The sequence below is a fragment of the Cryptomeria japonica genome, chromosome 3 (genome assembly GCF_030272615.1).
Source record: "Cryptomeria japonica chromosome 3, Sugi_1.0, whole genome shotgun sequence".
NCBI lineage: Eukaryota > Viridiplantae > Streptophyta > Pinopsida > Cupressales > Cupressaceae > Cryptomeria > Cryptomeria japonica.
In genome coordinates, this window is record NC_081407.1 from 454,672,489 (window position 1) to 454,744,577 (window position 72,089).

Consider the following 72,089-nt stretch of genomic DNA (forward strand, 5'->3'; position numbering starts at 1 on the left):
TCGGGAAAAAATTCTCTACATTCAGAGCCAGAACCTTCAAAGAAAGTTGTCATGAATATACCTGCGCTCTGTAGAAAATTATCAATATGCTTATCACTCTAAAACACCTGCCAAGATTCAGAATTATCAAGCACATTAGGGCAATAAACTACTTCAATTATGTAAGTTTCCTCTTTAAAATCAGGATGAGGGAGCATAAGAGAAGCTGATACAACAAGTGAATCAACTTAGGTATTATGTTCTCTAGGAATAGCCTCAATTGAAAATGAATCAAAACCTTCAATTTAGTCCCAAACCCTGTTTCTATAATGTTTCAACCTTTCATTCTTCACAGTATAGATACTCCTTGCTTTTTTAACAATCAACTCGGCATCTCCTTTGACCCAAAGCATCTTTATTCCTTTCTTTTTAGCCTACTCTAACCCAGTAATAAAGCTTCATACTCTGTTATATTATTTATGTTTTTTAACTCCAATTTGAAATCAAAAGGGAATTTCTCATCACTAGGAGATATTAGAACAACTCCTGCTCCTGAGCCAATAGTAGAACAGCTACCATCGAATTCCATGACCCAAATATCATCAAGACATTCTGATTCTACTATAGAGTTTTTATCTTGACTGTCAGAAAAAATCATATAATTATCAAAATCACATTCTTGGTACAATATCTGAGAATTAGGATCATCTGAAGGGAAGACATTAAATTTTGTTGTTTCAGGCTGTAACACCACCTTTTGTTTTCCTATTAGAATAGTTGTCTGTGACCAATCCAATTTAATCTCCCCACCTAAATCTTTACAAAAAGTTCTGCTCAACAACATGCCATAACTAACAGGGATATCAACAACAAAAATAGTCAATTTTACCCTTTTAATAGGATGAGCTGCTAGAGCAACCTGTGCATCTTTAATCTGCCCAAGCAAGGGAATTTGCTTTGAATCCATGGAATAGCACCTACTAAATGTCTTTATAAGTGATAAACCTAGAGCTTTGGTTACTATGAAAGGCATGATATTATTTGATGCACCAAAGTCTATAATATAGTTGTTAAGCTTATGACCACTGATAAACAAGACACATAAAAAGAATTAGGCTTTGGGTCAAATGAATGAGAAGGGTCGTTAGGTTCATTTGAAATCGGGTCATCAAAAGACTCAACATTAATAGAAAAGTGACTAACAGGATCATACTATAAATCTTCACCTTCGACATACTTTATTAATTTTTCAAGCTCCTTAGGATTCAATCTAAGGTATTCACTAGGGTAAATTTGACTTTTTAAGGATTTAAAAAACTTGACAATATTAAATGAGGATTCAGTATTGGGTCTCTTCAATAATTGAACCTCTTGAACCTTTGAACTACTAGTAGGGGTTTGAGTTTGGAATTCCTTACCCTTGGTTTATGTTTCTGGATAGGTCTCTTCACTTCTAGATCAGAAATTACGCTAGTTCCTAGTCAGTACAACAAATGAAGGATCTTCTAGAGTAGCCAATATATCACCTCCTCTTTTTTAATCTAATTCATATTCTAGGAAGTGGATCCCAGAGTTTCCAGGCTACTCAGAATTCCTTCCTTCATCTATAACCTCTTCCACAGTTTCCCTCATATTATCCATTTGTATATAATGTACCATTTTTGGACAATAACCCCCATCATGTTCATCTTTAAAATGGAAGATACACATATTACTTTTATCGGGAGGAGCTTCAATAGAAAGCCTTTGTTGTGTAGGTGGGAGTTGTAATCTCTTATTACTAGCATTTGTTGGCTGATTATAATTCCTTCTAGGAATACCTTGATAAGGTTGTTGAGGAGATGTACTAACTTTTGGCAACTGTCTCTTTAATGCAATAACATCATTAACCAATCTTTGTATCATTGGATCGGAATAGTTTGAAGGCTAGGCATTTGGGGTTTTGAACCTCTTTCTTCCATTTACCAGTAGTGATTAAATCATCCTCTAACTCAATAGCTTGTGTTTGGGTTGCTGCCAGATTAGCTACCCTTTGTCTCCTGAGGTGGATGCCTATATCAAGGGGCATTGAATTAAGAAAGAAACATTTTTTATTATCAGCAAAAGGCCTTTTATTTACAGGAATTTTATTCACAATCTTAATAAACTTGGCTACAAACTCTCATAGGTTCATGAATTTCCTTCTTCAGTTGCGTCAGTTGAGCAAGAAGAGAATACTCATCCTCTGCACTTTTGAATCTAGCTTTGAATCTTGTTTTCATATCATCCCAAGTAGTGATTGAACCATTAGGTAAATGGTAAAACCATTTTGTCACAACATCAGTTAAAGTTTGTACAAAAAGTCTCACAACCACATCTTCATGTTGAACTCCCAATACACCACATGCTACATTAAAAGCATTCAAATGTTCATCAATTGTTGTTTTTCCATCTCCATTGAACTTGGGTAAATTATCTTTTGCTCCTAAGTTCAAGGGACCTATAGCAGCTCCCCATGGTTGAGCCATTAGAACAGTGAAAGGTACAAGATTAATGACAATAGGCAAGGTAGTCTTGTGTAAGACGAGGGCTTGGCAGGTAGGAGATGGTGAAGAAGTGGGAGAAGGAGGAGAATGGATTCTACTTCTTGCCCATATTGCACGAGTAATAGTATAACAAAAATTGGTATCTAGTAAATTTTGAAAAATAGGATCTACCCCTCCTTCTCTTCTCAAAGATCTGGTATAACGCCTTGACTCCAGTCTGCTCTCAATTGACAATACAAAATATTCTTGTGCTACTTCACATACAGACAACAAAATAAATCACACAAGAATAAGAATCTCATAGGGTAGCCCTATTTACCTTATGATCAGGCAACTAGTTTTGACTCGTCTTTTCCACAATAGAGTTGCCAAAAATCTGTTGGTTAACAGATTTGTCCTTTGGATAAAATTAGTAACTTTTTTTAACTCTAGCCCCCTTTTAAAGGACTTAATCTGCAACCAATCAGTTGGGTAAACTTTAATTAAGTTTCCCTCTTAATTGTATTAGGTATAGCTCCCCACATGATTTTCAATGAATATAGAAAAATGAATTAACAATGTACACTTTTAACCTAAAAGTGCTTAAAGGCATTTTCAACATTTGTACATCACTATGCCACAAACATTGCTGAAAATTTTTTTAAAAATTATAAATCAACAAAGCACATAGACTTTGTCTTTGCTTAAGATCAAATTTAACAAATGATTTTCAAACCAATGAACTAAAAGATGCATAAAGAATTTCAAGACTATCACAAAGAAAACGCATAAAAATAATCCACACAGAGGTTGATTTTTCAAAGACTAAGTATACAGATCATTGTCTAGAAAATAACTCTTTCTTTCATTCACAGATGAAAATAAAGTCTTTTCAAACAATATGCATCCAAAGTACTAGGTTCAAAAACCAAAATTTCACGGGCCTTTCCAAAGTCTAATGAAAATGTATATATAGCCACAACCTGGCCAATAGTTAACATGGGAAACATGGAATTTTAACTTTTCCACCCCGCAGTTTCAGAGTAGTTTTAAAACAGAAAAACTAAAACATAACCTTCCAAATGAAATAGCCAAGAACTATTACTAAGAAGACATCTAGTTGAGCTAAGATACATCTTTATTGGTTTCAGAACACATGGCTGTAGTAGAATTCTTCCAATCCACGTGAGACGCGGGGAAATTTTGGATAAGCGCAAAATGTGGGAGGCTGATGTGAAAAATTCTTTGCTTCCACACTTCTTTCTCTCTACGGACCTGCTCCACCTAATCAGCGTGGTTACCCAAGTGTCTGATGTAGAGGAATAATAGGGATTCAATTTTAGCAGTAGTCGATAGATCATTTGAAGCTAACGCCTTATCCTCCTTCATATAATTTATCTTACCCTCAAATGACTCTGTTATGACTTCAAGGCTTTCGATGGGTTTTCCATCTTCTTTTATACAATTAATCCCTATGCATTTAAGATCATTTTGCATCGATGTGATCAATTTAGCAAGTTGGTTCATTAATTTTGCCAATTCACCATATGCTTGTTGCACCACCGAATTCATCCATTCTATATTCTTTTTGTAGACATAAAGAACTTATCATCAAGATCTGGCACAAGCTTCTCACTTAAGAATTTCATTACTCCATATATATGTACCTCCTACATCTGCATTAGTACTGATGCCCACATAGCTTCTTCCTTCTTCCAATTTATGATTTATGTTTCCAGTTCATTCATAACTAACTGAGCATTTTTATACACCTTGCTCGGGTTAATGAAATACTTTGTTCTTGACTTTCAGATTTCCTCAAGCCAATCCATGAAAACTTCGGCAACCATTCTGCATTTCTGAATTTGTTCAAGGACTCTCTAGTTTGCCAGTGACTTAGGCTTGAAGTAAGATGGTATTTGGGAAAGAGGTTGTGGGTTTGAATTATTGATTGCCTCTATGTATTCTTTCATATGTCTTAGTGTCTCCTTTAGCTCTTGCTTATCCTTCTCATCCTTCCAGGTTCGAGTGACAATTCTTTTAGTTGACGCCTCTAGGTGGTAGACATATATTTCCCTCATACCTCCAAGGTTCACTTTTTCAATAGAAATGTCCTTTGATGAAATAGTTTCCACAATGACATCTACATTAGGACGAGAAATTTTTGCTATCCAATTCCCTGTATCTTCATCAAAGTTTATTTTAAACATGGTCTTCAATCTTTTAGCCTTGGGAGTTCTCCCCAGAATCTTGCTGACCATATCATCTATTGGCACTAAAATAGGAGCTATTTTTCTCTTTTTGCTAGTCAAAGTGGTATCTAACTAATGAGGATGTTCATTACTAGCATCTTTTTCAATCTGATCTCTTGTTGTATCAAAAGTGGATATCATCATGTAACCAGACATGTCAACTTCCCCTGTTCCAATGCCCTCAATATCACATGTTTCCATGTCAATTCTTACAGGCTCCTTTTCTATCATAATGCTCTCAGGTTCAGGAGACGAGTCCAAGTCCACAATCACCTTAGGCTCCTTCTTTCTTTTTCCCTTGGTTCTGGATCTCTTAACCCTTGGTGACGGTTGCTCTTCCTATGAGATCTTGACACTACCAACCTCTAGCTTAACCTGTGAATCACCTGCAAGACAAAGTCCAACACGCCAATTAGATGGAACCTTTCAAACTGGACTAGGGTTTTCTTTAATGGTTAATTTCCTAAGCCTCTGATGCCTTAACCATTGTTCAGTCATGCGTATGATTGGGAAGGACTTGGTCCATATCTGTTCCCGCTCATCCTAATTCCAATCAATTTCCAGAAATGGGGTCCCCTGAACGGTTTGTGTATATTGAGGGTCCATCAAATATTTTCCCATGTCTTCGACTTATGAAATGTTCATCTTCAATCCAAAAGAACTTATCTAATGAACAGTAAACTGAGAGAACATTCTTTTACGCTCTTCAAATTCATCAGCACAATCTACCCAAAAGTCCTCCAGTTCAGGTACATGACTAAAGCCATCCCTGAGAACCAAATTCTCTCGTTCATATCCTTTACTATCAACATTTTGTTGGAGGGCATATTATTTGAGGTTTAACTTTTTTTAAATCAACCTCCAAATTCAGTGCATCTGACATAGTTTTGCAAATATAATGGCCTAGCTCCACCGAGAATACAACTCCAAAATTATTCTTTCCTACAGTCTTTTTGTCAATATGGGCTAACTGTCGGCACACTTCTATCAACACGAACTGGTCCAATGCATATCTAGGAAGTCTCATGGGTTCACCTTCGAAGCCACCAACCCTAACATATGTGAACCGGAGAAACTAAATGAAGTAACTCCCATAAGAGCTAACCGATTATTTTGCTTCCTCAGATATTCGTTGGTTCACATTTCCTTGCAACTCAAAAATCAATCTTCCAACAAAAAACATCGTGAACCCGCCTATAATTTTCATGACATCTCCTCGCTTGTAAATGTGGGTAATAATCATAAATCATCATGTTATCAATAAAAGGTTCATGATATAGTCTAGGTCATGGCCTAATGCAGGCTAAGCAATAAAATAGATATGAAGACATGTAAAAATTCTTGCTTCCTAGAAGATTGTTGAAACCTTCATGTAGCTCGCCCGCAATCATACTTGCCTAGTCAATGTATGTGTTGTGATCTAAAATTACTTGGATGAATAAGTACATCCAATCTTCCCAAAAGAAGGCTTGTTGGCTACCTTTAACCCTATGTAACAAAATTACAATGTCTCTAACCTCCTTTATCAAATGTTCTCGGGTTAAGGGTTTCGGAAGCCTTGAACCACCCTTTTGAAATTTTAGCAACCAATTCCTAGCTATAACAGTTCTGTACTGGGGTTTATTTTTATTAAAATAGCCATAGGAAGAGGTGATTGTCCAGTTTTCATAGGCTTCGCGAGAAGGAATTTTAAATATGGTCATAATGGTTTCTCTGTTCACATTTAATAAGACCCCACCATTAGCATCCTTGATGCACCTGTGCTCTGTGTCATATCGATTCATACACTCGAGAACGAGTTTTGGGCACTGTAAGGCGAGCAGGAAGACGATGGCTTCTATGAGACCACTGTCTATAATTATTTGCATCATGAGAGAATTGGTAGGATTTCTAGCTCTTTCCATAAATTCCTCAAGGTCAGCATGAGCCAGAGATGTATCTCCAAACTCTGGGAGAGAACTAATTAGACCAGCTTCGGCAACCATTTTGGGAGGTGTCGGTCTCATTCTGACAATTTCGTTACTTCAACACTAAACTAAGGCAAGCAAATAAATCCAGAACCACCACAACAATAAATTGAATAAATCCTCTTTTCTATGTGTGAAATGAAAGAAATGGCCAAGACTGAACTCACTTGTCATACACTGCACCATTTCGGAGCTTGAGAAGCAGAGAATTACCTTTCTTTCGATGAGTTGTTTGTTTACTAATTTGGCTTCTCAAACAAGATTTAAATTACTTTAATATGATTAGCATGAAATTCAATGACACAATCTCCATACTTCTCATGCGTGTGAGATAACATTTGAAAAGACAATCCCTGATGCATGTGTTAATTACACATCACCTCATAATATTACCTATTAGAGTAATGATTACTTTTTATTTTAAAATTACAACCTGCCCAGAAAAGAACTTCAATTGCTCAGAATATTCCTTTGCTGACCAATTATGCATGCCTTCTTACATCACACCTTCTTTGATCTCTGAGCTTATCAGCTGAAAACATCAAACCATGGAACCATTGAACCGTTGAACCATAAAGGTTCACTAGTTCAAGGTTCAATTGGACAACACAAAGGACTAAGGCAATCAGACCCAAAACAGACTTGACCGACTGATGACCTTGCTGAACCAATGTACCTATGAACCTTTGAACTTAACAGATTGGTTCGACGAAGGAAAGGTTCAATTATCAATTTTTATGACTTACCAAAATGGGGCCAAAAGATTAAGATGATTTTGACTACGACCATGAGGGATTTTCAGAGCAATATAAAGCCCACAAAAATAAAATTTACAAAGGGGAATTGAATGTAGAATATGAGGGTAACACATTTGCAACACATATCACCAATTACTTTTTCTTCTTTGAAACAATGCGATAAACTGAAATGTCTCAAAGAGGGGCATAATGTAGACACCTAAAATTATCCTGTGATTATATAAATATCTATTATTTATTCAATTATTTTATCTTGGTATATTCTATTAATTAAATAAATATTTTTATTTATTTAACCGATTAATTAAGCGTCTTCTTTCTATTTCAAATAAATATTTATTATTTATTTGATCCCAATCCCTCTTTTCTAAAGTAAATAAATATTATAATTATATAATTTATGTGGCATTTCCTCTATTGATTAAATCTTTTTTTTTTATTTAATTGATTTATTTACTTTTTTCTTCTTATCCACATGATGACATATCTTTGTAAATACCTACTCCTCAATCATATCTCTTCATTTCATTCATTTATCCTCTTAATCTCAACCATCCATTTTTAGGATGCTCTCTATAAAAGAGACTTCCTTCTCTCCTTTTTCCATATAGCATACTTGGATCATACTTACATTTTGTCAAAATCATTCTAGCATACATCATCATATAATCTTTGCATCATAGCTTTAGATCATCAAAACCATATCCATTCTTCCTTGAGCTCTTGTACAAGTGCAACACAAATTTGAGAGCAACCATATCAAATACAAGATCATGGAGGATAGGAGAACAATGGAGACAATCTTACTTTGTGTATGAATGGTATAATATTTGTTATTTCATTATAAGTTACATGCGTGGTAGTTTTCTATTGATTTTGAGTTGAATTTCATTGTAGATCAAGGGTTTTGTGGTTGGAACTAGGGTTTACAAATAGATTCAAATTCAACATATAAAGATATTGTCGCTTAACCTATTCAACCACACTATTTGTTTACAAGCATGTGGTGCATCTATATATTTTCCTTCACTAATGGATAGGGAAACTATTAATTGTCATTTTCTCATCCAACTAAATATGTCAAACAAAACAAAAGTATAATTCCTTGACCTTTGATTATCTAGATCCCTAGACCAATTCAAATATACAAACCCTTGTCTAATAAGTACTTTACCCACATCATTGGTACCATGATAAGCTTAGAAATAATCAAAATTTTCTTCCAAGTATCTAAAAATTCTTGATCTTATGTGCAATGATCCTTAGTGAGATTTAAAATTCTCATACTTGTGTGCAATGGTCCTTAGTGGACTTTACCATGAACTTACCTAAAACTCTCACTGCTTGGAAATGTTTGGTCTTGTAAAAACTATGAATATATGAGACTTCCACCAACATATGTATTATTTATCATGGCCTTCAAATCCTATACAAATTAAAGCCATTGTTCAAAACTCATTTTATTTTCAACCAATAACGGTGTACTTTTTAGACTATTGTCTTGCATTCTAAATTTTAATAAAATAGTTTCATGATAATTTCTCTATTTTAGCTATAGTTTCCTATAAGTCATGTCCCTATTTATTTGTAAACCAAGCATCCATCTACTCATACCTAAGTCTTTCATATAAAACTTACTAGACTATTAATATTTAAGCCCTTGAAGTAATATCTTATTGTCTCCAATAGTTAACAAGTCATCAATATATAAAATACTAGTTAAAATGCGATTATTTGTTTTCCTATAATACACACAATAATCAACATCACTTTTCAAAAAGATTTTTTTTTAGCATATGTGAGTCAAGTTTTTGGTTCAACAATCATGGGATTGTCTTAATCCATATAATGTTATTTTTAGCTTCTAAACTAGCTTCTCTTTAAATTTCATTGTGAATCCTTCAAACTATTCCATATATTTTTCCCCCTCTAAGTCTCCATGCAAGAATATTATCTTCACATCAATCTTCTCTATATCAAGATCATATGCCATATTTATAGATAACTAAGTCATTATAGAACTAAAAGAAGTTTTTCAAGAGAAATTATCTCACCAAAGACTATTCCTTCTAACTAGGAATACCCCTTTTCCATCACATACACATTGTACTTTTCAAGCAAATCATTTTATCTATTTTTTTTCTTGAATACCACTTGCAGCTAATGGGTTTCCCAAGTTTTATACTACTTTAAATCCAACATCTTCTAATCCATGGCATTTTCTTTGGAACTGAGAGATTCTTCCATAAAACGTGGTTCTCTATTAATTTAAGTTAGAGAAAAAACACAATGAAAATTTGGTGGATTATACCTATCAATTGATCTTTTTTTCCTTGTATACATTATCATATCTTATGGTGAATAATTACTTGTCTCATTTGCACCCTATTCTCCTTTAGGTTTTGCACCAAATTTGCTTGCCACATTTTCTTCAAAACTATCATGTTAACTTGGTTGTTTAGTTTTAGACATGTAGTTTTCTACTCTAAATTTCATTGAAAATGCATCTTCATTGGACAAGTCTCTCGTCTCCTTAAATATAAAATCCTTTGAATAAAGGACTTTTAGTGTTTTTGGATATTAATTTTTTAGCTTTTAAAATTCTCTCACCATATGAAATGAAAATACAAAATTTTGCATTAAAATCCAATTTAGACCATCTCTCTTTTGGCATTCAAATTATAATATTGCAAATTTAATACCTTTCTATTTCACATTACATGAATCTCCCCATAGCTCAATGAAAAATTTTCAATTAAAAAATAACTTTATCAACTATACGTCTTTCTAGAAAATTGGGATCTATCTACCACCTTTGAGTCTAATTTTTCCTAGATGAATCCTAGAATCCCACAAAAATGCATCTCAATTGACCATTGGAGCATTACACTTATTTCATTTTGTGAGCATAATGCCCTTTTCAACTAGGCCAGACATCACAGGTGAATCCATATTAGCTAAATTAGTATTTGGGCTTCTATTTTGAAATAAAATCTCTCCAGTACATTCCTATTGCATTCTCTCTCAATTTCTCATTCGCTTTTCCATGCACATCTAACCATTGTTCTCTTGAAGCTTTCACACCATACTTGAAACATTATTGAATCTTTGAAGCACATCTCACTCTCTCTCATGGTACAAGCATGGAGATAACTCTATCCTCAACTAGATTATTTTCCTCTATAGTGGGAGATTGATAAATTATTGTCTTTGAAGCAATCTCTACAGTTTATTATCTTGACTTTTGTAAAATCTTATGTATCTCTTTTGTGCATTTTCATGTCATTTTTATCTACATCCATCTTGGTTGTATGTGGAGGTAGAAACACCAAACAGGTATTTGACTAAGGTAATCCCCTAAATAGCCACTCCAAACCGTCTCTGGTATTTTATGTGCAATTTATTGAAGAAGTTATCTCTATGAAGCTTTTGTGCACATTTAATATTTCGGGTGAATTCTCCTCTCTTTCCTTTGTTTTTCATTTATTTTTAATACAAAAATTGTTAGTACACTTTAATTTATTGCATTTTGGCTTTGTTATTACTCAACATTCATGTAGGATCAACATTTTCATTTTTTGTGACACTTATTTTTTTTCTATATAGGACAACAATGCATCATTGTGTAGTCTACATGTCAAACCTCTATCATCTATGTGATTCATTCATAAATTCATTTCAATTTAATTTTGTTGTGTGTTCACGTTATAAGTAAAGAAAAGTAACAAAACCTCCCTTGTTAAATTATAACTTTGTATTGAAAGAAGAATTAACTAGAAGGTAGTGCTACCCCAGAGTTATCAAATGTAAAGTTGGAGACCAAGCTCTCGAGGGATTGTTATCCTTTTGCAAAAGTTCATTTTTCCTACTCTACATTTTGGTGAACCTAACGTGAACACTCTTTTTAAAGAAATTTAAAAAACCAGCATTATCTTTCACAATAATTTTCCTTCTCTTTTTCCTTTGAGGTTTTTTGGACTGAGTTTTGTTTCTTCTTCTTTATGAGAATAATTAAACAATTTTCTAAATCTAGGAATGCATTTATAAAGATCTTACACAATCTAAATATGTTAGAATGTAAACAAATTTTCATTCCTCTTATACAAGGACCTACGTTTACACACAATCCTACTTCTTTGAATTACACTCCTACATTGTCACATTTTATGCATACTTCTTCTTCATCACCTGTATACCCTCCTCCAGTTGATCATGACACTAATCTTAGGTTCCCCTCTAGGAACTTTCACTCCCTATAGGATAACCCTCTATACTCATGTAACCCTTCTTAATGGAAATCTGAGAGATTTACTTATCTCAGGTCACAAGTGCCTTAATTTTTGTGAGTATTATCACACATAAATTAAAGTCATGTTCCTTTATATGCACTTGTTCTAACCCAACCTAATAATTCTTAGCCAAATATTACTAGCACATAATTAAACTTTTTGATGCCAAAGGTTTCCATTCATATGGTCAATGCTAATCCAACAACTCTTGTTTCTTCAGGTGGTCCTTCCTCTAGTGTTTATTCTCTTGTTTATACTACTCATATTGATGTCTTTCAACCTCTCCTCAAATATAAAATCCCTAAATTACTCATATACACCATCACAACAACCATAGTTAGACCTTCGTTTCTATGGCTAATCCTCCTCCACTTAATTTAGTTCTTTCAACCCTATTGTAGAATATGGGTCAAATGCAATCCCAATTACCCAATCTCACAAGATATTCTTCTCAACTAACTATACAACTTTAGTTTCACTATATCCTTTTGTATATAACTATCCTCAACATTCCTTTACTTCAAGGCTTAAAGATACCAACATTTAGTAAGTACATTGGAAAAGGAGATCTACAAACACGTGTCATATTTCACTACCCTTTGCATTTATTTCTTCTTTCAAGATGCTTTGTTAGATAAATTTTTCCCATAATTTCTTAGGTAAATCATGTTGGATTATTTTTGTTCACTTTCTGATAATTTTCTATTCCCATTTGATCAATTGATAAATTAGATTCTTCAGCACTTGTAGGTGAACATTAGACCATAAGTCATCTTCAACAACTTGGTTCATTATAAACAAGGCCCTCATGAATAATTTCACTAGTTTAATTTTTAGATATCAATATCTATTTTCTCAAATCCCATATGCACTGCCAAATTTAAATATTTAAACAATATTCATTGACAATATACAACCAATGCTACCATAAAAAATCCTCTTAATGAAATACATTTATTTCATACATTTGTGTACTGTGATGCATGACTATTAGTAGATATTGATGTGGAATGTGAGATATTCCTCATAATCTTGTCTTAATAGATGTGGTGTTGCATCTTCTTCTATAGGGTCTAAAAAGAATAAAGCTATCAAGTTTCTTGCTAACCTTAGTTATGTTGTCAAGACCCTGGTTAGGTATTGTTGAGGTTTAGAGGGAATTTTTTTAAAATTTAAAATATTATATCAGATCAAGAAGGAAAGAAGTTGATGAAGAAGATATAATACGCTATGAAATTTTCCTCTTGATGTATACCTTGTGAGAGGGGGTTATGCACAAGGGGAATTGGAAATAGAAAGGGGGAAGAGGTCTTGAAGAGACCCATGAAAAGATGTAACCACTAAGAAGAGATATTAGATAACTATCATGGGAAACAATAAAGGACTAATGCAATTTTAAACCAAACACCCATGGTCAAAGGAGACAAGAGTTCATTATAAGAAAGATTAAGTAGAAAATTGCACTATAAGGAAAAGTAACAATGACTGGCCCAAATGGTGAGGAAAATAGACAAAGATAAACGATTTAAAAAGAAGAAATACATTGTAGGAGGATGGAGAATGCAAAGAAAAGAGGAGTAGAGTGCACCAATGATGATATTGTTGAGAATTCCAAGGAGGGTGTTGTCGACGAGAAGAAGAGGATGTGAAGACCCCAAAAAAATCAAATTCATGCTAGGACAAAGTAGGACAACTATTAACTAGTTTGAGAAAGAACATTGATGACTATGGAAAATCTAGAAGGTTCTTGTTAGGGGAATGTAGTAGCAAGGAGGATCCTACCCTACCACAACTTTCCAAGAAATCTAGAATTATACCAAACCTACCAAACATAACTATCAAACTAGATGAGAGATTTATGGAATTTTTGAATACTCTAGATAAAGTCTTACCTCTACATGAAGAATATTTAGAAGAACTCGTTAATAGGAGCATAAGAAAATTAAGAAGAGAGGAAATAGAAAAGGATGGAGAAATTAGAATCAAATTGGTCATATAATTAACATTGATAACTAATGAAATGTAATTTACAAATATAAAGATGAAAAGGTTCTTTGAAGAGTCACAATCCTCAAACCAATACTTGTCCCCATTTCCATATAAAAGTAGAAGAATTTCAATAAAATAATTACCACAAACAAGAGAAGAGAAGAAAGAAGAGAGAATAGAACATGATATCTCATGGAACAAAATATTGGGACAAGAATTCTTTGATATATTAGAAAGAGACAAGGGTAGAGAAAAAAAAATTGAACACCCTGGATAGTGTAAGAAGGAGAAAAATCTAAGTACACCACATAGAAAACCAAAACTAGAGCAGAAACCAAGTAAAATGGAGGATTCCATCAAGATCCAAGTGTTTGGCCAAGACATCATAGAAGTAGTGTTATAACATAATGTTATTAGGGGTCACATCCTTATAACATTTATCTATAATGTTCTAATATAAAGTTATAAAACCTTATATATTATATGCTTTATAAGCATATCCCATTTAAAAAAATTATAGTCTAATAACTATTAGGTTATTAATTATTTGTGAATGGGGGTTATTGTGTGACTAGTGAAGTCACCCTTCCTCATATATTTATGGAGATTCTCTCTCATTTGAGAGGGGTGTGAATTTGGAGCTTTATGGTGAGTTGTATCACTATGCACAAGAGGTATTATTGGCCATGTCTAAGTATTGGAGGAGTATTCCCGAGTTCTAGTCTATTTTATGATAGACTACATATGTAAGTGTTTTAATAAAATGATACTTTATGGGGTATTTTACTTGAAAGGTTTTTCCCCATGTATATCTTGTGTAATGTGTACATATATTCATGTATTATTCTCATTTAATTTAATTTATATTTTATTTATAATGATTAGTATCCTAAGATCCTAATTTTTATAAGGTATACGAACATTTATTCTTAGTAGTCATTTTGGGAATGAATTGGCAAGGAAGAAGACTAACCAAGATTGTTAGATTTTGTAAAATTTGTCAGAAAGGAAGAACAAGATTGGTACATGAAAAACTACCCCCAACAAAATAGAACTTGGGATGAAGTGAAACAATTTTTTTTAGTAAAATTTTCTACATAATATTTTCATACAGAAAGTGTGAGTAGAATGAGAAATTTTGTTCAAAGGGAGAATGAATCAATAAAAGACTATGACAAGAGATTCAAGGAAGTTTGATGGAATTTGTAGGAACTAGTAATAGAAAAATAGAAGATAAAATGGCTCACCTTCAGACTACAAAAAAATATCAAAGTAGGACTAGATGGAGGAGTCTATGATTCATATAGTTCTCGATTTATCACAATGGTGTGTCAAATTGAGGCCCAACCTACGAGGAGACCAAAAAATAATGAAACCAAAGAAGACTTGAATTAATTTCAACTATTTGTATGGAAACTAGCAATTTAGACAAAAATCTTATCTGAAGAGCCTATGAAACCCAAGGAAATATGATGCACATGTCGTAACAGGGAAGGAAATGCCCAGATGACTTACCTAAGGCTCAAGGATAACTACTAATTGTCACATTTAAAATAGTAGAACCAAATTCATTATATTGTTCCATATGCAAAGAATGGGATATTCACTTAATGGAAGACTGTGCAGAAATTATCACTAAGATCTATATCATTGTTTTGACAATTTTTCAACTATCTAGCTTATTTTTCTACACAACTTAAGAATTACATATGTTCATATATCAATATTTTGCACTAAGGTTTGAATATGTACAATCTTAAAAAGGAAAATGATATTTTTCATAAACTAATGGCTTGTTATATTCACTACATAGATAGAAACTTGCGTGAATGTATTTGTATTTCTTGTTCTAAGGTTCTACAAATGATATATTTATTTCAGGATTCCATAAAATCATATAAATTATGCATCAAAAATCACATTCCACATGAGGAATGAGATTTTGGAGGCAATAAAATTAAATTTTATTGATATAAAGATGTTATTACAATGACGTAGTCTTGAAAAATGCTTGGTATTTGCTTAAAAACAAATATTATATGTGTTGCCCAATCATAAAAATGACTAATATTGAGTTAAAAGACAATAAGATAGCAAAAATTTGCAAAAACTAAGAAGAAACTAAGTCCTAAGAGTCCTAAATTTTATCTCAAATAGCAAAGAGAACATGGGACTACACCTATGAAGAGAATAAATGATGAATAAGATCAATTCCACCTACTTGGGTGCTTAGGAGGATTGGTTCTTGAGATGTCTTCAAATATTTTATACCTTTGTAGCATCTTCACTTGAAATATGGCTGACTTGGCTTGGTAGGCTCCTAGATGCTTGGTAAATTCTCAAACTGAATCAAAAAGGCCTCAAAACTATCCTATATCTACTCATTGTATTCATGCTCCACCTTGTCCAACTACTCAACCAACTTACCAAACTTATAGGGCATGTGGTTTTTATTCCCTTTTTTATGTTGCAGTGCTTTGGGTTAGATGAAATCAAAATGAGATATTCATGAAAGGAAACTTGCAACCACACATGACAATTTCCATGTAACCCAATTCAGAAATCAACAAAATAATCACTTAAAATTATATGCAAACCATTTTCTTGGCATATGGCTCTTCTGGGCGATTCGCCTAGAATCCCCTTTAAATTTTCCCAGATATGGCATGCTTTCAGAATGGAGATCCTATTCACTCTTTTGAAGGATAGAAATGCAGTTATTTTTACTCACAGCTTTTTGGATATTAATGTCTCGCTTTATGCTAAAGCTTGCATTTGTAATAATGTATTAATGTAGATTTGGGTACAAGATGACAAAGTGGCCCTGGAGGTGGGTCACCTTCAGGAGCTCCTCTAGCACTGGGGAAACGCCCCTTGTGTAGTTGCTAGAGTACCACTGAATTTTGTCTTTGTCGACCGCACTCCACCCCGTGGCCGTCGTCGCAGACGTAGTTCCTCTGTCTGTCGCTCTCAGACCCCACAGTCCCAAGATCCTCACCACTCCTCAGGCGAGAGAGATGATGCTTGGAAGCATCTCTCATCTTCTCCTCCATGTCGTGGCTCTGCCTCGGGGTGGCCCTCTATTGCTCCTGTAACTTCTTCTCCTCCCGTTGGTGATGGTTCTAGGTGGCCCTCTGCCACCAGTTCCAAGTTTCCTCGCCTGGCTCTCGCGATTTCACCTCCCAGGAAGGAGGAAGGATAAATTGACAAAGATCTTGAAGATGGGTGGTTCGTGTCGGACTTGACTCCTGACCCCGCTTATGTATGGGACAAGAAAGATGATCTTGATCCTCCTCCCTCGGTTGCCTCTTCTTTGGTTGCTTGAGGAATTTTTTTTTATGAATAGCTTGTTTTTTTTTTCTTTCGGTCGCTAGTCGTATGACTCTCGCGGGGTGATCTTGTATTCCCCGACCTTTTTTGTGAATATGTACTTTAATATTTTAATTTAATAGAGAAGCCCTATTCATTAAAAAATTATATGCAAAGAATAGACAACATACCCATCAAAGATGATAAAATATATATTCTAGGAAAACCCTCATGAAGGAAAAACCCAGCCTCCAAAAGAATCTATCATCCATGTATTATCAGCAATGCAACATTAAAAATACAACCATGAAAGTTTTTGAAACCCCAGCCATTAACAAGCATTCCATGTGAGCAAGCATGTAACCACACATCCCATGCCATGCTTCCAACCTCCACAAATGATAACATAGATTACCCAAACAACTACCCTTGTGGATTCTTTTATAGACACAAGCTCCCACAAAACCACCAAGTGTTATTACATTAAAACCACGTGCTAATACCATGGGCTAACTACCCCATTGACCCCACATCTAATATTGGGTACTTTATTAATTTACTTTCCTTGATATTAAATAAATATAATATAATATCCCAATGTTATAATACAACTCATCAAGTAGCCCCAAGAATATTCCAAGGGAATCTCTACATTTTACACGTCTATGCGCAAATCACAATAAATAAAATATTATAATTATAAACATTATTATGCAAGTTGTAGAACACTTATTTTTCCAACATTCTTTTACTTTTTGTATGCATTGCATGAGGGACAATAAGTAACCACATCATAAACAAGGGAACACTCCCTCTATTCACATATATTATCATGGAATCCAAGTGCTCCATGGTCTCCATCAAGATACTTGCAGCAAGAAACAAAGTACCAACAATCTCATGCATGAATGCTCTCACCCTCCAACATGTCACTCCCACTAGACATAGAAGAGGCTATCCAAAGAGAAAGCCACACAATCTATCACAATGAATTATAACTCTTGGTTCAACTAAAATCCCAAGCACAAGAACTCAATCCAAAGGTATCAAATACATCAACAATTGTTAAGAAACCATAACCATAGCTAAAATAGCACCCACAACAAGTGATAACACATCCAACTATCTATACCTCCAAGGTATAAAAAAAATATCAAGTGAATCTCATACCATTAACTTATACAACCTGTAACATGCAATCATAAGCTACAAGTACAATACTTGTCACATACACACCTAGTAACCCCCACTACATAAGTAATACATGTATACACCTAAAAATGGTTCGAAGACAATTAATTAAATACGCAATTATTTAAGTTATCTCCATTCCCAATTAATTGAATCACAAGCAATTTGATTCATTTTTCCCTTTCATCTACTTATAAATAAATCTAAGTTTTAATTAATCTAAATTAATTAATCCTCCCCCTATATTCATTCTTTTAATCTCATAATTAGTTAAAACAAATCAAATCATGATTTGTTGAGATTAATTATCTTTTTCAAATATTTGAATTTCTAAATTCAAATGAGAACATGGCTCCTAACTTTTAACCACCCAACCTAGCCATCCCCTAACCTAACTCATTCTATCTAATCCTAAGGTCTAACTAACCCTATCCTCTTGCACATCCTAACCTCTTTTATCCTAACCTCTTATGGGTTGGATATTCTCCCCTTGAGACACATGGCACTTTTACCACATGTCTCCTCCCTTGGACACTTGCCCTCTCATGAGCAAGGCTCCTTGACACTTGTCACCACAGAGATGACAAGTGTCTCTTCCTCCAACCTCTTCTCCAACTTCCTCAATATTGACCCTTGATACCTTCAGATCAAATCTGGACCATCGATTCCTGCCACCTCGGCTTTGGCCTTAGAATTCATATAAATACCCCTCATTTTGGAGCAATAAGTATCCCTTGCATTCATAGTTTTAGCATAATTACTCTAGGCATTTTCATTTCAATCATCTAGCATAATTATCATATTAGAATAATCATGCATAATAATCATTCTTTTCATACCATTTGCATAATCATGAAGTAGCTATTCAACTCTTGAGTGGCCACTTTGGACATCATTACTCCGCTAAGAGCCAACAATTATTCAACCTTCAAGGTCCTCAAGAATAGAGGAAGATGGGACATCTCAAAGAATTTTTTGGTGTGCATTTGTTTAGCTTTCTATTTGCTTCGTAATTTCATTATGTTGTCTCATCTATGTGTATGCTTGTTTCATTTAATTACAGTTTTTAGCATCACATTAATTGGTGCCCACCATGGGGCCTAGCCCCTTTTATCTTTAACAAGTTTTCTTGCAATAAATCTCATTGACAGGTTGATTAGCTCTTTCGGTGTGTAGATTATCTCTCTCAAGCTCTTGATTCACGTTCTTGGTCTCCATTGTAGCATCCTGGCACCTCAAATGGCGTTTATGGGAGATTTCTCAACTTTGTTTTTATGTTATTTCATACTTTAGTGAATTCAATCTATACCTTAGCGTTTCTGGTATGTCTTGTCATGTTTCTGGTCTATTCGACAGTGTTCTCAATCGGTTTAGCAGTGTTCTTGGTCTATTTGGCAGCGTTCTTAGTCGCTTCAGTAGCATTCTTGGTGTTCAGAATAACATTTTTGGTTAATTGAATAGCGTTCTTGGTCCATTTGATAGCATTTTTAGTTTTTCATTGATTTTTCTAATTTTGTATTCTGGATTTCTCATTTTTGTTTCTCGAATATCATTTTCTTGAACCTAATTTGCAATTTGTTGATTTTGCAGCTACTTATTTCATTGTGAAAGACCGGAGTTACAAACCATTTCATCGTCAAAGATTACAATATAAACAACTAACTTTGTTTACAGCCACGGGATTTTGTACTTGTTTTTGATAAATTAGGCACATAGACTAATTACAATGGAAATGAACAAACATGTCTTATGTGTTTTTGATGATAGGTGTGTATTCTCTCACCTTTCTTAGGTGATTAGAAAGCTAGAATTTTCTTTTCTTTTCAATAGTGCATATCTTTAGTGGGCCTGCCCTCTCGAGGAGCCTATAAGGCCAAAGTCATTAAGGTCAGTGAGAGGGGAATGACCCAAGTGGGAACATCTAATGCCAAGTACTCTGACGCACTATAAAATAAATGTGATTAGATGAAAATCAAGTCAACGGCAGTTCTCAGAAATATCTCTCCTTCGTACCTTCGGGTATATCAAACCTTGACTTTCAAGGCTAGGAGACCTCTTAATTGAGTTTATACCCCAACACACTGAATGAATCCCTTACTAGTTCCAATAAAAATTAGAAGCTACCCAGTTTACTTTCGAACATTATTAAATTCTTAGTGCATGGAAGGGGAAGAATCTCTCCTTAAGATTATTCACCATATGTCCCTCTTGAGCCTATGTGTGAACTCCCCTTTTGAAACCTTATTGCTAGGCTCATAACAAGACTCCATTAGCTCTCGCAAAGGCAAAAAAATGAGTGCCCTTTAGGGGGTGACAAGGCTGTGTGAGCTGACAGGGTACCAAGTGTGGGATAAGAACTAATAATGAAGCCAATCTCCATAGGATAGACTAAATGATGTGTTTTCAATTGTTCAAAACCCATGAAAACTTGGGCTTTCTTTAAAGCTTCTTGAACATACACTTTATGTGTCCTTTGGGACAAAAATAAAATTTGAATTATATGTTTGTAAGTCAAGTCAAGATATCATCCATTGAAATACAAAAAAAAATTGCAAACTCAAACTTTGAATTGTCAAATTTACAAGTTTCACAACAAATTAGCTCTCACGGTCCAAACAGTAGCTTTTTAAGTTCAAATAGCCTCTCTTTCAGTCCAAACAATAACACTTTCAGTCCAAAGAGTAGCTCTCACAGTCCAAATAGTAGCACTCACAGTCCAAACAGTAGCTCTTTCAGTCCAAATAGTCGCTCTTTCAGTCCAAATAGTAGCTCTCACGGTCTAAATAGTAGCACTCACTATCCAAATAGTAGCTCTCATAGTCCAAACAGTAGCTCTCATGGTCCAAACGTCATCTCTCTTGGTATGAATGTTAACTTTCTCATATTTCAACATTAACTCTCCAAGGTTGAGCTTGCTAGGTATAAACATCAATTTTCTCAGTCTACACATCAACTCTTGGAGTCAAAACAAGCATTGTCTAAGTTCCAACATCATTATTTTAAAAAATAGAGTTTATGTTCTAAAAAATAGAGTTTCTAGTCCAAACAATAGCTCTCTTGGTCTCAACAACAGAGTTTCTGGTCTAAACAACAAAGTTTATAGTCCAAACAACAACTCTCTTGGTCTAAACAATAGAGTTTTTGGTTTAAACAACAACACCCTTGGTCTAAACAGCAGCTCCATTGGTCTAAACAATAGAATTTCTGGTTTCAACAACAACACTCTTGGTCTAAATAGCAACTCCCTTGGTCTAAATGTCACCTCTCTTGGTCTAAACAACAGATCTTTTGGGTTGAATGTTAGATTGCTCATGTTTCAACACTAGATCTCCCAGTATGCACTTGCTAGGTTTAAACATCAGTCATATGAGTCTGAAAATCAAAAAGTTGAGTCAAAATAACAATCTTCTAAGTTCAAACACCAGATTTGTAGTCTAAACATTACTATTTTGAACTTTAGAGTCACTACAGTGCAAAATAGCATTTTTGGTATGTTCCTCAACATTTTTGGTCAAGTTGTCAGTGTTTCTGGTCAGTATAGCAGTGTTCCTAGCCTATTTTGCAGTGTTTATGGTCAGTTTGTCAGCGTTTTTGGTCAGTATAGCAGCATTTTTGGTATGTTCTTCAGCATTTCTGGTCAATTTGTTAGCATTTCTGGTCCGTATAGCAACGTTTATGGTCATTTTATTAGCGTTTCTGGTAAATTACACTAAAATCAGAAAACAAAAACAACCCATTTCTCAAACAGTCAAACATAGAGACTAGGTCATCTTCTTGGGTCACTCAGACAAGTTATCTTCTATCAAAATAGATTCAAGACTAGACACGCTAAGGGTTCTCAAGTATTCATCTCCAACAAGTTCAAGATCTAACATCTCAAAATGTGACATCACATTTTTTTTTATAATTTAATCATTCAAACATAATTTCTCATCAGGATCTATCATCCTTTATCACGAAACTACAATGCTTGATCAGATTAAACTCATTCTCTATCATAGGATATATCATTCCTATTGAACTTGGTCATATCAAAAATCACAAAATTTGCACTCCAAACTAAGATCAAAAAACTTGCAAACTGACAAATACTTGAATGACAATTTCTTGTCTTATCAATCTATCATATTTACCTCAACAATTGATCACTTATTACGATACATTATAGAAAATTGAAACCTCGCAAAATATTCAAAACACGTGTATGTTCATTTTAACCAGGGCTTAGAGATGAAAGATCAAAGAAACATGAATAGAAACACTTGAAATGGCTGAAGATCATGAGGAAATGACATATGAAAATCAAATACAAGAAGAAGAGATAACTGATCAACACATCAGAGAAATCAAGCACGATCCTAAATTTAAAAAATTCATGGAGAAAATATGTTGGCATTGCATGAAGATTGCATTGAAGAAGTATAGTGTTGTCATTGATGTCAATAGAAACTGGTAATGAAGCAGTATAGCAACTGGTAATGAAGCAGTAAAGCAATCGGTAATGAAGCAGTGAAGATCAACTGGTAACCCTAGCCAGTTGAGAAGCAAAACCCTAACCAATGGAGCTTGGAGATTGGTTGTGATTATCTATGACCGAATGATGATCAATGATGAAGATGCCACGTAAGAATGTTGCACGTGATGAGTTTTGAAAATGTTTTGGCACATAAAGATAACTGTTTATCTTGGGAATGATCAAATTTGTAGTATGAAGTGAAAAATGTGTGATGTGTTACAAAATTCAAAGTACGGTGATCCAGGAGCAGTTGTAGATGCCTAGAAGAATGTGAAGTTGATTGCATGTAATCTGAAGGTCAGGATTGAACTGATTTGTTTGTAATCTCTATGAGATTTGTAGGGTTTGTGTTGTGTTACCAACCTAATGTATTTTCTTATAAGGTCAATGATTTGATTCAATGAGTTGTTGGCAATTTGGTTAAGTGTGAAAGTGATTGTTGTCAAACCAGGAGGTGTGTCTGTAGAATGATGTGAAGGCAGATAGGAGCGATAAAGGATTTGATTCAACAAGGAAGTGTTATTTCCAGATCGGTCAAGAACCTATTGTTCTCTAGCCATTACAACAGTAAAATCCCTTAACTGGGTAAGCTTTAACAGGCATGTTATTGAAATCCTCTAACTAGGTTATCCATTATCTTGGATTTGAAATCCTCCACTGAGGTTACATTTAATAGGGCATTACCTTTAACAAGGTATTTGTAGTCAATCCCCTAATCGGGTGGTCCTTAACCGGATTTGTTCCTAACAGAACATTATTGTATAAGCTTCTAACAAGGATTGGCTCCTAACAAGGCAAACTTCAAAAGAGTTCAAAATACTTGTGGGTATTCATCCCCACTATGGTTTTTCCCATTTGGGTTTCCATGTGAAAAATCATTGTGTCAAGTGGTGAATGATTTTATGGATGTGTTTTTGGTATGGTTGATATGAATGATTGGTAAATCTACATAGATATATTTAAATGATTGGAAATTATCTGAAACATGTTATTATTGGTATTAGTGAAGTGGTTTAAGGTTTTGGTCAAAGGATATTTAAGTTGCAGATCTGCTGCATTATATCACTGAAGTATTAGGTCAACTGGTAAGGTTTGGCAGTGCTGATGTAGATTTGTTTTAGTGACTAAACCTGTAAACCTTGTGAGTTGTTTCTCAGTTGGAAATGAGTTTGGTGAAATTTTGGTTAATTTTCTATCTACTGATTCACCTCCCCCTCTCAGTAGTTGATCGGATCTTTATAGTTTCATCATATTATCAAAATATTGGAAGGCAAAAAAGAAAAATACTTCTTAATTTTAGCAAAATTTGGTGCTAAACTTCCCCAAGATTTCGACATGAACAATTCAAGACAAAGGGGGGGATCAAGTGACACTTGCGATGACAATGAGCAAAATGAATAAATTTTTAATTGCAAGAAAGATGACACAAAAATTCCTGAGGATACAAGAATTCATGAGGATGCACAAAGAACCAATGAATACACACGAAAACCTAATGATGATACAAGAAGGGATCGTAATGATACAAGGAGAAATCATATTTATGATCCTCTATTGGCTCTCATGCAACAAATACAAACTCTCCAAATGCAAATCCATGATATACAAAGAGTAACCACTAAGAAGTATTCATTTTATAAAATTCATCCTTACCTATTCGATAGAAATCTAAACATGATACCATTTCCTACAGGTTGTGAAACTCCTAGATATGATAAATATAATGGAATCACTGATCCCCAAGATCATATACGAGAATTTTGCATGATGAGTATGTAGTTTGCACATGAGGATACATACCTAATGAGATTATTTCCAAAGAGCTTAAGTGGACTAGCTATGGAATGGTTCTCGAAACTTCCACCTGGAATTAGATCATTCGCAAAATTGGTGGATAAGTTTGTTTCACAATACTCTTACAACATACAACATGAGGTCACAATGCTAGACCTATGTAATACTAAACAAAAGAGTGGAGAACATTTCATGATGTTTCTACAGAGATGGAGATGGTTAGCTTCACAATATCCTTGTATGGTGCTAGAATACAAGAAAATGGACATATTCATTGACAACCTAAACGAACAAATGAGTTATAATCTAAAAATGCAATGTCATCAAAATTTTGAAAAGATGATTCATAATAGAATCAGAATGGAGGAAGCTATGGTAAATAAGGGTGAGTTGAACCTATACAAAGAAGGAGTTCATCCTCCTAAGAACAATGATAACAACAACAATGATAATCCCAAATTTAGGAATAGAAATGGAAATTGTTAGCATAACCGGTGGACAACTGAGAGGGGGGGTGAATCAATTGTCAACTGATTATATTTATCAAACCACTTTATAACCTTTAATCGGAGTACATAAATATTGAATACCAGAATAACAAAAACAGATATTGGTAAGCAATAAAACTTAAGAATGAAACAGAGAATTAACACAATGCAACCATACCACATAACACCATAATTTGTATGTGGAAAACTTGGTAAAGGGAAAAACCGCGGTGGGAAGCCTACCCACAGTCATTTGATACTTATGCAGAAAGTATGCGATACAATAAGGGGCATGCACATGTAGGAAGGCACATTGCCTAGAGCATACTACTCATTACAAAGGAGTTTGACTAACTACAAAGAGGTTATAACCACCTCAAGATAATTGGACAATAATCCAAAAGAATGAACTTCCAGAGATAGCATCTACCATGCCTGATAACAGTCCTGGTTAATCTCAATACCGGAGGCCTTTGACCTCTTAAACCCAATTCGATCACCTATGATCGACCAAATCTCCTTTGTATATAATATTTCATTCCACGACCATGACACATGATCTACAATGAGATCTTACATAAATTTATACAAACCCTAAGGCCTAAACCAATTAGGTTGGCCACCTAAAAGATATTACATATAGATCCATATTACAATGATATGCCATGTCGTCTTAAGACCAAAACAGCATTAACCAATCCATAAAACATCTTGGTAACGTGTAGAGAACACGTTAACATGATACCGGTCCATAACCTAAATAGGTATCGGACCTAATCTGGGTCCACCACACCAAAGTGATGTCTCCAATCAGTTGAGGCACGATCAAGGATCACCTTCTGCATCCTAAATTCCATCTAGAAGCTGCACCAACACCACTTGCATTCTATCAAAGTTTCTCAATGAAAGCTTTGTCAGTGAAACCTTAAACCCTTACTGGTAACACAAAATCTTCTACCGGTAACCAAAACCTGTCTGTCGATAACCAACCATAACAACTAGTGTTGACATCAATGACAAAACATCAATGCAACACATAATCAATTCCTCCATATTGCCAACAATATATCCCTTTGGCATTGATGGAAACACTAGATGTGAAAAAGAAAACATCTAAGTGCCAAGAAGTGCCAAAAATTTCTCATAGAAGATATAGCAATCAAAAACTGAAAAATCCCAACAACTCCCCCTGAGGAGTGTAGTCCAATCTGAAACTGATCTGAATTTCTCTCCCATAAACATTATTTTTCACATATAAATCTCCCTCTTTGACATCAATGCCAAAGATATGACACATATATCAAAATTGTATGAATCTCAAAGCTAACTACTCCCCCTGAGTAGTAGCACCACTACATCAACCTGGAGCAAAGGATAAAGTTGATGATGCATACCAGACTGATGGTCTGCTCCATCAATTAAGTTTCTGTTGCAGGGTAGATACCCCTAACTTGTCTCTCAAATACTCAAATGATTCCTTAGACAGCAGTTTAGTGAATATATCTGCAATCTGCTCTTTAGTGTTCACATAAACCAGTTTGATTTCCTTTTCGTCCACCTTGTCCTTCAGAAAGTTATATTTTATTGATATGTGTTTAGTCTTTGAGTGAAATACTAGATTCTTAGACATGTCAATAGCTTCAGAGTTATCACAATAGGTAACTACCGGTTCACCATAATTTACCTTGATATCCTTCAACATTTGCTTCATCCATAAGACTTGAGTGCAATTAGTTGTTGCTGCAACATATTTAGCTTCTGTAGTAGATAAAGAAATGCATGACTGTTTTTTTATGATCCATGAAACCAATTTCATTCCAAGAAAGAAAGCTCCACTAGAAGTGCTCTTCCTATCATCAGTATCTCCTACCCAATCTGAATCTGTATATGCACATAAAGTGAAGTTATCATCTCTAGAATATCATAAGCCATATTCTGTTGTTCCTTCCAAATACCGAAATATCCTCTTTACTGCACATTCATGATTTTCTTTAGGATTACTTTGATATCTTGAAACAATACTTACTGCATTCATAATATCTGGTCTAGTCTAAGTTAGATATAATAAGCCACCAATCATAGACTTATACCTTGTTAGATTTACCAGTGCAGATGTGTCTTTGATAGATAATTTCTCACTTGTCATCATAGGAGTACTTACCTGTTTGGAATTATCCATACCAAACTTCTTCAACAATTCCCTTAGATACTTAGTTTGACAGATAAAAATGCCTTTGTCAGTTTGAGTAATCTGCAAACCTAAGAAAAATCTCATCTCACCAATCATAGACATTTCAAATTCATTCTTCATATTATTAGAGAATTCCATGCAAAATTTATCTTCACCTCCAAAAATGATATCATTAACAAATACTTCAATAATTAGAATATCATCATCAGTGATCTTGTAATATAAATTATTGTCAGCACTGCCTTTACTAAAACCAATCTTCAAAAGATATTTATCCAACCTTGCATACCAAGCTCTAGGAGCTTGTTTCAATCCATATAATGCTTTCCTTAGCCTCCAAACCATATCTTTATCCTCTGATAGTGAAAATCCATCAGGTTGCTCAATGTATACCTCTTCTTCAAGTTCACCATTCAAAAATGCACATTTAACATCCATTTGATAGACCTTATAGTTCTTATAAGCTGCATAGGCAATAAATAGTCTAATAGCTTCAATTCTAGCTACAAGTGCAAATGTCTCACCATAATCAATTCCTTCCATTTGGGAATATCCTTTACAAACCAATCTAGTCTTGTTTCTTACAACTTGACCATCCTCATTTAATTTATTTCTAAAAACCCATTTCGTTCCAATAACATTCTTATTTTTAAGTCGAGGAACTAAAGTCCAAGTCTCATTCTTCTTTATTTGATCTAATTCATCTTCCATAGCCTTTAACCAATGTTTATCTTTACAAGATTCAATAACAAATGTCGGTTCAATTTAAGAAATAAGACATACCTCTTCATTTGCCAGTATTCTTCTTGTCATAACTCCCTTGTTCCTATCTCCAATTATTTAATCTTCAAAATGATTTAACCTTACATACCTTGGTGTCTTCTGAACTTCAGGTTCACTATTCTGATCATCAGTCACAGTTGAATTTTTTGATTGTACTAGTGTAACTGTCTCAGTGTCTTGTGTTGGTTGAGACATTGTCGATTCAATTATGATCATTTCCACTATCGGTTCCCTATCATATGATAGAGATTTATTTATGTATTCCTCATCCACTTTCACATTAGCGCTCTCCAAAATTTTCTGCAATCTTTTGTTATAACATCTATATGCTTTCCTTTGAATTGAATATCCAAGAAATATCCCTTCATCACATCTAGGATCAAACTTTCCAATTGAATCATCCCTTTTGATATAACATTTACTTCCAAAAATTCAGAAATATTTAACAGTAGGTGTATGTCTAAACCATAATTCATAAGGGATCTTACCGGTTTCACCTTTGATGTGAACTCTATTGAATTTGTAGACTGTTGTACTCACTACTTCTCTCCAGTAGATGTGAGGCAATTTGGCTTTCATCATCATGGTTCTTGTTGCATCCAAAATGGTTTTGTTCTTCCTTTACACTGCTCCATTCTGTCGAGGAGTCCAGGGTGTAGATAGTTGTCTCCTAATTCCATTTGTCTCACAATAACTGTTAAATTCATGAGAAGTGAACTCACCACCTTGATCTAATCTCAAACATTTGATTTTCAATCCAGTTTCTGTTTCTACCTTTTCTTTAAAGATCTTGAATTTCTCAAAGGCTTCAGAGTCTTCCCTAAGAAAAGTCACCCACATCATTCTAGAATAATCAGCAATTATCAGCATGAAGTATCTATCACCTTGAAAGCTTCTAGTCCTTGTTGGACCACATAAGTTAGTATGAATCAAATCAAGCACATCATTAGATTTATCGTGTATGATCTTAAAAGAAGTTCTAACTTGCTTTCCCAATTGACATTCCTTACATACCGGATTATGAGGCTTTATAATCTTAGGTATATCTCTAACTGCCTTTGTTGAACATATCTTAACAATATAATCAAAATTAACATGACACGACCTCTTATGACATAACCAACTCTAGTCAATATGAGAAATCAAACATGTCTTATTACCAGTATTCAAGTGAAATATATTACCTCCATTCTGAGTACCGGTTTCAATCTCCAAACCAGTTTTGTTAATGATTTTGCATTTTCTATCTTTAAACTGAAGTTGGAATCCCTTGTCCACCAATTGACCAACACTTAAAAGATTATGATTTAAACCTTCTACATAATAGACATTATCAGTATTATGATTGCCATCCAGAGAAATAATACCTCTACCTTTGATCATACATGCTTTGTCATCCCCAAATCTGACTTGACCACCATTGTATTCTTGCAGGGACAAAAAATTTATTTTATCTCCAGTCATATGATGTGAGCATCCACTATCAATTACCCATTCATCCTTGTCTTCAAATTTTGCTGCCAGGGCCTTTTCTTCATTCTTGATAGCCGGTTCCGGTTCATCTTCTTTTAAAGCATAGAACACGCATTCCTTTCCATTGTTGGATCCACTAGCACAGTCTACTGTCGGTTCATCCTTAGAGTCATCACTTACTCCTTCCTCATCCGCTATGTAGCATTGTTTTCTTTTCTTGAATCTATATCTGTTCTAATTAGGCTTAAATGATTTATTAACTCTTTCTTCAAATCTTGCATTCCTTTCAGGACATCTAGATGCAAAATGACCAATCTTATTACATGCAAAACATTTAAAAGGTGGTTTTCCTTCATACTTACTTCCTGCCAGTCCTTTAGGCACTCTTCTAGCAAATAAGGCTTCAAGTTGCTCAAATTATTCATCCTCTTTCCTCATATCTTCCAATTCTTTTGCATATAAGGCTTTCCAATCACTTTTGTTGGTAGATGATGATGCATGAAAAGCAAGTTCAGACTTTGCAGCTCTGGAAGGTCAAAATTCTTCAAGCTCAAAAGCAAATAATTTCCCAATCAGAATGTCTCTGTTAACTAAAGTGTTTGCCATTGTTCTCAATTCATTAATTGCAGTAACCTTCATCTTGTAAGTCGGTGGAAGGGCTCTCAAGACTTTGGAAACTATTTCATCTTCACTCGGATATCCTCCAGAACATTGAATTCCCATGACAATCTCATTTACTCTTTCCATAAATGTAGCAATACTTTCATTATCTTCCATCTTCAAGTTCTCATACCTTACCCGGTAACCATCAAGTTTAGTAATTTTGACAGTAGGATCACCTTCATTCAAATTTTACAATTTATCCCACATAACCTTTGTCGATGACTTATCAGTCAATCTCATGATTTGCTAATCAGTAAGTGCACACAAGAGGGATTCTCTAGCTCTGCAATCATTTTCAATATTCGTGTCTAGGTCTGCAGGAGTAGGATTGCCAAATAACAGATTATAAGGTTTATATCCTTTCTCAATGATCTCCCAAATATCCCTTCCAAGACATCTAAGATGAATCTCCATTCAAATTTTCCATATCACATAATTTGTTCCATCAAGATTTGGGATTTCTCTTCTAAAAATAGTTGTCGGTGGATTTGAACTATTAGTTGCCAGAGGATCTACCTCAAGCGGTTAAGCTTCTGCAAAAGAGGACCAAACCTTTGATACCAATTGTTGGGATAGCTGGTGGACAACTGAGAGGGGAGGGTGAATCAGTTGTCAACAAATTATATTTATCAAACCACTTTATAACCTTTAACCAGAGTACATAAATATTGAATGCCAGAATAACATAAACAGATACCGGTAAGCAATAAAAATTAAGAATGAAATAGAGAATTAACACAATGCAACCATACCACATAACACCATGATTTGTACTTGGAAATCCCAATAAAGGGAAAAACACCGTCTACCCACAGTCAAATGATACTTCTGCAGAAAGTATGTGATACAATAAGGGGCCTGCACATGTAGGAAGGCACACTGCCTAGAGCGTACTGCTCATTACAAAGGAGTCTCACTAACTAAAGAGAGGTTATAACCACCTTAAGATAATTGGACAACAATCCAAAAGAATGAACTACCAGAGATAGCATCTACCATTCCTAATTACAGTCTCGGTTAAGCTCAATACCAAAGGCCTTTGACCTCTTACTTAAACCCAATTCAATCACCTATGATCGACCAATCTCCTTCACATATGATATTTCATTCCACGACCATGACATGCGATCTACAATGAGATCTTACATCAATTTATATAAACCCTAAGGTCTAAACCAATTAGGGCAGCCACCTAAAAGATATTACAATAAGATCATTACATAGATCCATATTACAATGATATGACATGTCAGCTTAAGACTAAAACAACATTAACCAATCTATAAAATATCCTGACAACATATAGAGAACACGTTAACATGATACTGGTCCATAACCTAGATAGGTACCGAGCCTAATCTAGGTCCACCATGCCAAAGTGATGTCTCCAATCAGTTGAGGGATGATCAAGGATCACCTTTTGCATCCTAAATTCCATCTAGAAGTCACACCAACACCACTTGCATTATGTCAAAGTTTCTCAATGAAAGCTATGCCAATAAAACTTTAAACCCTTACCGGTAACACAAGATCTTCTACCGGTAACCAAAACCTATCTGCCAATAACCAACCATAACAGCTAGTGTTGACATCAATGATAAAACATCAATGCAACACATAATCAATTCCTCCATATTGCCAACAGAAATATTGTCAATGATGGGGTAATGGATAACAACAATGTAAAAACAAAGCAACCGGTTTTCAATTTATCAAATCACACAGCAGTGCTTTGACAAGATAACAATAAACAAAATCATATTTTAATAATTTCTTTCATAGAAAATTTATAAACATTGGTGAACCACTTGGGTCATTATTAAAGACACTTCTTGAAAATAAGTTGATTACCTTGCCAGAAGCAAGAAACTTTGAACCCAAGGTACAACCTGCTTGGTGGAACGACAACCATTATTATGATTTTCATTGAAACAAAGACACCCAATAGATGATTGTCAACGGTTAAAACATGTCATCCAAGATTTGATTGATAATGGAGTGATAACTGTGGATGGACATGCGACAAATAAATCTCACACAACTTTCAAAACTCCGCTTCCTAACTATGAGAAGGGTGAATCATCAGCAGTGCATAATGGTAAAGGTAAAGCAAAGGTGAACTATGCTTGTGCATATGACAATGTGGTAAAAGTGATTGTGGTTAAAGAGAAACAACATCAAGAACCTATTCATGCAATCACAAGAAGCAAAGCCAAACTTTTTTGTCGGGTCCTACAACTAACTGTTAGACAATTCAAATAACCAAAAGACAACTGAGAGGGGGGGATGAATCAATTATCACAGATTACCAGAACATTTAGCAATTAAAATTTGAATACCGAAACCTAAAACATTAATACTGGAATTCTTAAACCAAAAATTGGAATAGCAGTTAAACCAATTAAGCATAAACAATAATCAGAGAATAAATACCATCCACATGACACCAAGATTTATACATGGAAAACCCAATAAAGAGAAAAACCACGGTGGGAAGCCTACCCATAGTCAAATAATACTTTTGCAGTAAGTATGTGAATTACAATTGAGGTGCATGCACTTGCAGGAAGGCCAACAGCCTAGAGCGCACTGCTCATCACAAAAAGAGTTTCACTGACTACATAGAAATCCAGACTACAATTTTGAAGAATGAATGAACTGCAAAGATAGCATCTCCTATGTCGGAGTATAGTTCCAGTTAAGCTCAATACCAGAGGACTAAATCCTCTTACATAAACCCAACTCGATCTCCAATGATTGATGAAATCCTCTGCCTGAAAGATATTACATTATTTTCACATTACATATCCATATCCCATTCCATGACCATGATCTATAATAAGATCTTACATCATATATATACAAACCCTCGACCATAAACAATCAGGTCAGACACCAGATAATAAACCAATTACATAAATACAAAATATGTCATCCTTAGACCAAACAAATAATATCCAACTCATAAGACACCCAAAAACACATCGAGAGGTCCAATCCACATGTTACATTAAGTCGGTCCATAACCTGGATCAACTGGGATCCAATATAGGTCCACACGCTAAAGAAATGATCCCAGTCTACCAAGTCTCAAACATGATCACCATCAGTATCCTGAATTCATACCAGAGGCTACACCAACACCACTTATACATATCATCAAATATCTTCAATAAATCTCTACTGCTGAAACACTCACCAGAACTACAAACCAAGATTCCAAGAAAACAGGATAGCATCTGATCACCAGACCAAAACCAACTGATTGAATATGAACATGAGTAAGCCAATTCCATAACCAAATCATACTAGAGCATATCGAATCATGTTGGATCCAAACCAACCAGAAACCACTCAAACTACTGAGACCAGAAGGGTATCGGCAAAGCATCTAAAATAGATAGTGTTGACATCAATGACAAAACATCAATGCAACACAAAATCAATTCCTCCAAATGGCCAACACTAACATGCCATTCACTTCAAAACAATACAGTCTAGTGGATCAAATACAGAAAACTCCCACACAAATATCCATCTTATAACTTTTAAGGCTTTCACCTGCACACAAAGAAATTCTCGAAAGAACCATTAGTAGATACGACAGTGTCCGAAGATCTTGATGTAGATCAATTTCAAACCATGGTGGGACACCTCACAATCCCTCACTACTTATCATTCATCGAAGAAGATGAGATGTCCTTGCAACATCCCCATAATGCTCCCTTGCATATTGAAGTCCTCATTCATAAGACATGTGTTAAACATGTCCTAGTAGATGGGGGAGCTGGAATAAATATTTGCTCTTTAAGTCTTGTTCATGCTCTAGGTTATTCTGAAGATGCAGTTAATCCTCGAAAAAGATCACAATCAAAGCATATGATGAAGAAGAGCGTTCCTCCAAATGAATTATGGTATTACCCATCAAAGTGGGACCCTTGCAAAAAGACACATCATGACAAGTTCTAGACTTGGATTTATCATAAAATATACTCTTGGGAAAACCATGGATACATGACATACAAGTTATTTCATCAACATATGTTCAGTGCCTGAAATTTCCATACAATGGGCATGAAATCACAATCTTGGTAGATTCAAATCCATTCCAGTACTGTAGTAATCTAAAACCGGCTCAAGAGGTCATTGTTCCTCATAATAGGCAGGCATCGTCTTCAAACACACAATCCAAGGAAAAATTATTTGCCTCAATTTTTCAAGTATGGAAAAACAAATGCAGCTAAGAGATCGAGGGAACGAAGAATATTCACTGTCATAGTTACCACTTTCTCCTAAATCCTATGTAAAACCATAAAACTCTAAACAACAACCAATTGTGAAACATCTTCCAATATTTGATGGAGCATTTGTTAGTGTTGGGACCTTATCAGAGGAAACAGAGGACAAATATGTGCTACAATGGCTATACAAGGATGAAGAAGTCCAACAAAAGATCAATAATGTCATAATACCTATAGAAAAATATGGAAAAGGATTTAACATCCTTCAGAAAATGGGATACATTGGAATGGTTCATGTAGGAAAAAGAAAAGAAGGTATCTTAGAACCTATACAACCTCATACTCGGCAGGCTACAGACAAATCAAGCTTAGCGTATGGACAAGTTACTCTACAAGAGGACACCTCTTCTAGGAAACAACAAGATGAACATGATAACAGACAAGAGCAACTTGCAATTGAAAGGGAATAAAAATCTATCAAACAACAAGAACAAACAAACATGAAATGGCAAAAGAAGAAAGCTTCTAATAACTAAAGGCACTTCCCAAGCAAAGTTAACTCATAATCAAAACAAACAAGAAGCTGGTACAAATCAAGGAGATTTGATATTAAGGTTGACAGAACTCAATATCAGCCCAGAGAAAGCTAAATATGAGAGAAGAAAAGATATAGCAAGAAAAATAGAAGAAACAAATCAAATGCTATATGAACAAATCTGCATATTGAAGTTGCAAGTGAGACAAATTCTAATGAATGGGAATGGGATTCCTATCATGTTGAACAATCAGCTGAAGAAACTTTCTTTGAAGAAGATATAGGTGTCGATGTAGTTTATGCGTATGCAGGGCAAATGTTAGGAACTAGCCCACTTCAATTAGAATCACATTCGGTTGACTTGGACTTAATCGAGGACAATCAAGAGCTACTTGCAAGAGGTCATTCTAACGAGAGTATCGTTATAGATATTGAAATACATATCAAAAACTTTGACATCTCTATCATGACCCTTAATACCTTCGAATTATCTCAACCTGAGGAACCCTTACCTCTAATCCATCCTTAACTTATTGACTAGGAAAATGAAAGACATACTATCATTCGTACCTTTCCTGATGACCATGCCATATCCTTATATCTTAATGCAATCAAACCTACAAAAACTCTCACTAGGGATTTCAACAATGCATCTTCCATTCAAGTGGGTGCCAAATCTCTCAGTCACAAAAGTGAAAATAAAGAAAACAATATCAGGTCTAATGCTGAAAACCATTTATTGGCAACATTAGACTAAGAAAAAGTAAAAAGAAAGGACGCATCTAATGGTGAAAACCTCCTCAAGGCATCAGAAGATGGGAGATTTGACACCTTACCTCAATACTATCAATAAAGGTCATCTATATTGATTGAACCAATAGAGGCAATTAACATTGGGACAACAGAGCAACCAAAGATTCTACATCCAACAACTTCTCTATCAGAACAAGAAATGCAACAATATATGGAATTCTTCAAACGACAGCAAATTAATTTCGCCTGGTCATATGCAGACATACCAGGGTTGGATCCAGATCTTATTATGCATCACTTAAATGTCAATCTAGGAGCCAAACCAGTTAAACAGAAATTAAGGAAGATGCATCCTCATATCGCTCTTCTTGTCAAAGTAGAACTAAAGAAATTATTGGATGTAGGGTTCATCAGACTTGTAGTATATCCTCAATGGGTATCAAACATAGTTCTTGTTTCTAAACTAGATAGAAGTATCAAAGTATGTACAGACTTCAAAGATCTCAATAATGCATGTCCAAAGGATGACTTTCATTTGCCTAATATTGACATCATTGTGGATTTAATTATGAGACATTCCATGTTTTCTCTAATGGACGGTTTCTCAGGATATAATCAGATTAAAATAGCTCCAGAAGATCAAGAAAAGACAGCTTTCACATGTCCATGGGGTAATTTCTGTTGGAACGTCATGCCATTTGGACTAAAGAATGTAGGTGCTACATATCAGAGAGTCATGACAATGATATTCCATGACAAGATGCATATGTTCATTGAAGACTATGTGGATGACATATTGGCAAAATCATACAACAAAGAATAACATCTAGAAATACTAGAGAAGATATTTGACCGATTAGAACAATACAAGCTAAGGCTCAATCCAAATAAATGTGCCTTTGGTGTCACTTCAGGTAAGCTATTGGGATACATTGTTTCAGCTAGAGGTATCTAAGTTGATCTAGCCAAGATCAAAGCAATCATGGAAATGGCATCTTCCAGGAATATCAGTAAACTCAGATCACTCCAAGGAAGACTATAGTCAATCAGAAGATTTGTTGCTCAACTAGCAGATAAATGTCAACCATTTACTCATCTGTTGCACAAGAATGTCCATTTCAAATGAGATAATCAATGTGAAGAAGCATTCACCAAAATCAAAGAATATCTCATGCAACCATCGGTCCTAATGTCACCAATTCAAGGAAAGCCGTTGCTACTATATGTATCAACCACCAAAGTATCATTAGGATTTATGCTCGCACAACAAGATAATGAAGAAAAAGAATGAGATATTTACTACATCAGTAGAACATTAGTATGATACAAGCTCAATTATTCACCAACAGAAAAAGCATGCTTGGCGATAGTGTTTACTTCTCAAAAATTGAGACACTATCTACTATCTCACTCCCTCAATCTGATTGCTAAAATCGATCCATTGAAGTAGTTGCTCAGCAAAGTGACATTAACAGGAAGATTAGCAAAATGGATCATGATCCTGAGTGAGTTTGATATTGAATATGTGGACAGAAAAACTATCAGGGGGAAAGTCATTGCAGACCAACTAGTAGAGGCACTGCTTCAAGATGATCATCCTTTACACATTAAATTTCTAGATGCTAATATCCTAATGATCACCACAAAAACATGGCAATTGTACTTTGATGGTTCATATACCCAACATGGATCAGGAGAAGGCATTCTATTCATTACACCACAAGGTCACACAATTCCAAAGGCATATAAATTGATTTTTCCATGCACCAACAATACAATAGAATATGAAGCTTTGGTCATAGGTATCAAGATGGCCATAGAATGGAACATCACATAATTATAGGTTTTTGGAGACTCTCAGCTCGTCATCAATCAAATCAATGATGATTACCAAACAAAGGATGACAAACTAATGCCTTATAAAAAGATGGTAGATGATTTCAAGAAGTATTTTGTAGAAATCACTTTTGTGAAGATTTCGAGAAATGACAACAAAGTAGCAGATGCCATAGCAACACTTGCTTCTCTACTTCAGACACAGAAAAATCAAGAGTGTTATGAATTCCTGGTGGAAGAGTTGTTTTACCCTGCTCATAATTGTCCTGATTCTCAAAATATTTGTTACCTTGTTGGGCATGATTCCTCCCACTATGGCCAAATTTATACATACCTAAAAGATAACACCCTCCCTCTTGACTTGTCAAAAAACCAAAAGAGAAATTTCATCTCCCAGTCCTCCCATTATACTCTTGTCACGGATACCCTTTTTAAATGAGGTCTAGACGATACTCTTTTAAGATGTCTCAAGCAAAAATAATTTGAGAAGGCCTTAAATGAAGTTCATAATGGCATTTGTGGCACTCATTCAAGTGGTCTTACCCTTTCGAAGAAACTCATATGCTTGGGCTATTATTGGCCAACTATGGAACGAGATTCTTTTCAAATAGCTAAAACATGCAAACAATGTCAGATCCATGGAAATTTAATTCATGCACCAACACAAGAACTTCATGATTTGGCAACATCTTGGCCTTTCTTCCAATGGGGTCTTGATCTAGTAGGAAAGATAAATCCTCCTTCATCCAATGGTCACAAATTCATCCTTGTAGCTATAGAAAATTTTACAAAATGAATTGAAGCAGTCCCTCTCACAAATATCATAGGAAAACAAATTGTTGCATTTATCTTGAACTACATCATATGTCACTATGGTATACCCATGACCATTATCACTAATAATGGGCAATCGTTCAAGAACCAGGATGTACAAGAGCTATATGAGAAATTCAAGATCCAAAATAGATTCTCCACACCCTACTATCCACAAGGGAATGGGAAAGTAGAAGCATCAAACAAAACTATTCTGAAAATCTTCAAAAAGACAATGAATGATGTTGCCAGAGATTGGCATATTCAATTGAACCTTGCTCTATGGGCCTTTTGTACCAGTTTCTACATGCCAACAAGTGCCACACCTTTCTCTCTTGTCTATGGATCAGAAGCAATACTGCCAATAGAAGTAGAGATACCTTCTCTACGAGTATCATTAAAAGGCCTTATCCCAGATGAAGAACAATGAGTATCTAGATTGAAGTTAGAATTGAACCATGAACGAAGAAAAAATGTCTTTGATCATTTAAAGGTGTATCAACAAAGAATGTGTCGAAGTTATAATCGCAAGGTCAAACCACTAGCCTTTCAATTTGGAGAACTAGTACTAAAGGAAAATCCATGAAACAATTCAGACTGAGAAAAGAAAGGGAAGTTTGAAACAAATTGGTTAGGTCTGTTTGTGGTCACAGCAATATTTGGGTTAGGAGCATATCAGCTATCAACACAAGATGGGGATCAGCTCAAGGAACTAATCAATAGAATTCATTTGAAGAAGTTTTATATCTGAAAAAGCAGAAAAATCAAAAATAGTGGAAACGCAAAAAATCCAAAAAAGTGGAAAAACAAAAAAATCCAAAAAAGTGAAAAAGCAGAAAATACAAAAACAGCGAAAACAATAAAAAATAAATTAAAAAAGCAAATATGAGAAAATGTGCAATAATAACTTTAGTGTCATAAAATTGCGACCCTAGCAATTTTCAACTACATTAGGGTCCTCTCACACGCGAGTTCGAATCCTCTAGCTTGATCGGAGACCAGAGATTTCTCAGCCCTCAGAAACAGATTCTTCCTTGCCCTTTGCATCACCCCATTCACACTCTGCCCTGGAGAAAGGGGTAGGATAGGGGCATGGTGCCACTATCCCCCCTTGGATAGGGGCATGGTGCCCTTGTCCTCCTAGGATAGGGGCATGGCGCCCTTGTCCTCCTAGGACAGGGGCATGGCGCCCTTGTCCTCCTAGGACAAGGGCGTGGTGCCCCTATCCCTACCCTATTTGTGGCAGGACCCTTCTTAGGGTTGCATTGTTGGCTATACATCGGGGGGGAAACTCCCTCGATGTTGGCCTGTGACAAAAATAAAATCCACTAACATGTATTTAAGGGAAATTTGTCCTCTCATTTGCATAATTTGAAGTTGGATAAGATTGGAGTGTGCACTAGCGATCAAGCATTCAAGCATTCTTTTCCAGCATTGAGCATTCTCAAGTCTCCCTTCAAGGCTAGGTTTTGCATTCAATTCAAGGATTAAACCATTGAATAGGAGATTGATTTTAACATTCAATTCCACACAAGCACTTCTATCAACATTTCTATCACAACCTCTCTTGAGGTTATTTACAATTCAATCTTTCATTTACAGCTACTTGCAAGTACTTTCCTTCATTACTTGGTTAATTCCAAAACTGGGGTTTGACCTAAAGGAAAACCCCCAATATCAACCCATTTTCCTCTCTTTTTTGTTTGTAGGTTGCAAGTGCATAGCCGTACTTTCAGATTCGGGCTTCATTTACAGAAGCGGAAAAACCCTTTCATTTCGCAGATTTTTCAGAGGACTATGTATTCCCACCACGGTCCAGGCAACTTTTCCTCAAATTCGTAGGGCTACTTTGTCTCAACATATTACTACCATATCCAAGTGCACAAATTTATCCCCTATTCCGATCTCAAGTTATAATCAATTCTTTGTCACTTTTGCACTACATAATTCAATCAATTCCTTTCCATTTCAAACAAGGAAGAGGGAATCAACTTAACATTCCCAATTCATTTAGAATTCAATCTACCATCTTCATGTGGAGAGATTGAATCTAGTGAATTATCCTCTCCTATTTCTAATGTAACATGGTGAACAGTGTTTGAAGGGCAATAAATAATGAAACTCTCATCTCTCTTTGAGGGAAAGGGTAGTTTTCCTCTTGATCTATCATTCACCATTTTTCCCACCATTACATTTTAGTGAACCCAATGTCTAGCATGCTTTCCTTTGAACAACATTGCATATTTTTAAAATACAAGTTTCAAATTTCTACAAACTTAGTGGTTAAATCATTAAAAGCCCTAGTTTTTAAAATTAAAATTGAACTTGTGATTTGTAAAAAATTGCTTGTGGTTATCTTAGATCTGAAAATTGTTTTGATTATAAAATTCAATTTCTTCATTGTCTTGTTCAATTTCTAATTAATTTCCAAAATTAAGAGATTACTTGTTAAAAACCTAATTTTCAAATATCATCTTGAACTTGTGCAAAAATTGGATTTCAATTTAATTTTCAGATTTTTTATTGTTCTCAGATTTGTCTTCAATCCTACAATTCAAATTTTCAATTTCCCCCCTTCTTCCCAAAATTCAAATTTCAAAATTAAGTGGTTAGGTCATCAAACCCTAATTTTTAAATGAATTGGATTTTGTGTGAATTTCAAATCAATTTCATTTACATTCATATTTCTAAACATTTTCCAATGTGTCCCTATCAAATTGTAATTCAATTCCTCTTTTTCTTCAAAACCCTAATAAGGTCCTATCTTCACATTTGTGCCTTCATTTCGCCCATCTAGAGATTGTAAAATTTGCCAATTTTTTCGGGTTAGCTTTAAAATCATTGTAATATCCATCCCTGAAAATTTTCAAAAAAAGTTGGTCAGAACATGTGCGTTCCTGCCACGGTCCTCTGCTTTTTTCTAAAAATTTTGGGAGACTGTTATGACTGTATTTAATAGTCTAAATCCATAAGATTGGCGGATTTTATCAATTTTTTATCCCTCTAGAATCGGAAATACCTTCAAAACTCAACATTTCAAATTTCAAGATTTTTTTTAAAATTAAGAGGTTAATTATAGTTTGTCCTGATTTTTAAAAATTATGATTTTAAAATCTAGTGGTATTCCCTTGGCCCTAATTTTAAAATTTCAATTTCCTTTCATTTTTGGAAATTGTGTCATCATCTTCCCCCAACAAAGTTCAAATTGTGTAATCGTTATTTTCTTAAATTTTACATTAACCAATTTTGTAAGCTTTGTTTCAAAATTCAAAATTCAAACATTCCCTCTAGTGCATGAGTTTTACCACTATTAGTCCTACCTACCCTATCCCTGTTAGACAAAGCATTAAAATTAAGGCTTCCCAAGGTTTAAATACCAAGGAGATGGAGCCTAATTTGGGTGACTTCTTTAATGAGGATTGTGCTAATTCTTCCCATCCTAATCATGTGCCTATTCACCGCATTGATGAATCCCATGAAGAAGAAGCAACTTTAACTAGGGTCTGATCTATAGATCAACTTTCCACATTGGACAATCAATTTGATAACTTTCAACAATGGATGTCCCAAGAATACCCTAATAGTGAAGCTCTTCCATTAATTAAAGGCCTTAAATGCATGCTTCAAAGTGATAAGAATGGAATTGATATATTGTGTGGCATTGCACATATTATTTATTCTAATGTCATGTCTATCAAGAGTTGTGTTGAAACCCTAGGTTACTCAAAACCTTCAACATAAGTCAATCCTTCAATTCCTTTGACTAATCCTATGACTAGTATTCCTACTTTCACATCTAATATCATGGCTACTTCAACTCAAAATGTCATCCTTGCAACAAGTGGTCATGGGGGCAATCCCTCTTCTTCATATTCTCCATCTTTACCTATGTCTTCCATGAGTGTTCCTAATATTCCTCAACCAATCAGTGTGACACAAGCGAGCAATTCCTTCAACAATTTTATTCCTCCTTTAAGTGTCCCTTTTCCTACCCAATCATCACCCATGCCTACTTATCATAATGTCCCACCACCCTATTCTCAGTCCATCCCTTCTTTCAATAACATCACACCACCTTCTCAATCACCTATGTCTAACATCAATTCTTCTATTGAAGCAACAATTAACAATCTTGCTCAAATTGTGTCTTCCTTACAACAACAAATTACTTCCATGAGTCAATCCAAGTTTAGTGTGCCCACCTTTGATGTTGCGAGCCCACTTTCTCTTGATATAGTTAAAGTCGTGCCACCTAAACATGTTGAGATCCCTCAATTGGAACTCTATAATTGAAAAGGTGATCCTCTTACACATGTCGAAACATTTCAAACCTTGTGTACTGATTTTGCTTATGATCAAAGATTGCTTGCAAAATTGTTTACAAGAAAACTAAGAGATAAGGCTTTACAATGGTGTTGCTCTTTGCCTTCTTATTCCATCAATTCTTTTCAACAACTAGAAAATGCTTTCATCCAACAATTTCAAAACAACATTGGTCCTAAAATCACTTTGACTGATTAAATGCATTGTAAACAAGGTGTTAAAGAAAAAGTGATTGATTTCATTGGTAGATACAAGAATTTGTGTGCTCAAATTTCTTTTCATGTACCTGATAATGATATTCAAAGAATTTTAATTTTTAATTTACAAAAAGATATCAGGGAAAAGCTTATTTTGTCTGAGTTCGCGTCATTTCTGACATTGTGCACAACACTCCACAATTATCAACTGGTTGTGAGCCAAATGGAGAAATTCACTCCTATGGCTCCGAGTGATAAGGGGGAGAGTGTTGCGAAGTTAAAACCAATAAAAAGCTTCATCAAGTTTAATGATCCAATCAACAACAACCATGTGAATGTTACAACAGGTGTGCCTTCTATTTCTAAATTATTCCAAAGAGAAAGACAGTCCACTCCTTTGAATGAATCTTTACATAGTATTATGTCTCAGTTGTTCCACGGAAATGTTATCAAACTTCCTCCTATAAAATAAATTGATCCTTCTAAACTTGCATCCCCTTATTTTGATAACAATTCTTTTTGCCAATTTCATCGTCAACCTAGTCATGATACTGAAAAATGTTTTGCATTAAAGAATAAGATTCAGGACTTGATTGATAATAATACTATATATGTGGTAGGTGTGAGTGATAAAGGGAATAAATCAGTAGCTCCTCCTAATCAAAATCTTAATATTTTCACTGATCCCTTGCCATCTCATACCTCTAACGTTACCGAGATTGTGCCTAATTCTCTCTCTTCTGAAGAATTCACCTCTATGGCTCCAAACTTGGTTAATATGGTAGAAACACAAGATACACCTAAGGATCATTGTAGTACATTTGACCCTAGTGAGACAATTAGAGCACCTGATGGCCCTTTATACATAGTTGCAAAGGTTAAGGATATCCCTTGCCGTGGTGCCTTGATTGATCCCTCTTCCATGGTTAATGTCATAACTGAAAAGTATATTTTCACTTTATGATTGCATAAACCAATATATGATGCTTCTAATGTGGTTGTGAAGTTAACTGATAGCTTCTCTTGTCCTAACATTGGTTCTATCACCCTTCCTATTGAAGTCCATACTAAATCCATGGATGTGGACTTTGTTATCATACCTTCTTCTAAGAAATTTCATGTGAAGTTCGGTTATCCTTGGCTATCGTCCATGAAGGATATTACTTCTCCAATCCAAAAGTGTCTTAAATTTCTTCACAATGGAGAAATCATAACATTGAACCATAGCTTATTTTGTCCATCTGAAAGAAGCCCTAGTATTCCTATTGATCTCTTTTGGCCTAAACAATTTCAATCTCTTCCATCAAGGAGTGATTCTCTTTTTCAATCATATCAAAAATGGAAGAAAGATATGATCTTATCCTTAAGTCAACATAGAACTCCAAGACTTAACATTCCTATTATTCTTCAAGATGAGGTTCTTCCCCTCACAGATAGAACTAATCTCCCTCCTAAGGAAGTTTGTCCACCTATACCTATGGATGTGACTTTACCTTCTCTTAAGGAGAACACCAATATTCTTCCAAAGGTTAGGCCTATACCTCCTCCTCATGATGGACCTAGTCTCCTTCCTACACCTAATATTCCTCCTTTCTATGGCACGGTTCCACCTCCTTCCTCTTATCGAGAGAAGAGGCCTGCTTCTCCTCTTTTTCAACCAAAAATACCTCAACCTAAACCTTCCACTATCAAGGAGAGAAATATTCTTACTTTTTCAAGTGTTCCTCCTCCTTCTCAACCTTCCACTATGACTCGATGAAATCATTGTGCAAGAGAATGCCAATGAAGACGCCATGTTCAAGCTCATGAAGCTATCCCTCAAAATATTCAATCTCCTCGGACTCCAACAGTTGACATCATTCCATTTTTTCCTAAGCAAGATGTTCAACCTACATCTCCAAATCATAAGTTGCATAAAACATGTAATGGTTTTACTCCTATTCGTGTTCTTACTCCTCTTTCTCTAAACTTTGATGAAGAAATGGGTAAAAATGTTATTCATAATGGCAATGTAGCTCCTAATGCTTCTGATAGTGAGTATGAATATGTTGACATAGACAAGTATTTATTGGATGAGTTTTCACAAACCCTAATCCTAGCTCCTAGAATCGAACAAAGTGACTTACAACATGAGCATAGTCCTTGTTTGGATCTTGTGATAGCTCCATCTATTGTTCTCAATATCGCTCCTCTGCCATGTTGCTCGCCTTCCCAAAATAGTGATCAGCAAGATCGAGAGGCGCATGTCATGCTAGATTAGTAATATTAGCACTGCAAATATTTCTCTCTCTCCTTTCTTTCTCTTTTGTGACCATTCTTCTATATGTATCCATGTTCTTCTATTTGTTCCCTTAATGTCTACTTGGGGATGATGCAAAGCATTGAGATATTTTCTTGGTCTCTTTCATGTTGACTCAAAAGACATCCTCTCTTCCCTTTCTTCTAAGGTAGTGTCCTTCTTTGGGGAATGAAGATTACTATATGCATATACATACATGATATACATGAGTTATCACACAGCATACTGACCCCGAGGAAAGTGACAATACCTCGTGTTTATTATTTATTGTCCTTGGGTTTATTCCTTGATTGGGGGCTAAATCCTTGTGATAACATGCTCCCTTTCTTCTCTCTCTCTTGGGTGTATCCCACCTTAAAAAAATTGCTCCCGATAAGGCGTGCACGATCACTTTAACATGGGGCATACACTCCACTCATACTTTCCTTCTTGCGATACTTAGAATTACTTAGTGAACTTTATTTTTCTTTGTAATCTTTAGTATCCTTTCTTTCATGACTCATAGTGAAGGGAAATTTGTTACTTGTAGTCATTGTTCTCCACTTCTCAATCTTCCCTTTTACTTTGTCAATCGAAGTCATAAGATACTAAGTCCACTGTGGGCTTGGCGCATCTTACCTCCTTGATGTGGTAAAAGTCTTTCAATCTTGTTTCCTTGTACTTTACCAGTAGTATTGGCATACGCTTATACTCCCGCTAAAGTGGGAGCTAAATGTAGTGTCATAAAATTGTGTCCCTAGCAATTTTTTACTGTTAGGGTCCTCATGCACGTGAGTTCAAATCCTCTAGCCTAGTCGGAGACTGGAGATTGCTCAGCCCTAAGAAACAGTTTCTTCCTTGGCCTTTGCATCACCCCGTCTGAACTTTACCCTAGAGAAAGGGGTAGGATAGGGGCGTGGCACCCTTGTCCTCCTAGGACAAGGGTATGGTGCCCCTTTCCCTACCCTATTTTGGGGAAGGACCCTTCTTAAGGTTGCATTATTGGTTGTGCATCGGGCAGGAAACTCCCTCGATGTCAGCTCGTGGCAAAAATAAAATCCACTAACATGTATTTAAGGGGAATTCATCCTCTCATTTGTATAAGTTGAAGCTGGATAAGATTGGAGTGTGCACAAGCAATCAAGCATTCAAGAGAATTCAAGCATTCAAGCATTATTTTCCAACATTGAGCATTATCAAGTCTCCCTTCAAGGCTAGGTGTTGCATTCAAGTCAAGGATTCAACCATTGAAGAGGAGATTTATTTCAATATTCAATTCCACACAAGCACTTCTATCAACACTGCTATCACAACCTCCCTTGAGGTGATTTACAATTCAGTCTTTCATTTACATCTACTTGCAAGTAATTTCTTTCATTACTTGGTTAATTCCAAAACTGGAGTTTGACCTAAAGGTAAAACCCCAATCCCAACCCATTTTTCCTCTCTTTTATGTGTGTAGGTTGTAGGTGTGCAACTGTACTTTCAGATTCGATCTTCATTTGTAGAGGCGGAAAACCCCTTTTTCATTTTGCGTATTTTTTGGAGGATCGTGTACATTCCTGCCACGGTTCGGGCAACTTTTCCTCAAATTCACAAGGCGACTTCGTCTCGACATATTACTACTAGATCCAGGTGCACAACTTTATCCCCTATTCCTATCTCAAGTTATAATCAATTCTTTGTCACTTTTGCACTACATACTTCAATCAATTCCTTCCATTTCAAACAAGGAAGAGGGGATCAACTTAAAATTCCCAATTCATTCAGAATTCAATCTACCATCTTCATGTGGAGAGATTGAATCTAGTGAATTATCCTCTCCTCTTTCTAATGTAACATGGTGAAAAGTGTTTGAAGGGTAATCAATAGTGAAACTCTCATCTCTCTTTGAGGGAAAGGGTAGTTTTCCTTTTGATCTATCATTCACCATTTTTCCCACCATTACAATAACAGATGGTGAAAACCTGGCAATGGGTGTTATCTGTTAGATAGCTCTTCTATCTATTGGTTCATGCATCCTTCTGCTTGCATTCATTTCCATTAGTGTTGTTCATATCCATAATAAATCCTTTCTACATACGCAAGCATCGCAGGTGATTTCTCACCATGGTTTGGATCATTGTATATATCATAATAAAGTTTGTTTCTAGACTGGGAGCAAAATCCTAAACCTAGTTGGGGGCAAAAAATTTCATCATTTTGAGCTTAATCAAATGGGTAAAACAATAGTTAGACAACTCTTGTCAAGCAAAAACTGAGACACATCCAACGTAAAACACAAGATCAAATTATCAACCATCACCTAACAACTATCAGTCTAAACATGACAAACACATATCAATGGATGATATCTTTTGACTAATGATTTTAACACTTTGACAATAATGCTTCAACTATTTTATCTTGATTTCGCTATCATGATTTCTGAGTGACTCGAGGATGTCTTTGACTAGAGAAACAAAGAAGGAATGTGATATTTTATTTTCTATTATCTGTAAATTAATCGTTAATATGTGCAAAGTTGTATCAAGACATGATCATCGGAGTATCGTCGAAGACATTTTGGATTTGCATATAGAAATCGTTAATACTGTCTATTTTACACAAGCAACACTCGGGTCATCTTGGTTCAATTATACCTTGATGCTTGTGCTAACTTACAATATCAAAACCTAGGAAAGTAGTGCTCAGGTCATCATGGTTCAATTATACCATCAATGTTTGCACTCACTTCCCACATTTTAAAGGCTCAATGATGACAAACAAAAAGCAATGACCAAATGATCGGCCCGATCGCAGCATTGCATTTCATTTTGCATTTGCATTTTTAAAGTAGATATGCATTTCATTTTGCATGGGATCACAACACTGATCTTTTCCAAGGCCTAAGGCTTCAACATGGTGTTATCTCTTTTATTACGTGATTGAGTGCATTGGACATTAACAAAAATAATCAATTCATTCATCCTGCATGATAAGTTAGTTCATCTCATGTAACCATTGCATACTAAGACATCATTCATATAAAACATCCAATCATTCATTCATTTAATTGAATCGTTGCATTGCATCCATCTCATCTCAATCATATAAAGTAGCATCATTGCATTGCATTGCATCCATCTCATATTAACATGCATGTAAAAATCATAAAAACATCATGAAAATAAAAATCATTGCACTACACATACATCAGATGGTACTTATAAGCATCACCATACATATTCACATTTGCATAACATCTTGTAAATGTTGCATCATCATGTAAGAAGCATGCATTCATCATCTAGAATCCATAGGCATATCGAAAATAACGCATGCATCATGAAATTAATTGCACAGCATAATCATATCACACATAGAATGCATCTTGTTGGGACTCATAAATTTGAGTGAATTTGAGAGGCCCATTTCAAAATTTTGCTCTGCATCTTCAAAAGGGCACTTAACTCGTCAACCGGAGTGGCCTAGTTTGAAAGAGGGTAAAATGGGGCCAGTTGATTATCAAAGGGTAAGGCTTGGGAAATGTGTCCTATACCTTTCATTTGGCCTATGAAGTGTATTTCAACTTTCAGATTTCAGCTTGGATTAGTTTATCAAGTACCCTTTTCTAGGGGTGGACTGAAAGTTGTTCTATGTGCAAATGCAGATTTTATCGAGTGGCCTACTTTGAGCACCTATAACTTTTGCCCAGTTGATCATCATGTTGAAATTCAAAGTGCATTGAATTGTATGCATATAGGTGAGTCTACATGCCAAATTTCAAGTCCCTATGAATCCATTTTCTTAGTTTGTAAAGCCCAATCCATTTGTAATTTGTGTTGTTTGCATAAGTCCCTGTTTTATTTGCTAGTCAGAGCACCACTTTGCACATCTGTAAAAAATGCCCAGTTGAGTGTTATATCAGAAAATTTCTTCCAGGGTACTGCTAGTGTCAAAGACAAGCTATGTTTCTAGTTTCAAGTCATAGCTAATCCGTTTGATTAGTTTTCCAAGATGGTTTCTTGAGCCATTTTATTCAGTTTTCTGCACTTTCATTGTTGCTTCTGTTAAGTGGCTATTTTCATGAGCTCACCATTTGCACCCAATCATCCTTTTGCTCAAACTAAACATTCCACGGTCTTCCTTGTACTTCAAAGTGTCTATGCCCCAGATTTGGGGATCTACGAAGACCATTTGATATTTTTAGCAAAGGCACTTTGAGGTCCCTACACATTGATTTTATCAGGTTCATAGTTCTCACAGAGCCAAATGGTCATCTTTGACCATTAATATCTCATCGTCCGGGATTCATCATGAGGAATGGTTTTGCAGGATGAAAGTTAACATATCAGAGTACATGCCTATCAGTTTGTGAAGTCCAGAAAGGTGTTTTGATCAGTTTTTAAAATGTATCTTTGGGTTTAAATGCGAAAATGGGACACAAGCACTTGAAAGTTGCAAGTTGAGTTTTAATGATCAGAAAATTGTGCCGATCAATTCCAGAGGTATATGAAAGGTGCCTGAGGCATTTCAAGGGTCAATTGAACGAAAATGAAAAAAAAAATAAGCCGAACCCACTTTGGGGCTCGGTCTGGCTCATGCCCTTGCAGTGTTAATTTTAAAGGCAAAGTGTTCTTCATGCATGCTAATGCATATCAGTGCCAACTTGGTCTACATCATGATCCTTTCTATTTTGGTTGGTATGGCTAGAGAAATCAAAGAAAGATTTATTCGCCAGTGGGACAGTGAGAGGCGACTTCATTTTATTTGTCGTATATGGATTGATGGACATATAGCTGAAATGCTAATGTGTAGGCCATTATTAGTTGAAGGTTTGAAGTTCTTGATACCATGCCCATATTTCCATTCTATTTTATGCCCCAAGCAAATTTGATTGCATTAAGCAAATATGTTCTACAATCCCAATGAATAATGTTGTGCGTTGAAGGCAAGAATGTTTGGTTTTATTAAGCCAAATATATTTTATAATGCAATTGGCATATGAAATGCCAAAGCCAGTGAAAGCTAATAAAATTAGAAATGAAGATGGTTTTAAAAACTTTCAAGCAATTTCAATTGGCAGGATTAAAGCTTAAAACTTCCGATGCAACCCCTGCTAGCATCCTCCCTCTGCGTGGTGTTTGGGAGGCATAGAAGGTTTCAGCAAATACAATTGGTTGGCAACGTGCCAATCCTGCGTGCCTCTCCAGCTCCTCCAGGTGTCACGTGGCCAAAGGAAGCTTCCAAGTAAGTGCTAAAGCCAAGGTAAATGGCCTGTGTGGCTGTGATGGCCATTAAATTCCAAGTAAATTGCAATGACAGGTGAATCGCTCAACCCTCCCATGTTGTGGAAAAGTCATTCAAAAAACTTAAGCAAATGCAAATGGCATGGTATAGAGCAAATCCCACGACCTTGCCAGCATTTTCCCCTATTGCGTGGATTTAGAGGTAGGGGGTCGTGTGAGTTGGAAGAGGCAATTTAAGCCTTCAATCAAATGCAGGTTAGCAGGGGTGCAATTGTCTCCACGTGTGGCCATTAAACATCAAACTCCAGCAAGTGCAAATGGCATAGCAAACTAAAGCATTAAACCTCAAACAAATGTGATGGGCAGGTGTATTGCCCAAATCTTCCATGCACGGTATGGTGGAGTATGGGGAAGTTTTAAAAGCCTCCAAGCAAATGAAACTTGCTAACATCCTTCCTGCATGATACAGACTAAGGCGTTGGAAAATTTCAGCAAATGTAAATGCCAGAATAAAGAAGGGGAATGTACAAGCCTTTATCCCACATTGGTTGTGCATAGGAAATATTTTATATTTAAAACTAATTCCACACACATCTATTGTGTCAAAGCTTAAAGGCTTTTGACAAGGAGGCTTCTTGTGGATCCAGTGGACCCCATGCGCGTGCACACATCCCAAGGCAACCCAAATTTTGCAGCAGAAGGGCGAATTAACGATCATGCAAGTTGAAGGTGGATCAATGGCAATTCACCCTACAAGTCGAAAGTAGATCAACAGTCTTCGCTATACCACAATGCGCAAATGCTCGACGGTTAACCCCTATGACTTGGTGACTAGATGGTGGGCCCGGCAGGTGAGGAGCTCATGTGTTAAAGATCGAGCAGGTTCCAGGCAGATCAATGGTCGTCGCCATACCGCAACAAAAAGATGTGTGACAGTTAACCCCTGCAACATGGCGACTGGTGAGGTGGTGGTCCAGTGGCAGGCTAGGTGGCGCCCAAGTGTACCCATGGATGAATCAGATTGTGACATGCGGCAGTCCGACTGTGTACAGGTGGCAAGTGAGGTGTCGTCCCAGTGGATTAGTGGGAGAACCAGGAGGTGCCACGTGGCGGGGCGCAGAAGGTTGAAAATCACGCAAAAAATCAAAATTACTCATATAGTTCTAACTATAGTGAGAAATTAAAAAATTTAAATGATGGATCCATCTGAGAGATTAATTCGCTTGAGGGATATTTTTTACCCAAATATGCAAGTATTATATGTCGTTGGAAAGCTTTCGAAATGAGGAATTTAGTTTTACTATTAGATTCAATAGATCTCAAATATTTTGAGAGCAATTTTCATGGGAAGGATATAGGAAAATCTTCAGTTGGGGAAAGAGGGCACTTGGTGATTTTTGATCCAGATCTAATCTTTTTCCCTCTTCTTTTTATTCTTAATTCTTCTCATTTGGTAGGGTTCCCAGTTTTTTGGCAATTTTCTCCAAGGGAGAAATCCGAAATTGTAGGTTCCAATGATGACATTTTTCATTCTTTGCAAATAACAGTGTGTGTTGTCTTTGTTGTAGGTTTTGTTTCAGTTTGCAGGTTTACACATATGAAAGGCATGTGTGAGTTTCCACAAAATTGTCTCCAAAATACCATTTGAATTTATACAATTTCATCTTATCAAGGATAATTTGAGGTGTTTCTTTCAGTCTTCTCTGAGAGTGTAATGGATGTCTTTTGGGTATTCTTCAAGGAAGAATTTAAATCCTGAAACTCAGCATTAATGGTTTTGAATGTGTATATTGGATATGTATGCATGATTTTGTGATAGAGAAGAGGATTGTATTAATGCAATGCATTAATACATGAAAATTTAATGTTGAAAGTAACTTGCATCTGAGATTTCTCTTCCAATTTTATGCATGACTTTGTGGCTAGGATAAGGCACTGGTCTTTTGTAATGTTGAAGGATTGTCAGAACATCAATTTTAAAATCAAATCAGAATATCTTTTTCTTTCTATTCTATGGTAGTGTTCCACCTATCTCATGCTCAAACATAGTTGAGTTGTATGTGTAGATCTAGCCCATCTACAATACCCTCCTTATTCTTTAGCCTTTTGAGATTCATCTACTTTCTATTGATGTTGTCATGTGTGTGTAATGGATCTGATTCAATGCATCAAAGGTATACCCACCTAGTTTTTTGCAGAGCCTGAAGAGTAGAAGGATTTAGATCCTTGTTATGTTGTCCAAGTCTTGAAATGTTTCATAGATTGAAATTGGCTATTTCATAGATCAATTGCAAGTGAACTTGGGTTAACCAATTTTGGTGAACAGCACATCCATAATCTCATAGGTCATGTAGAGCGAATAGGATCGAGTGTATATCATATCATAAAATAGATCAATGTCCAAGGTACAGTGATATCACAAAAATATATGAGATACATCACAAATATACATCGCGATAATCATGAATATCTCATCACAAAAGGTATGTACATGAATGGATCAATGTCCCATATTAGTGTGACCACTAGGGTACAAAGCGGAACTCTGTCTTGATGCGGAAAGTCTAGGAACACCAACTGATACCCCTGTACCTGGTTCCCCACCTAGGGGATCTCTCTGAAGTGGCCCTATCACTCCTCGGCTCTCAAACTGGCTCTTTCTCGATATCCTTCTTAGTTGTGAAAATCCTGGAACCTTTTGATTAGCAGGAAAAATAGTATAGTATAAGTCCTGTAATACCTAGCCTCCTGAAACACCTGGCGCATCATCTTCAAGGCGGCCTTCCTTAAACTAGACTCTCCTGACATATGTACCTATGCCTTGACCTATCGACACCTATCCCTAGATGCATCTCTCTTAGCCATGAGAGAGGCCATTCGGGCCTCTACCTAGACAATTTGGGCATGTGTCTATACCTAGGACATTCGTGCATGTGCATGTACCTGTAACTATGTCATCTAGACCTCTAGCTGGGCTATCTAAGAGTCCCTCTCTGCTAGTCGACTCTCTAGTTGTTGAACCTGACCCTGCAAGTCAATAATCTAAGTTGTTGCAGATAAGATGACATCCTAATGAGGATCCACTGAGGTGCCTCTACCCATGGCTGCTCAACCTATGATACTCTCGTAGGTACTTGCTCAACCTGGTGAACCTCTTGCTTTGGGACCTGATGTCTCAAATCCATTAGACCTGATCTCCTTCGTCTGACCACTCGGGCTATGAAATCCATACATAACTCTCTAGCAGATCTAGAATTGATATCTTCTGGAGTGCCTGTCGATACCACTGCCAAAGCTCGGTCATCTCCCCCATCATCATCTCCTCCATCATCATCTCCAGCACCATGATCTCCTACATCTCCTCTATATCCATCTCTATCATCCCCTTCGTCTCTGCCCCCACCTCCTCTCCCCCCACAATCCCTCGATAGTCTAGGAGCTCTACATTGTGGCCTCTCATTGTCCTCATCTAGAACTGGCTCTGGCTCATCAGGACATGTCAACCTAGGAAACCTGTGTGCAGTAAAATATATGGTGTACTCAACTGCCATTCTTCTATTTATCATACCTAGTAGATAATCCCAATCTAGTGGCCCCAATGATAGATACTCTACACACTCCTGCTCATATGAAATAGAGGGGCCCCAAGTAGCCACATCCACTCTCCTGCAAGCATAATGAGTTGTACCCTATGGTATCCCCTATATCTTGTCATACTGTCTCAACACCCTAATACAAAGGAATCTCTCCTTAACATAGGGTGTAGACTTGATCAGGTATCGAGTCGAGAATACAAACGGCATCTCCACTAAATCCTCGAGCCAGATCTCGCAATCTCTGTATGGTCTCCATATCACAGTATCCAGATCATCTAGTGCTCGTCACCAATACTCCAATTTGCCCAGCTTTTGTTGGACAATGATGCTTGGGTATCCATCAGCATAGGTCCTGCCTACAGGCCTATCTCTGTCAACCAATGGTCGTGTGATAGGTCGGTTCTTCCAGGCCCATATATGGAGAACTATCACCCCTGTTGATAATCTGACCGATCCCTGGTACACAACTTGGTGCAAGTCATAATACAAGTGGGCCATCATATATGATCCCCAAGCGAATCAAGTCCTGTGTGTCACCAATTTCTCAAAGAGATGACCCCATCCAATGGATAATCCCTTTGACCTATGATAAGGACAAAGGAAACCCCCGACGAATCCGGCAAGCACCATAGGTAGTGTGGCGTAACCTATATCTAGCATCTCATGCCAAGTAATGTCATATCCACCTATCTCATTATCATAAAACACTCTGTGAAGTGCATCTATCCCACCCTGCTCACTAAGATCATAATACACCACCTCACCCATCATGGGGATGCGAAGTATCTGGTACACATCCTTAGGTGTCACTATCATCTTGCCAGTCGATAGGTGGAAAGTATTATGCTCATTGTGCCAATGCTCTGCTAGTGCTGTTAATAATCCCCGGTTAATCAAAGGTCAGGGCATGTCAAGAGGGGAAGATAAACCATACCTATCGATGTGGTCTCGCTCCACCTCGCTAAGGCGAGGTATCAGCGTCCATGTCTTTGGGAAGCACTCCCGAGACTGGAGAACACTAAAGTACTCCTGCAATCAGATCATCATATCAGTATCTCGATTTCTTTATCTATCAAATCAATATGTCTATCAGTTTGTCTTGCTCACTTGATATTTCTATCAAATCTCATTGAGCCCCTATCAATGACGCTCATCTATCATGAGGTCATTATCAATCTTATCTCATCTAGTGCACAAATCGAGATAATCGAAACTGATCATCAAATTTCATCAATCGGGAGTATCTAATTTTATCAATTAGGTACCTAATCAAATCTATCTTACCCTATCAAAATCAAAAATCAAATCAAATTGACATCATTTCAGCACCTTTATCAAAAATTGTGATGTTTGGGGGTCAGAGGAGCAACAAAATTTTATTGCAATCATCAAATTCAATCATCCAAAAATTAAATTAGATCATCACAATTCATCAAAAATCCAATTGCAATAAAAAACTCAATTAATTGAGTCATCAAAAGTCTCAAGTCAACAATCAAAAAATCCAGCATCACGTCAAAATCAAAAAATTGAAAAATCAAATCTGAAAATCGTTCCAAAAATCCAAAAATCCAAAAACTTCAAAAAAATAATAATAAATAAAAAATTGCAACATGCAAGCAACGGCCGCAACACCAGCGACACCCGTTGTGGCGTCCACGGCGCTAGTCGCAGGCGATGTCTGCAGCGATGGCCACAACACAGGCGCCACCGCCAGGGCACCACCCCCCGCCCCCTCAAAAAAAATTAATTTTTTTTTTTAAGTTTGAAAAAAAAAAATTAATTTTGAAAAAAATTGAATTAAATGAATCCGTTGGGAACCCAGTTTAAAAATCCAAAAACCCAGCAGGAAAATGCAATAAAATTTAAAACCCACACGGTAAAAATGGTAAAAAAAATGATTTTTTTCTAAAAATGGCTAAATTTTTCAAAAATCAACAAAAATTTGACAAAGTTGGTTTTTTCTCAGAGTACGTACTGATAGACCGTAGGTCAGAGGATGCTTGTTTCGTCGAAATCGCTCGAACCTGTGCTGGTGGTACGGGATCGCCATTCCTTCCTCCAGAGCAAATTTTTCAAACAAATCAAGTGCACAAATGAAGAGTGGTAAAAGAAATTCACCTTTTTAAACTCAAAGTGGGGCATTTTGGTGGGATTTTTATTCCACTTATTTTTAATCAACTAATCAACCTGGCAGGGCAGCGTTTCGAATTAACTCTGAAAATATCTAAAAATCAAAAAAATCATTAAAAATCGAAAAAATTTCAAAAATATCCAAAAAAAATAAAAAATTGCACAATATTCAAAAACAATGACAAATTATCCAACTCATCTCCCGAGGGGGCATCCTCATATCGTAATCTATAAACCAACGTCTGGGGCATCATATCGAGATTTATCATCTCAAAAATTGAAACCACATCAAATCCGCATTGTATCGATATTTATCATCTCTAATCAAATCAATATCATATCAAAATTGAATCTGCATCGAAATCAAGATCAAATCCACGTCCTATTGAGATCAATATCAGCAACATCATCAATCAAGTTTTCTTTGAATCAACGCGTTGTCACACATCGTTTCAAAGAGGGGCAAAATGTATACACCTAAAAATGGTTTGAAGATAATTAATTAAATACACAATTATTTAATTAGCCCCCTTCCCAATTAATTCACAAGCAATTGGATTAATTTTCCCCTTTCATCTACTTATAAATAAATCTAACGATTTATTTATTAAGTTCATTTCATAATCCCCTTTGATTAATTAATCTATCCCCCCATCTAAATTCATTCTTCTAATCTCATAATTAGTTAAAACAAATCAAATCATGATTTGTTGAGATTAATTATCTTTTTCAAATATTTGAATCTCTAAATTCAAATGAGCACATGGCTCCTAACTTTTAACCACCTAACCTAACCATCTCCTAACCTAATCCATTCTATCTAATCATAGGGTCTAACTAACCCTATCCTCTTGCACATCCTAACCTTTTTTATCCTAACCTCTTATGGGCTAGATATTATCCCCTTGAGACACATGGCACTTTTGCCACATGTCTCCTCCCTTGGACACTTGCCCTCTCATGAGCAAGGCTCCTTAACACTTGTCACCACAAAGACCACAAGTGTCTCTTCCTTCAACCTCTTCTCCAACTTCCTCAATCTTGACCCTTGATACCTTCAGATAAAATTTGGACCGTCGATTCCTACCACCTCAGCTTTGGAGCAATAAGGATCTCTTGCATTCATAATTTTAGCATCATTACTCTAGGCATTTTCATTTCAATCATCTAGTATAATTAGCATATTTGATTAATCATGCATAATAATCATGCTTTTCATACCATTTGCATAATCATGAAGTAGCTACTCAACTCTTGAGTTGCCACTTTGGAGGTCATTGCTCCGCTGAAAGCCAACTATAGCATGCTCAAATACACCATTGCTAAATAGGAAATAAGGATGATCACGAATCCTTAACTATCTAAGAAATTCAAACATAAAACCAATGGAATAAATGCAAAATGGAAGTAAATTAAGCAATATGAAACTCCCTATTATGCATCATGGCTTCCATTGTCCTTCTTCTCTCTGTGGTATGATGGCTCTCAGATATTGCATTAGCAACCTGCAATTGACACAAAGATTCAAAGTTCATGATCTCCAAGAATTGTGAGGATTTAATGCTTAATTTATAGATTTTTGGAGAAGATTGATTGAAAGGTGGAATAGAATTATCAAGAGGTGGAACTCAGGTGAGCTCACGTGAAAATTGATAGTTGAACTACTGACTTGGAGGTGAAACAAAATAGATTGAATAGATTAATTAAGTTAATTGAGAACTAGAAGATGGAAATAGAGACTGGAGAGATAAATGATTTAATTAATTAATTAATTTAGCATGTGATTGCACTTTGACTTAGATTTTCAATTTAATCTTTGCATGATATTTATTCAAATAATTGAATTGATTTAATTCAATTTAGTATTTGAATATATTTAGAACTTGACTTTGATTTTCAATTTGGTTTTTGAAATCATGCACATGTGACTAGAAGAATTAATTAGTTAATTAAATAATTTAAAGAAACTATTTAATTATGCTAGAAATGGACTTTAATTAGATAATAAAGATTAAATTACAATTAATTAAATAATAAATATTTAATTAATATTTAGAAAAGGGTTAAATAAATACAAGATTAGAGAGATAGAAATTGAATAATTAGTAATTTATTTAAATTGGGGAATTAATCAGAATTAATTAAATAATTAATATTTAGAAAATGATTAAAATGATTAAATAATGATAGAATAGGAAATAGAATAATTAGTAAGATGATGAGGAAATATGAAATTAGAAGAATAAAATTAATTAACTTAATTAAAGAATTAAAGAATTATTTAATCAATTAGAGGAATAATTAGTACATGATCAATGAGATATTTTTTAGGTGTCTACATTTGCCCCTCTTTGAAACAAAGTCGGAACAACATTGTTTCAAAGAAAACAAAAAAATTTGCCCCAGTATGCCCTGGTGATACTTAGGGTGTAATGCCCCCTCGAGAGATTGTTTGTGCATTAAAGATATGAATGATCTCTCAAAAAAAAAATGTGAGATGAATTATAGAAGAATAGTTAGTTGATTAGAGATAGAGATAGGTGATGTGAAGATGACATTGAGATAGAATATGAGAGAATGAACCTAAAAATGAAATAGAATAATGTTAGATGAGAATTAGAAGCAATTAAAAATGATAGAAAATGATTTAGAAAGAAGATGATGAGAAAAGAATCAGCAAACTAGCAATAAGCAAATGAGATGAAGTGGGAATGAAATTGAATCACGAACCTGTGTCATTTATTTTATTGTGCAACATATATTCATCACTGAGCCTTATTATTGAACAATGAAGCTTAGCACATCAAGGTATAACAAACCAAGATGTAAAGATATCTCATTGAAGAAACAAACATGTAGCAAACAAGGAGTGAATGCTCCATTCTGGGAATTACACTAGGGGTCGAGGTATGTGTGGCATCCAATAGCTAAATGCTCCTATCACAGACACCCACTAAAGCAATTTCCCTAAAATTTCATCGGTTCACACCACAAACAACAAACAAAGAAAAAGATAACGCCCACCATGGCTCCTCTAATCGCTTGTGGACATCCCTAAGTAGCATAGGAACATAATCTATCGCCAAATGATAAAAGATAAAGACTGACCCGGACAAAATTCAATAGCTACACCAACCTTGTGCCTTCGTTCTCAGTTGCTTGATATGATGGTTGATAATGTCTGATCTCAGAAAGTTGCGGACCCCGTTTAAGACTGACCTGTCTGATTTTGAGTGTATCCTCTTTTGTTTAAGACAAGATAATGATCACTTTGATATAGATATGATACGATTGATAAGATAGTTTGATCAGTTGATTGCATATGTTTGACTGGATAGTCGTATCCTTTATTGACCTCGAACGAAGCATTTGCTAGATATCTGCTAGGGTATTTGTTTCTCACAAGACATTTTATTGCAAGTTTTTTGATTGATTTTCGATTTTTAGTTCTTTTCCAAGGGCTTTTTCGATGTTTTTGGATTATGTGGATAGATATTTGCATGTTTTTGATTGCTTTTTTCAGGACATTATATGGATGTTTTTGGTATTTTTTCAAGATTGTATTTGAATATTTTTGGTATTTTTTAGTTTTTCATTGTTTTTGGATTTTGAGTTTTTCAGTGTTTTTGGATATTTTCGAAGGACATTATATGATTTTTTGGATTTTTGAAGGATTGTTTTATGATTTTTTGGATTTTTTTAAGGACTTTATCTGATTTTTAGGATTTTTTCAGGACTTTATCTGATTTTTAGGATTTTTCCAGAACTTTATCTGATTTTTAGGATTTTTTTAGTTATGCCCCCAGTGTGTAGACCTATATGACATGATGATCTGCAAAATGCATGTGGAGACAATGAATTTTTGACATGACCTATGTTAATGCAATATCCATGATGAAGATGCATTTCCTATTCAAACAAGGTTGACTGTGTTTGTTTTAGCATTTATAATACACCAATTGAAATGGAGGTGCAAAACATTTCATAGATAAGCATTCAATCGATTCTTAAGGTCCCTTGGAACATCCAAATTAACACACTTTACAAATGGAGACGCAGAAAACTTTCCCATTGGTTCTTGAAACTTTGATCTTCTTTTGCCCATGTGTGTGCAGATGAGTTAATTCCTACTCTTGTGTTCACTAAAGATCCTTAGCATCCTATATGACTAGCTACATGGATTATCCTAACTTCAAAAGCATCTCGAATAGAACCTCGTTGCCAGCAAGCCTTGAGAGCTCCGACGAGGTTATAGACTGTAATTTCTCAAATATTGCTCTATTACCAGTAGGTGTCCATAGCCCTTATGGAGTTTCTTGCATGTTCCCATAGTCAAGATTTTTATCGCATTTGTATACATGATATTTCAGTTATATATCATTGCTCTTTTTCCTTGAGATGGATATTTGGCATAGCTCTTTTTCTTTTTATTTTCTTTCCTTGACTTGTAAGTAATGAAACCTACTTGCGTGTGACAATTACAGCAGCCCTGAAGTAGAATTTTAGATTTTTCACTAGTCATGTGATCAACCAGGTGTCTAGAATTAATTAGAGATCTTCTTAATATGCTTGAGATATAACAATTGATAGATTTTGGATTAACGAGTCTCAAATAGTCAAATAACTACCCAACCATAAGTAAAGTGTCATCACAGGGTAATGTTGAAAATGAATGACCTTAGGACCTCAAAGACTTCATGTCTAAATATATAAGAAAAGAGATGACCCTTATTTCTCTTGAATGCAAACTAATGATAAACTTGAACAGTTGCCTTGTTTTTATTGGTACTGCTATATGAAAATGCGGAAACTTTTGTTAATGCAATGAATTTTTTAAGACGAGAAATTATATGTAATGCAATGCTTTGAATAATATGATATGCAATATGGAAAGTAAAACCTAAACTACACAGCCCTTAGGTATAATATCATTTAAGGTGCATGTTTTTCATAGGGTCGGAGAGTGGATCTCCCTCCATGGTAGCCAAATTATATGCTCCATTTCCTATAACCCTTGTTATGATTGTTAAAGCACAAATTTGCACCCTACTAAACTATAAGTTTAGCAATCTGGCCTAACATGGGATTCACTTCTGCATGTGGGCAATGCATAACCTGAAATGAAACCTCCTGTTCCTAGGCCGGTTCCTATTGGATAATCACCTGATACTCTCTAGTATTGGACTAACTTTGCAGGGTAAAGGATAAGAAATTATAGAAATGGAACTTAAAACTGAACTAAACTTAACTAGAACCTGGTGATACACCAAAATGTGAGAGATAAATGATAAAAACCGATCTCAGTCTACAATATTCTACTTTAATTGATAAACACTTCTTTCCTGTTATAAGTTTGCATAAGTATTTCATAATAAGGTCTTGAGATGAACCAATGAGGAATAGTAATGTTTCACTCAAAAATTTTGAACTTTTAAACACATACTATGACCTGCAAACATACACACGTTCCTATATTAAGGTACTGACTGAGACAAGTAAACAAGGAGCAATATAACTCACAAATTTAGCTTCATCAATCATGCTTGTACACAAAAAATTGGAAGGAAAACAAGGTTTGATTCCATAGAAAATCGCTCCAAAAGATGCTGTCACATATATAATATCTCTAAATCTGAGTTACAGAATCCGTGCAAAAGAAATGCTAAGGACAAGAAAACTGTCTCTGAAAACACTGTTCTTGCATAAATCTGAACTAACTCCAAATCAAGTGTCTCCAGGCACTAAGTACAAAAATTCTCCAACTGATTGGGTCGGATGCAAGAAAAGGGCCTCAAAAAGAGGAGTCTAGAAGACACCAAAAAGGGCTACAAACATGGAAAAGTCTTCTTCAATCAATAACCAACCCAACAGACCACTAGAAACAGCCTTAAAAAGCTCAACCAAGTAATAAAAGCTCCCCAAAATGGTGGAAAAGTCCAACTTCGACCTTTTGCCTAAAAGTGCTCCAACCTCCCTAAATTCACTCCATTTGATTTCAAACAACCTCATGTTCCTATAAAAACGTTCTTGTCTCCAAAATTATCTCAACTCCTTTTGAATATTTCCCAAGTGGTTATGCATGCTCCTATATGCTCTCCTTATGTCTCCAAACCGAAAAGACTTCTTCAATGAGAGCCTTATCTCTCCAAAATTAACTCATCCTTCAAAACTAAGTCAAAAGACTTAGTCTCCTTCTTGCACATGGATACACCTTTTACATTTTAAATAATAATATTTAATTACAATTTATAATTATATTTTAATTAAATACCTTTACAAAGAGATACCAGCTTTTGACAAAGAAAGAAAACAAAAATATATAAAAAGAATAAAATAAAACATATTTGATAATATCGATGAAAAATTTAAACATTTATATTATCAAATATGTTTTATTTATTCTTACTTTGTTTTCACAAAGCCCAGCGGACTTGAAGGAAAATATAAAAATTACAAAGGGCTTTTTGTTACCCTAAAAGCTTTACACTCCTATCGCACATTTCCCATTTTGCAAAATAAAAACAATTAAGAAGCTTTTCGAGGGTTTGAGACCCTTTGGTGCCGCCATTGTTGTTCTGATTTTTCCATCGCGTTGTGAAGTCTTTGATGAAGAACATGTGTTTTTACTGGTGTTGCCGCCCAAGATAAATTTGATTGCAATTTTTTTGAACAACTCAGGTCGCGACTGTGCATTAGAAGCTAGACTTTTTCTTGAAGGCATGCTGGGGTTTTCTGAATCTTCTCTTTAAATGCAAATCCCATTTTCTACAGGTATGAAACGGCTCCTTCTTGCTTTATTCTCTGTTAATATGCCGTTGTTGGAAGTATGAAGAGGGTTTTTACTATAATACATCTTCTCTTTTGTTTCTTCGACATCTCAAATCTGTGTAAAGCCTTTAAAAAAAAACCCATTTTGTGCGTAGCCTACAATCATTGCATTTCGTGAGAAGACATCTTTATGAGGAGTATTGTCAAACAATTCACGTGATCTGTCTATTTTTTCCACATTTTTCATACACATCTGCCAGGGAAGTAACGTGCTCTGTCTGTGCTGATCTTAGAAGGAAATAGGCTATCCTCTCTTATCTCTGCACATTTTTCTCACTAAAATCATCTGTTGCAAGCTGCAATTCATGCCATGAAAACCTCTTCAACTGCCCAAAAGAAATCTTTCTGTCATCCTCACCAGAAACATCAACGAAAACCTCTTTCCTGTAGCGCAACCACCAACACTTCCACAAAAGGAAGATAAAGCATGTCAAAACTACAACTGTCCCTCCAATACTTCCAATCAGGATTCCAACTATTGATTTGGAACCACCTGAATTTGAATTGAGAGTAGAAGCACATGGGTGCTATAAATTTGAACCACAATTAAGTTTATTACCCGAGAAAGTGTATTCAGGTCTTTGAAATAGGGCTTCTGGGATTTGTCCAGTGAGATCATTAAAAGACAAGTCCACTTCTATCAAAGTTGAAATCTTTGTTATTGAAGATGGTATCTCTCTTGTGAGATTGTTGTTTTTTTTTAGCACTAAGTACTGAAGATAAGACAGCCGACCCAATGAGCTAGGGATATCTCCAGTGAAATCATTGTTTGACAGATTCAAATTTTGTAGATTTGTCATGTTACCAAGTTCTGGTGGTAGGCTACCAGATATGTGATTATCCTCTAGTCCTAGGATATTGAGGTACGTCAGCTCGCCAATATGAGGGGATAAGGTAACTGAAAATCCATAGATTCCAAGTGCACAGCTGTAACATGTCCTCCACTACAGGTGATGTGAGACCAACTAGTGCAGGGTTCCACTAAATTTGGATCCCAAGTTCCAAGTAAGTCTGTAGATTCATTTAGTCCTGCTTTGAGTTCAAGTAATGCTTGACCTTCAGCATTTGTTGCAGCTATAAAGCATGGACAGTATAGAAGAATAAGAAATACAAGCCAGTTCGCCATAGAATGCATATTTCAGATAAACCATCAATTTTTCAATAGCTATATATAATCTCCAAAATGTTAGATTATTAGCTGATGAAGTATCCACATTCTTTCCTTGAGAGAATTGTACTTTTCCTCATAGCAATTTCCAGAGTTACTTAAGTTCAAAAGGATCATGCTTGTACTGGTTATCAAGCACACATTCTATGGAACTTTATGATAGTGGGGTGTCCTTGAACTGTGAATGCCTTGCTCCTTAGTATACCACTAACATCTGACCTGCAAAAAGCTTTGTAAGTTGTGGTTCACCCATCTTTGATATCCTTGATGTTTGGTAATCATTATAAGCTTTCTCTTTCATTCATTACATCCTCTAAGAACAGTCATTGATATTGCAGCACTTGTATTGTCTAGGCATTTGACTGAACTTTCTTTTCCTTGACTGTCATTGCATTCTTTGATGAGATTGTGTTTTACCCTTGTTAAATTTTCGACTTTGGCACATGTTGGGAGTGCACTGGCAAATGTGAAATGATTCGTTTGGAGACCTGTTAGTTGCATTTGGTAAAATAATGTGACTGGTTTGTGAAGGTACCCATGTCTTCTGTATGCTGTAATAACTGTATTCATTTTACAAGCTTCTCCCAAACTTCTGCACTTCACATACATGCTGATAAGCTCATTCTGAAAAATTGTGCATGTAGCAAATACAAATATTCTGTGATTGATGAAAAAGTGGACTTTTTCCCCTTTAAAAAAAAATGTTCTTGAGAATGCAAGTCTCTAATAATTGAAGATATGTAGAGGAGTCTCCAGGTGAACTGAAAATGCTCCCAGACTTACCAACATAGATTGAATAACAGTGCAGATTTTCCTTGCTCCAATTAGTCATAAAATGCCATTGCTACCTTATGTCTCCTGACTGTGCATTTTGATCTTATGTAGAAATGAAGTTCGAGCACGAGCTCGTGACACTCATTTCATTACCAGTTGATTCTGATTTCATTGAAGTTTACTGTTTGAACATGCATTAAAATAACTTAGATACTTTGTTTCTATACCAACCTGTTGCATTGAATTGTTTATCTTCATTATGTGGTATTGACCCTTTTAAATACTGTAAGGTTTCACATTGAAATAATATGTCCCTTAAAATAGTTTATCCATTAATGTTTTCTTTTATGTATATCATGAATAGTAAAGTAAAAGGTTTCATATTTAAAACAAACATGTCCCTTTGATACTTCAGTTGGTTTCTTCATCATTCCATTTTGATATTCTGAGATTAGTTACTCTAAAAGGTATGTCAGGCTCATACCCGAAGGGAGCCTCGGTCAGGGGCACATGCCAATTAGATTAACTAATTATCTGCACATGAAACAAACACATTAGCATAAACATTTCTTTCTCCTGAAGCAGTGATTTGTGCCTTTATCTTTCCCGCCCTTTCAAAACAGAAATAAGATAGGATATGATAAATGATATATTGTAGGATAATCTTTCATTGCTTAGATCTGTTGGATCTAACACCTCTTCTCTTTTGTGCAGGAAAGTAGGGGTTTTTCAGAATTTGAAGATCGAGAAAACAGTCATAAGGGCAACGGGACAGCCAATAACCAGTCAAAGCAACCCAAGGCAATGACTGGTTATCCTTACACTCACTATTTGATTCTATCCTTTTCTGTTTTGGATATGTAGGAAAGATAGAAATGCTAAGCTTGCGGCTTGTGTGAGGTTTTAAGAAATTCAGCGCATGTATAAATATGCTTCAAATGCATGAACTCAATTTGTAATCTATCATTGTTCAATACAAATGAAAATACCCATTTTTTTTTTTTAAAACACTGCAATGTACCTTTTTGTAAATGCAATCATTTGATAAAAATGCACCCTTTGGCTAAAATTACATGGGTAATGAAATTTTAGGTAACAATGATGAAAGGACCTAGCTAGTTAGGTTTGAATTTCCTTGGCTTTTCTCGTTCCGCTAGGTTCCTTTGATTCTCTTTAACAACTAGATCTCCCACTTCAAAATTTCATGGGCACACTCATTTATTATAACTCCGTCTTAGTCTGTTTTGATAACCTTGTAGATGATTGAACGGTGTTTGTCTTTTTTCATCAAGTGTTTCTAGTTCTTGTAACCTTGCTACTCGATAGTCTTCCTCTGATATGATGTGTTGTAAGGAGACTCTTAGAGATGGTATTTATATTTCAATGGGGAGTATTGATTATGTACCATAGACCAAGGAATATGGTGTTTCTCCTGTAGGTGTGCGTACTCCTATTATGTAAACCCAAAGAGCGGGATTTAACTAGAGATGCCAGTCCCGTCCTGTGTTAGTGACAACTTTCTTAAGAATTTTTAATATTGTTTTATTTGTTTCCTTTGCTTGTCCATTTCTTTGTGGATAATATGGCGTGGAAAATCTCTATTTTATGTGAAATTTTTCATACAACTCTTTCACTTCCTGGTTTTTAAATGGACGTCCATTATCTGTCATGAAGCACAGTGCAATCCCATATCTACATATAATGTAGTTGAGCATGAATTTTGCTATATGTTTTCCAATAGTGTATGTAAGAGGAATTGCCTCAACCCATTTGGTAAAGTACTCAGTGGCTATTAAGATAAACCTGTGCCCATTGGAAGAAGTAGGGTTGATTTTACCCACTAGATCTAATCCCCATTGTGAAAATGGCCATGGTGACGTAATAGGTTGAAGATCTTGTGTTGGTGCATGAATGAGGTCTCCATGCATTTGGAATTGCTTACATTTTTGTACATACTTATAAGCATCCTTTTCCATAGTTGGCCAGTAATAACCTGTTCTCAACAATTTCTTTGACAATGGTGGACTACTTTAGTGCACCCCACAAATTCCATCATTGACTTCCTTTAAAGAAAGTTGCACTTCATTTTCATCAAGACATCAAAGAAGAGTTCCATAGAAGCCCTTTCTATACAACATATCAGCTATAAAGGTGTATCTAGATGCCTGACGAATAAGGGTCTTCTTTTGATTTTTGGACAAATCTAGTGACATGTACTAAGTATGTAAATATGTATATATTTCATTGTACCAAGGCGATTCTGGACCCACAATTGTACATACATAATCTATTGGGGGAGTCTCATATGTCGGTAGCATCAACTATTCTATGATGAACTCAAATTAAGTTTCATTAGCAGGCATATTCAAAAGATATCCTATAGTAGTCATGGCATCCACTGCCTTATTTTGTATCCTTGGGATCTATTCGAAGGTAATTTTGTTGAAGTGCTCCTTGTAATCTTCTACCATCTTCATATAAGGCATGAGTTTGTCATCCTTTGTGTTATAATCATCATTGACCTAGTTTACAATCAATTGTGAATCACCATAGACCTGTAATTCTTGTATTCTCCATTGTACAGTTGTATGAAGCCCTATGAGGAGAGCTTCATATTCAGCTATATTATTTGTGCATTGGAAATTGATCCTAAATGACTTAGGTATAGAATCCCCTTGAGGAGTGATGAAAAGAATCCCTACTCCAGATCCATGACTTGTATATGACCCATCAAAATATAATTTCCACATTATAGATGCAGTCAATGTAAACACGGATTCATCTGGAAAGTCTATCAACAATGGGTGAATGTCCTATAAAGGAGCCTCTTCTAATTGATCTGCTATAATTTGTCCTTTTATGGATTTTTTTTCTATGTATTCTATATCAAACTCGCTCAGGATCATAACCCACTTAGCCAATCGCCTGGTCAATGTTGCTCTACTCAATAAGTACTTGAGTGGGTTAAATCGTGCAATGAGTTGTACCTTATGACTTAACATGTAATTTCTAAGCTTTTGGGATGCAAATATTATTGCTAAGCATGCTCACTTTGTATGGGTATAATTAAGCTCGTAGCCGATCAGAGTCCTACTTATATAATAAATGGCTCTTTCTTTTCCTTTTTCATCATGCTATGTCAACAGAGCTCCTAGAGCTGAGTTTGTTGTTGATATGTATAACAATAGAGGTTTTCCTGGAGTAGGTGATACTAACATTATTGTGTTTAAAAGATAATCTTTCAGAGCTTAGAAAGCTTCTTGGCATTGTTCTGTCCATTTAAAAGTAACTCCTTTCCTAGGTAAATGCTGGAAGGGGTGACACTTATCTGCCAACTATGTTATGAATCTCCTTATGGATTGCAATCTTCCTTGTAACCCTCTTAGTTGTTTAAGTGTTGATGGAGGTTGCACATCAATGATTGCCTTGACCTTGGCAAGGTCTACTTTAATTCCTCTGTTGGACACAATAAACCCTAACAGTTTACCTGTTGTTACGCCGAACACACACTTCTTTGGATTTAGTCTGACATTATATTGCTCCAACTGATCAAATATCTATGCAAGGATCGTAAGGTGACCTTCTCTTGTCTGTGATTTAGCCAATAAGTCATCCACATAATCTTCCATTATGTTGTGGATCATGTCATGAAACAACATTGTCATGGCTCTTTGGTATGTTGCTCTAGCGTTTTTGAGACCAAATGGCATCACATTCCAGCAGTATGTTCCCCATGGGCATGTAAAGGTCATTTTATGTTGATCTTCTGGTGTAATTTTAATTTGGTTGTATCTTGAAAAACCATCCATTAAGGATAGTATTTCATTTCCAGTTCTTAGGTCAACTATCATATCGATATTAGGTAGCGGGAAGTCGTCCTTAGGAAGGGCTTTATTTAGATCTCGAAAATCGGTACAGATTCTTATTCCTCCTTTAGGCTTAGTCATAGGTACCGGGTTGGATATCCATTCTGCATAGTCAATAGGTTGAATGAAACCTACACCCAGCAGCTTTTGTAGTTCTATTTTAACTAGTAATGCAATACTTGGATGCATTTTTCTCAATTTTTGCTTGTAAGGTTTAACTCCTGGTATCAAAGGTAAATAATGCAAAACTAATTCAGGTTCTAAGCATGGCATATCTGCATAGGACCATGCAAAATTGATAGGTCATTGCTTGAAAAAATGAATGAATCTATCTTTTTCTTCTTTGCTTAGTGATTTTGTCAGGTGGATGTTATGTACAATATCTCCTTCTGCTATGTTTACTTCTTTTTTTTCTTCTATAAGAAATGTTGAACTTTCTCTTTCAATAGGAAGGTTACCCAACTCGATCTTGCCATTATGGGTGGTTTTATCTTTATCTTCTATTGTAGAGGTACTTTCTTCTCCAAAGCATGTTGTTCTATCCAGATCTACAGCAAACCCTACTTTGTGATCACCTTGTTGAAATCCCTCTCTGATTCTGATAAATTCTGCAATTGCTTTTTCATTTTCAAACCAATCCAGCATTGGTTTTCCTTCTAGCCCCCAATCAGTCAAGTGTGAATGTACAAGGGGTAAATCATTATTCCCTTCCATACTAGACTTTGATAACATGAAGCCTTGATTATTTGAATGATTTTGTGTATTTTCATCTTGTATATGCTTTATTTGATACCTTAGTATGAAACTTGTTGGTGGGCTAGAATCATGGAGTGATAAGAACTTGTAGTCGTGAGAGTTTGTCTCACTTTCAATGTATGTTTCTGTTGGAAAATGCACACTCCAATGAGATATTGTAGGTGATTGAAGGTTTTGTCATTGATGGCAACCTTACAATCCTATGACACCGGCAAGACAATTTACCGGCACTGGCAAAGACAGACTCTACACCGGCACAGAGACCACCGGCAGTAAAAGGAAGCATACCGGCACAGAAGCCGATAGGAATTTTGTTTGTAATATATTTTGTTAATTATTATAAAATCATTGTAAGCCGACTTGGCAAGTTATAAAATGACTCATATATATAAGAGATCATTGTAGAACATTTTGTAATAGATGGAAGAAAATATAAAGGCGAAATAAGGCAGACCTATTATGTGAATTATAGGTTAAGGATTTATGTATGAAGAAGAGCTATAAACCGGTACTGGATCTGGCATAGTAGATGCTATTTTGAAGCAGTACAAGACATTGGATTTATATAATCCATTTTGTAATTCAATGAGACTTCTCATTTTGTAATTGAGTAGTGAGCTATAGGCGCTTGGCCTTCCTGCATGTGCAGGCCCCTATTGTAACAGTAATATTCTCTTATTGGCCAATAAGTGAATATTGTGGGTCACAAATCCCACCGAGGTTTTTCCCACACCGGGTTTCCTTGTTAAACTACTATGTTATGGTGTGTTTTTCATGTGGTTGTTGTTATCTTTGTTTATTGCATTACTTTATGTTTACCATTATACAGTATTGATATGCTTTACATGTTTTAAGTTAAGAAAATCATTCAACCAGTTAGATATTGATTCACCCCCCCCCCCTCTCTCAGTATCTGTGGGAATCCTAACAATTGGTATCAGAGCTTGGTCCTCTATTTTTAGAAGCCTAACAGCTTGAGGAAGATCTTGACACTGGTAGAGATGGAAAACTTGATGAAGCAATTAGAAGGAGCTCTCTCAGACTATGATGCAGAAAAGTTGAAAAATATCAAACTTGAAGATGATCTAAAAGCTGCACAGGATATCATTCAAGCACTTCAAGAAAATCTTACCATTGCAAGGAACAAGAGAAGAGAACTTTATGAAAAGATGCAAAATGAGAATGATGAAAAGGAAACTCTTAATGATCTGATGAATAAACTGAAACAAGAAAACATGACAACAAAAAATGAGATGCAGGATATGACTATGAGATTTTGTAAAGAAATTGAAGATAGAAAGAAAAATGAAGAAGATTTGACTAGAAGACTAAGTGATGTTGCAAATGAGAACACAACACTTAGTTATGAAAATGATATGTTGAAGATAGATCTGATGCATGCACAGAATAACTCAAATGAACTCATGAGACATAAAGGTATCTTGGAAAGAGAACTAGATACTGCAAATCAGCACAAAGAAAAATTCAAGAAAAGCTCAGAAGAACTTGGTGACTTGTTGAAGAATCAGAAACCTAATGGTGACACTAATAGCCTTGGCTTTGAAGCTGGTGAAAGCTCTGGTACTGCAAACACACAGGATCATGGTAAACCAGTAAGACAACCTACTGCTTATAAATTTAATGGAAAATGCTTTAACTGTAACAAGTATGGTCGTAGAGAAAATCAATGTAGATCTAGAAATTATCAAAGCACAAATACACCCACCGGTCAATGTTCCAAATGCAATAAAGTTGGTCATAATTCAGAGAACTACAGAATGAATGTAAGATGTTATGTTTGTGGAATATTTGGACATCTATCTACTCAATGCAGAACACAAACCGGCATAGGATATGGAAAAGCTATTCAAAAAAATAATGTGACTTGTTATGCCTGTAACAAGATTGGACATATTGCTAATTTTTGTAGAAGCAAGTCCTCATCAGTAAATAACAAAGGTCCTAGTTTGAAAGGTAAAGAAAAAGTTGAAGAAGTAAAGCAAGAATTCTCAAAACAATGGATCAGGAAATCAAATCTAAATGGTGATAGGAACACTCCTCCATCGGTAGAACAAAGTAACACTCCACCGGTAGAAGAGAGTAACACTCCACCGATAGAAGACTCTTCATCTAACTGAAGATAATTCATTTGAGGGTTTGGCAATTAAATGTGAAACATGCTATAATTCCCTCAATTGATGGTAAGAAGTTGAAATTACTTCTATACCGGCAGATAAGTTAAGTGATTGCTTAACCGATAAGAATTAAATGTGGTAGTTGGTGAAAATAACATTATAAATTAGTGTTTTGGCTCCATATTTCATTTCACCGAGCATTCAAACATTTGAAGAGCGCGAAAATTCCTAAGCAAAGGCATTCCAAGCAAAGAAGAGAAGAAATTCATCAAGCAATCATCCTTAAGGCAAATAAAGGTATTTATATCCATGGCTTCTTCATCTATTCCTGAATTCATAGCAAACCCTACTGTAGTCGAAGTGATTAATCACCCTAGACCCATATTCCAGTTAGTTCCCGAGATTGCCAAGAAATATGATAATGTTGGTGCATATTCTCAAATCCCCAAAGGAATAGTTTTTGTTGAAGACCCTAGAATG